Source organism: Panthera leo, chromosome A1 (assembly GCF_018350215.1).
Source record: "Panthera leo isolate Ple1 chromosome A1, P.leo_Ple1_pat1.1, whole genome shotgun sequence".
Taxonomy (NCBI): domain Eukaryota; kingdom Metazoa; phylum Chordata; class Mammalia; order Carnivora; family Felidae; genus Panthera; species Panthera leo.
In genome coordinates, this window is record NC_056679.1 from 27,818,972 (window position 1) to 27,891,060 (window position 72,089).

General features: G+C 43.3%; 1 protein-coding gene across 1 annotated transcript; it reads right to left on the bottom strand.

The window, feature by feature from the left end:
- Positions 1-13,837: 13,837 nt before the first annotated feature.
- On the bottom strand, positions 13,838-46,221 carry TNFSF11 (TNF superfamily member 11). The gene is made up of 5 exons (XM_042926891.1): positions 45,991-46,221; positions 38,657-38,824; positions 19,498-19,543; positions 19,319-19,417; positions 13,838-15,365 (listed from the first exon to the last, which is right to left on the bottom strand). The coding sequence occupies exons 1-5, from the start codon at positions 46,219-46,221 to the stop codon at positions 14,944-14,946; spliced, it is 966 nt and encodes a 321-aa protein (XP_042782825.1). The 3' UTR covers positions 13,838-14,943.
- Positions 46,222-72,089: the final 25,868 nt, after the last annotated feature.

The window sequence follows — 72,089 nt, forward strand, 5'->3', positions numbered from 1 at the left end:
GTTTTGACTGTGTAATTTTTAAAACATATTTGAATCATCCAAGTAACTCTATTAATTTTAAAAGATCTTAGTAATCAAATCAATATATACATGTATGAAATCATCACATTTGTATACCTTAAGCTTACATATGTTCTATGTCAATAATATCTCAATAAAGCTGGAAAAAAAGTAAAATGAACCGCCTCAATTCTGTTAAGAATTTAAATAATACATCGTAGCTAATATTGTAATTTTAGACAAAATATACAATCGTAAGAAATTACTTAAACAATATTTATAAAATTTAAAAGTTTACAGTTCTATTAAAGGTAACCATGCAATTTCATGCAAAATGCAATATATCTGTGAATCTAAATTATATTATGTATCACTTGTTGCACCTTTGAAGTCAGATATAAGTTTCTTCTTATAACTGGAAAAATGCAACCCTCTTCTATGGAAATTTATTTTGAGGAGCCAATTTTAACAGTGAATCAGAACTAAAATTAACAAAAAAACAAAAACAAAACAAAAAAACAGTCTAAACGAGGCACTCCCTGAAGGTGAAGTTAGCACCAGCTGGATGGCAACAGAGGGGTTAAAGCGGACTAGAGGCTAATGCTTTTCAGTGATCCTGTGTCTAATAAAATGTGTGTCAAACAAAGGCATGTGAATAATGTTCCTCTGCCACTGTAACTCTCGGTAAAAAATATAGATAGATGTAAATGGCTCCCTAATGCCAGCATGTGACCCCAGCGCCTGAGGCAGGATTTATTACTGTTTATTTTCACTTAGCCTAATGACTTTAGCCCTAGAACATCAGTGGCAAACCCTTCCTCCCAACGGGGGGTGGTCAGCTAAAAAGCAAGGCAAAGATAGACTGTCCAGGTCTCCCTACAAAGGGAGGGTGGAGGAGGCTGAACCAGAAGATCAGAGGCAGGGAACCTAATGGACGTTCTTTGACACTGGGACTAGAAACTCCAGCTCGAATGTCGCCTTTAGAACGGGGGGGGGGGGGGGGGGGGGGGGGGGGGGGGGGGGGGGGGTTGCTGAACCCAGCCCAGCCCATCAGCCTAGCGGGCCTCGCCTTGCTGCCTTGCATGAGGCTCCGCCACTGCCCGGCGCGGGGCGCCAGAGAGCAGCGCGGTCTCACCGGGCCCCTAATCACCAAACCGCCAGAGCTTGGGGATTAAGGCTTTGACCGCGCCCACTTGGAAGTAATTGTGTTTTAATTAATTTGTTTTACAGCTGAAGGCTGATGGGACCTTGGAGCACGCGCTGGGGGCTTGGAGTGTCAGCTTACCTAAGGTTCCACCTGCCACTGCCTCTCCTCTCCTCTCCTCTCCTCTCCTCTCCTCTCCTCTCCTCTCCTCTCCTCTCCTCTCCTCTCCTCTCCTCTCCTCTCCTCTCCGTTCCCTTCTTCCAGCCTCTTCTTCTCCCTCTGCAGGGGTGACTGCTGCAGCCCCCATCCTGGTGACCAGGTCGTGGAGGGGGGTGGATTTGGAGGGAAGAGAAGCCCCCTTTTGACCCTTGGCCTCCACACGGAGCAAGCACAGGGAGGGGGAAGAGGAGGTTGACTTGCCCCATTGTCATTTTGTCTTTGGCCCTGTGTGGGAGGTTCCCCGGGGCTCAGCCACCCTCTTGTCTTCCTTACCACGTTATTCCTAATGTAGTATCTTCAGTGGTCAGAGGGGTCTCGTCTGAATGCTGTCCTCTGACTGGTGGCTGCCACCTCTCCTTGTCTGTCCCAGCAGTGAGGGGGGCTGTCTGTTCACTCGTTCTCTATTCCTCCAACCCTACAGCCCTGCAGAGAAGTCATTCATTTCAAGTATTAGTATCTTGGAGCGGCTCACTCGGTTAAGATTAAGATCTGGGCTCAGGTCTGGGCTCTGACAGCACAGAGCCTGCTTGGGATCCTCTCTCTCTCCCTCTCTCTCTGCCCCTCCCCACCTCAAAATAAATAAATAGACATAATTTTAAAAAAAGAAACAGATTTGGGGAGAAAAAAACCAAAGAACAATAATAAGGGACTGATCATCTGACTTCCACATTCAGGTTCAGTGTGATGTGAAAACTGGGGCCTTCTCCAGACCTTGACATCCAGAGTTCGGAAACAACCAGACTAACGAAGAAGGGGAGTTTTTTGATATGAGAAGAGAGTATGGTCTCTGAGCTATCCGGAGAGGATTGAGATAACTAACGTGTCGACTACCAAGGACTGTGTCTAATTCATCTTTTTAAAAATACCAGGGTCATTTGGCACATATCTGGCACAGAAGAGATTCTCAGTAAAACGTTTACTCTGTTCCACAGAGAAGAGAGGGCGGTTGCTTGTCTTTAGGCTGGCTATTGAAGACTGGGACAGCAAGACACCCTCCAGAGGCTACCTTTTGGGTCCTCTCCTTACCTTTAGTCATCATGTTTGCCCCTGGCCAGAGATAAGACTTGAAAGGGAGATAAAGAGTCCTAGGATCTAGGAGAATATGTTGACCAGATTCCTCCCTCCCTCCCTCTCTTCTTTCCTTCCTCCTTTTTCTGCCTCCCTCCCCTCCTCCCTTTCCTTCTTTCTTTCCTTGTTTCCTTCCCCTGCTAAATAGTCTTCGGACAGCTCCTAGTTCCTGGTCACTGTGCTACCCATACCCACAAAAATGAAAAAGAGCCAGTCATTGTAGTAGTGGGGGGAACAAACAGGTACATAAATAACTACAATTCAACTGTTGAGCCTGGACCAAAGTGCCACAGGGGCCCAGAGAAGGGACTACCTGATTGACAGCCATGAGAATAAAGAAAGCCTCTGGTTAAGGGTGATGTTTGAGCTGTAGCCTCAAGAATGAGGAGCAGAGGGGCGCCTGGGCGGCTCAGTTGGTTGAGCATCCAACTTCGGCTCAGGTCATGATCTCACGGTTCACGGGTTCAAGCCCGGCTTTGGGCTCTGTGCTGACAGCTCAGAGCCTGGAGCCTGCTTCCGATTCTGTGTCTCCCTCTCTCTCTGCCCCTCCCCCCCCCCCCCCCACCTCACGCTCTGTCTCTCTCTGTCTCTCAAAAATGAATAAACGTTAAAAAAAAAAAAAAGGAATGAGAAGCAGATATGAGACAGGGAAGAGGGGTAGGTCCACCCAGAGCCTCATACACACTCACAGAGGTGAGGAAGCACACAGATGCTCAACGAGGCAACAGCTGGTTCTTTGGGGTGACTGGGGCATCGTGTGGAGAGGCCACAGGTCATCGTGTAGAGATTTCAGGAGAAAAACTTGCAAAAAGAGGTTGATGCCAGCAGCTGTTTTGCACTTCATCTGTTTGTGCGGAGAAAGGATGTAAGGCTTGGGGACAAGTGAATGACGGGACTGTAACTGTGTTTTACAAAATTGTCCTGCCCAGCACCGCGGATGAGGATTAGAAGCAGCACAGCTGGGAATAGGTAGGAAGAGCAGACTAGGGCTTGGCCACATCAACTTGCTGCCCTGAAATTGACTGTTGCGCTGTTGAAACTTGTCTCTTAGCCATCTTGATGACCAATGTTTGCAGTCATTCGGGCCAGTCGTGCAGCTGATCCAAAGCAGCTGTTAAGTCATCTGGGAACGCAAAAGGGCTACCGATCTAATGTTTTCAGTGGGCAAACAAGTTTGCAAGAACAAGCCCTGAGTAGGGCTGACGTTAAAGCAACAGAACGTTTCTATAGTGGATCCTCGGTGTATTGACTAGAGCAGCAACTTTAAGGAGGATTTCAGATAACATGTGTGCAATGTTAGAAATCCAGCCCCAATGTGGTACTTGTAAGCCAAGTAAACACAGTAGCAAAGGTTCAGGTGAAGGTCACACAGCTGTGAGCGGATAGTGCCCAGTGGAGTTTGCTGCAGAGAAATCTTCCGGTTTGAGTTCTGCACACGAAAGTGGCGTAAAAATCCGTAACAATATGGTCTTCCATAAGCTAAACATACAGCTCCCTCTGCTCTCATCTGAATTCTGTCTAGAAGCCGGTTAGTGAGATTTGTCAAACTTACTCTGTGTGCCACGGGGAGCACCCCCCTCCCCCGCGCAAGGGCACTGGCCAAGCCTGGGCCAGTTATGCTTTTATTTCTTCCTCTGAACATTGTACTGGAATTTGATGTCTGGGACTGCTAACACCAAGAGGGTGAAGTCAAGACACGATGGAGAACCAATCAAAGAGAACAATAGAAGTAGATTTGGAGCTCTGATGTACTACACCTGTAGCCTGATTCGCCACTGGATTTCTTGTTATACAAGGAAACAGATTTCCTAACTTCCTGATTGTTCAAGCCACTTGAGTTTAGGTTGTCTGTTATTTACAGATAAAACGTGCAAAGTTATACCTACCAAATACACATGGGCGCACACACACGAAATATCTCTTCTCTAACCAGTCCTTGCCATCTGAAATGTTTCTCCTTAGTGAACCATTCTTTTCACTGGGGAATTTTCTTTCTACTATAATACACATATCTCAGGGTGTCCGGGTGGCTCAGTTGGTTAAGCAGCGGCCGGCTTCGGCTCAGGTGATGATCTCACAGTTTGCAAGTTCGAGCCACACATTAGCGTCTCTGCTGTCAGCATGGAGCCTGTTTCACATCTTCTGTCCCCCGTCTCTCTCTGCCCCTCCCCTGATTGTTCTCTCTCTCTCTCCCTCTCTTTCTCTCTCTCTCTCTTTCTCTCTCCCTCTCTCAAAACTAAATGAACAACACACATTCTCTGGAAGATCCTCTTTAAATCTTTTCATTTTTCTAAAAATTGTTTTAAGTGTTGTTTAATATTTTATTGACTCCTTACCAAATGCTAGACCTTGGAGGCTGTGAGGATTTTCGGTTAAGGGATGGGAGTGGTCTTTAAAGAGTTGCTTACAAAAAATGAAGAATTATCTAAGCCACTATCTTCTTGGAATCCCTTCACTTTCAGCAGTAGGGCTCAGCACAGGCTGATTGGCATCACCAGGCAAAGGGAGGAAAGCCAGAAGTGCCCAGTGGAGAGGGAGAGCAAGGTGGGTTTGGCCCTGAGATTCTAATTCATTGCTACTTGCCTGCAGGAAAGAGAAAGTGATCCATTGCCACTGTGATTAAAGTGTACTTTTTTTGCCTTTCCCCTTTCTCTTCCACTTTAGTAAAGGGAAAGGTTGGAAGAGATAAACTCAGTCTCTAGAATGTGAAACCAGAGTTCAACAGGAGAAAAAAAAAACTTCAAAATGTCAAATCCTAGGGGCATCTGGGTGGCTCAGTCAGTTGAGGGTCCAACTGCGGCTCAGGTCATGATCTCCCAGTTCGTCAGTTTGAGCCCTGTGTCGGGCTCTGTGCTGACAGCTCAGAGCCTGGAGCCTGCTTCAGATTCTGTGTCTTCCTCTCTCTGCCCCTTCCCCACTCATGCTTTGTCTCTCTCTGTCTCTCAAAAATGAATAAGCGTCAAAATAAATAAATAAAATGTCAAATCCTAGTAGAATTAATTTGAAGGCTTGCATCACCATTGAAAGCAGGACATGCATTGAGCTCATGGACCACTAGAATCTTTCCCATAAATGCTTGCTGGTTTGGGAGATGGCACCAGAGAGGGTGTGAATGAACTGGAGGAGGAAAGCAGCTTCAGGGAAGATACTAGATGCCCATCAGGTCAAACTGTGACTGCCGTGAGTGACTTCAAAAACATTGACCCTACCCAATCCATATTACAATTTATTCTTTCTGCCATGTTTGCACATTTCTTTTACTTGAGTTCTCAAGAGCACAAAACAGGTGATATCGCTGTGATCATCTTAATTTTGTGAATAAAGAAGTGAAGCTACAGAAAGGTTAAGATATGAAACAATTGTTGAAAAGGCAAGCCTAGATCTCTATTCTCCCAACATCAAATTTGTTCATCTTTCCACTCTGTCATCCTTCCCTTCTTGGGATTCTATGTAAGAAGGCACCACACCTGAAAAAGCTCATGATGCAAAAGTGGTTTCTTTAGCTCCATTCCCCTTGCATCCCACACCCAATTCTGTGTAGCCCTAGCAAGAAATGAGGGCAAAAATTCAAGGAGCAAAAAATTAAGAGCCACACAGCAAATAGTGCGCTATGGTCTGTCACATTGTCTGCAGCATCAGGAGGGCAGAAGAAATTCTAGTAGTCTTACATTCTAATCCCAAACACACACACACACACACACACACACACACACACACACACACACGCTCCAGATGTCACTTACTATTTATGAATCTATAAAATGGGATAATAACAGTCACTACCTAGAATTGTAATGAGGGCTAAAGAGATTATGTGTGAGAACAGCCCTAGAGAGATTTCCTAGAAGAGAAGAAACAAATCTGGATATTTCTTAATCATTGCTTCAGGCAAAGAAAAATGCATGAAAACGCATTAACAGACTATTGATAATCATTGACAATTTGATGATGTAATACAGTCCATCATTATTTTTCATGGAAAGACTAAAGACTACATACATTGCTGTGTTTTGCAGAGCCAAACTGGTTGGGCTGGAGGAGCAGGTGCCTGGAACAGTTGAAATATAAGAAAACAGAGATGGAGGTAATATATTTACTTTTCTATATGCCAGGAAGGAACTCATTTTGGCCCCTGGGGCCATCCATAGGGGTCAGGCTCCCAAGGAGCATGTTCTTCCAAGAAAAAGGGAGGTGATCAACTATTTGGGGGGGGGGGGGGGGAAGGGATTCTGATGGACTTGAAGAATCATTTTACTGAGTGTGATATGCAAGTTTGGACCAGATCATTACTGTTCAGGGCAGTCCAAAGGAGGCTTAATGCTGCCACAAGCAGTCTCCTCTTCCCATTCACATAGATCAATCTCTCCTAAACAAATTGTGAACACATATTTTTAAATATTCATTTAAAGTGGGGTAAATTGGCCTATGCCTTGTGGTTTGGGGCCTACATTCTAGACCCAGAGTATGCAATGACTCATTCCTTCCAGGCACATCAGTGACGCCACAGATCTCTGTAGGTTCCCTATAAAAACAAGATTATGTCATATATGGCTTTAAAAAAAGGTTTGTGTTCCTCCCTTTAGCCAGAAGCCTACCCCACTTTTTAGTCGAGGAGATGCTTTTGCCATTGTAACCTGCATAGTTGAACTTCTATGGGCCAATATCTGAGGATTAAATAAGAATTCCTAGCTTTGGGGGCACCTGGATGGCTCGATCTGACTCTGGATTTCTGTTCAGGTCATGACCTCATAATTCATGAGTTCAAGCCCTGCATTATCCGCATGGAGCCCACTGGGGATTCTCTGTCACCCTCTCTCTGTCCATCCCTCTCTCTCTCAAAAATAAAGAAATAAGCATTAACAACAACGACAAAAAGGAATTTACTAGGTTTTGAAACAATGAAGTTTCTATTCTAAAGGAAAAGCTTTATCACCAACCCTTATATCAGAGACAAAACTGTTCAGCTTTGAGTTCCTTTTGACAATTCAGATGAAAAACAAAAACAAACAAAAACCTTATTAAACAGCCATAAAGGACACCGTCTTTACCCAAGCAGTTTGCACGCCAAGGGAACATTTCAATTAACTTGTCTCTGTCTGTCAAGTTTACTCCCCCGTTGAGGACAGAAAACAAAGTGAACAAGTTGTCAAGTTATCCTTAAAAAATTAACTTGGAACCTCTTGGGTTTAAGGCGTTCAGGAAAACATTCTCCTTTGAAACTGTCCTGCTTCCTCATCTTGTCCTTCTAGAATCAGGGAGAGTGGTGAAGAAGCCAAGTATTAGGAGGGAAGGAGGGAGTGTTGGATGTGAAATCTGCTTTCTGTAAGGTTGTAGCCCCTAATTCTGACTGTCTTGAGTTCAAGGCTGGGAAGGGTGAAAGGCGACACCCGGGGGAGAAGTCACTTCTTCCTGTTCTAAAATGCCAGCCTTTCCAGCTGATGCAGTCTCCCCAGGCCTCCAGGGCATCCTATTTAAAAAACAAGCAGGCCGGGGCGCCTGGGTGGCTCAGTTGGTTGAGCGTCCGGCTTCGGCTCAGGTCACGATCTCGCGGTCCGTGAGTTCAAGCCCCGTGTCGGGCTCTGTGCTGACTGCTCAGAGCCTGGAGCCTGTTTCACATGCTGTGTCTCCCTCTCTCTCTGACCCTCCCCGTTCATGCTCTGTCTCTCTCTGTCTCAAAAATAAGTAAACGGTAAAAAACAAGCAGGCCTCACATTGCGGGGCCCTAGATTGATTTAGCACCAAAAGCTGCCATATCGTTTCTTTGTTGAAAACATTAGTTTTAATGCTCTTTGTTATTGAATTCAATGGCAGCGTAACAATAGTCAGGGAGATTTTGGAAAGAAGAAAACATCTATAATCCCATTTCCCTAACACAATAACATTCTCATATGCGTCTATCCCCTCTGGGATCTGTCTCATGCATTCACATTTTCAGAATTTTGCAGATCTGGGGATTTTTGTATCATTCAGTATTTTACTTACGAGTTGTTTTCCCGGCCCCAGCCTCTTCTGATGGTTTCCTTGTCCCTCCGTGAAAGCCATAACCACAAGGAGAAGGATATCAGGGTGACTGGCCCCATTAATAATTGTGATTTGGAAAGCTTAGTAGGTTGAATGGTGGCCTCAAAAAGATATGTCTACATTCTAAACCTAGTACCTGTGGATAATACTTTATTTAGGAAATGGCTCATTGCAGGTACAATTAAGGATCTTGAGAGGAAATCTTCCTCTTTAAAAAAAATTTTTTTTAATGTTTATTCATTTTTGAGAGAGAGAGAGAGAGCGAGCAGGGGAGGGGCAGAAAGAGAGGGAGACACAGAATCTGAAGCAGGATCCAGGCTCTGAGCTGTCAGGACAGAGCCAGAGGCGGGGCTCGAACCCATGAACCGCGAGATCATGACCTGAGCCAAAGTCAGATGCTCAACCAGCTGAGCCACCTAGGGACCCTGAGAGGAAATCTTTTTCTATTATCCAGGGGGGCCCTAAATCCAATGACAGATGTCCACAACTCCCACCAGAAATGCAATAAAAACTTTAATTTTGTGGGCTCCACACTCACCATGGAGCCCAACACAGGGCTTGAACTCAGAACCCTGACATCAAGACCTGAGCTGTGATCAAGAGTCAGATGATTAACCAACTGAACCACCCAGGCACCCTACAATAAAAACAAACTTATGAAGATGCTGGTTACTTTACCCAAGATTTCAGCATCACAGGTATGGTACTGATCTCTCAACCCCTGCCCTTCCTGCCATCACCCACCCCCTGGTGTGCAGGCAGAGCTCTTGCTAAATGCCAGCCTTGAACACCTCCACGGGCAAAGCTCCATCAAGCTTGGCTGCCTTCCTCTGAGCTCTGGAACTTTGGGTAAGTAACATTTTCTCCATCTGGTTCCCTGTCTATTACGGAGATGAATTCTTTCAAATTGGTTCCTTTTAACTCCTCATCCTTGAGCAAAATCACATTTGCCGTTAGAAAGAAGAGGCAAATCCTGGTGGTGGCCATCAGCAAAGCCACAATGCTCTGGGGTGGGGTGGGGAGCAGAGAGGGAGAGACTTCACAGGGAGGGAAGGTATAAGAGGGCGCATAACAGCCTGTCCTGATCCCAGTATAGTCTCATGAAAGTAAACAGCCAACACAAACACAGCATTCTTAATTGGATTCAAATATGATTTCATTCATTATTTCAGTGAAACAAACCCTCACTGTGTTAGGTTTATTCAACAGCACCATTGCTCATGCTTCTATTGTGGCATTAATTAATTCTAGTTTAGTTATGGTTTGGTTTTTAGATGTTTATGTCCTTCCTGAAGTCTGCGTATAGCTGTATTGGGTTGAATAGTTGCACCTAAAAATTCACATCCACCCAGAATCTGTGAATGTGACCTTATCTGGAAATACGGTATTTGCAAAGTAATCAAGGTGAGATGAGGTCATGCCGTGTTAGGGTAGGAACTAAATCCAATGACTGGTGTCCTAATGAAGAAAGGATGGTTGTGAGACACACAAGAAGAAGATCCATGTGACAATAGAAGCGGAGATTGAAGCAATGCATCTACAAGTCAAGGAATGGGACTGCTGAACCCATCAGAATCCTAAGGAAGGATTCTTCCCTAAAACCTTCCGAGTGAGCATGGCCTTACCAACACCTCGATTGCAGATATCCAGCCTCCAGAACTGTGAGAGAACAAATTTCTGTTGTTTTAAGCCACTCGGGTGGTGCAGTTGTTACCTATTGCCGCCCTAGAAAATTAATTTCGTATCTATCCTAGTGTCGCTTATAATGCATTGTGCAGGGCTTTGCTCCATGTGGCCATGCGTGGCAGCTAGACAAAAAAGACAACATATGTGCTTGGGGGGGTGCCACGGTGGCTCAGTTGGTTAAGCGTCTGACTTCAACTAAGGTCACGATCTCCCGGTTCGTGGCTTCAGGCCCCACGTGGGGCTCTGTGCTGACAGCTCAGAACCTGGAACTTGCTTCAGATTCTGTGTCTCCCTCTCTCTCTCTGCCCTCCCCAACTCATGCTCTGTCTCTGTCTCTCTCTCTCTCAAAAATAAATTAACGTTAAAATTTTTTTTTCAACGTGCTTGACTCTGCGGACTAAGTGTGTAGCAAATGGGGTGGGAAGACAATACTGGTGACCCCTATTTGTTGAGTCCCTCGCATGTGCCAATCCTCACAACTTGTCAACACAGGTAGGTCGACTCCTACTTCACAAGGTAAAAAACTGAAATCCAAATGGTGGCCACCTGCCCAAGGTTATCAGGCAGCAGAGGGTAGATTCCAATCCTGGGTCCGGCCGACACCCAATTTGCAATCTTTCTTCCAAAAGATGTGTACATTTCATGAGGAACTTCCATTCCACCAACATAAGATTATTAAGTTCAGGCCTTTGAGAAAACGAAGCTTCTGCAGAATCCACAGAAAAAGGAAAAAAAGTAGGCTTTGCCCAAGAGAGTGACATACCATGATTTTAAGGCCCTCATAAGAGAGTTTAAACTATCAATTTTTTTCAGGGGAAATTACTGTCTCTGAAGCCGGCCCTGATCCTCAGGTTCTTAGTTCTGGATGCTACTAATGGAGTAAGTAACTACTAGCTCATTCCTTTGCCCAAAGGAAAGGACACCTCTTTCAGTTTTCAAAACAGAAGAGTCTACAGGATTTCTCTATAAACACTGAAAGCCAGTTGCAATATGAATAACATTATAACTGGTCCTCATCTGATAAGATCACAGAGGCTGTCACTACTCATAGCTGGAGTACTGGTCAAGACGCTGACCGGCTCCTGTAAAGAAAATCCTTCAGCAAAGGAGAGGGGAGGGGAGGCGGGTAAATGATTAGGAAATAGAATTTTTAAATTACGAGAGTAGAAGTATCATCAAAGTGTTACTAATCAGAAGGATAGATTTCTGTTTCATAGCTAAAGTCTGGCACTCGCTGTGTACAAATTTTTTATTGTAAGAAGTGACACAAGCCTAAATCATCATAATGTGAATCAATAACTAATTAGCATTTATAAATGCAGCTTCTGGGAAACGTATTTCAGTTTCATAGCAGAGAAGCCAGAGCATCGATTAGCGAAGCCAAAAGTGAGGCTGACACATGCTTGGCCTGCCCCGAATGACCCTACAGACTAAATGTGGAACGGCAGGTTGAGTCAGAGCTGTGTCCCCCACAGTGTACCAGTGTAACCCCAAATCAACAAGTAGACCCAGAGAGACAGGATGAGGCTTGAGGTGCTCAGGTTTCCCCCTAAGTCACTGGGAATGGGCCGTCTTCCCTGGATACTTTTCTAGGCGGGCCTAATGGAAATGCAGGAGCCAAAAGGAAGCGGGAGGGGAGTGAGGAAAGCAGCTTCACGGAACAGGAGCTGCCTCACATGTAGTGTTTTGGAAAGACGCAAGTGTGCGTGAGTCTGGTGGGTTTGGAGAAGCCGACTCACAAAGACAGACGCCTTTAAAATTCGCATGCGTTCCTTCCTTCAGATTTGGCATGTGTTAGAAAGATGATTGACATGGGATATTTGCAACGAGCACACAATCCCACTTGCCAGAGCGTCCGGTGTGTGTGTTGGTTTCCTGACATGATTTTGTCAGTCCTCAGCGCATTCACTTCGTCGCTGCTGAGTGTTGACAGGCTCTGCTTCCAACTCAGTCAGATGCGGCGGCCTCCTTATTCCTCGAGGGCCACTAGAGAAACGGAACGTTCCTCTGAGGCAAGGGCCGGGGATTCAAAAGATGAAAACATGTAAGAAGGATGGAAATGGGAAAAGGGGTGAGTGAGAAGACAATACAGCAGTAAAATAGTGTGTGAGGGGAAGTCGGGTATTGAGTCCTGCATTTCAGATCCCGGAAAGCCTCGAGCATCACTAGAAAAGAGGAAAAGCCTTTTCTATCCCTCCACACCCTTGGCACAGCCCCTTGTTACAGCTTACTCCTTCAAGGCACAGGCCAGTTTACACCAACATTTCATTAAGTCATAAGTTCATTCCAGCAGAGCTCTAACAATCCCTACCAGGTTGTTACCATATGCAAGTTCAACGTTACAGTCAGGCTGAATTTTCGAGGTTTTCTATAAAGGATCTCCCTTAGCACTGCAGACCATCTGCCATGTTCCCCAGTCTGGCTGGTGCCACCATGTATTGTCGCACAAGATCCTGGGTTCTTTCCAACCCTAGACTTTGGGTTTTAGCTCGTCTTTGAGAGATTGCACGTCAGTTGCCTCTAAATTAAAAATAGTAATGGATATCCTACTCTATATTCACTTTCGGAACCTTTCAGCCCACGTACTATCCAGCCCAATTTGATTTCTGTAACTTCTGTGATTCCCAGGATTGGGTTCAATGGCCATTTCTCTGATACCACAGCGTGATCTACAGGTCCATGCCCTGGAGCTCACCTCCCACACTCTTATGAGGCTCCTCCCCGCTAGAAGGGAAACTTCTCAAGGGCGGGAAGAATGCTGTAGAATCCTCAGTGCCTGATACAGTGCCTAGCACATAGTTAGTGCTCCGTAAATAATGTGGAACAAATGAATGTTATTCACCTGTGCAAATGACAGAATCACATCATAAGAGCCAGGGCAGCTAATTAGGTTCTTTATATAACAACATTTTGTGTCCGTGGAGAGTGGAGAAATTCCGATTACACATCATTTTTCCTTAAAGCAAGGCTTAGCGATTGGGATATGCATCACTGAAATCATATTTTGTGCCAATCTACTTCAGATTTACTGATAGGTTTAAAACAATAGGTGTATTTTGGACAATGATTGAGTGGTACAATCATAGCTTTGCTGTTTTCAATGTACAATTTCTTCTTTAGCATCTGCTATTTCTTTCCTCTTTCCATTCTTCACAACCATCAAGAAACATGTATCCGCAAATGTCAAGTGCCTTATATTATGGTTTCCTGTGCCTTCCTAAGTTGCTTGTTTTCTTACATCTCTTTCAAGTGAGTAACCAGCAGAGTTGGGACAGCTCCCCACATAAATTTCCATGAGGTCGAGGATCTAGTCCATCGCTAATGTTTCCTCACCATGGTAAGCTATAAAATGTTCAGGGGCCCCTCCAGGTCAAATGGTTGTCCTGCAGGGCATTAGGAACTTGTGCACAGTATCATTTTCTTCTCATGACATAGCATGACACAAACTGTTCTTTTTTGAGCGATGAAGCCTCTATTTTTGATCTGGCTACGTTCTTGCATACAAATCCCTTATAAATTATTTTTCAAATTCTGAGGTTCACTAATTCAATTAAGTCCATTCTTAATTTTTAATTAAATCTGCATTTCTCCTGGTAACCTTTGGAAAGATGGAAGCCACAATACCATATTGGAGAGAATGGAATCACAGAGCAAGACAGACGGAAAAGAGAGGCACAGTATCACAAGGCAGGTCCTCTTATAAATTTATTTTTGTACCAAAAAAATGAACATTCAAAGGCAATGTTTTTACTGTACAATATAAAATATCATCTCCTATATTAAAAAGGGATTTTTTGCTGATAAGCCACTGATAACTTTTCCATTAAAAAAACCCCACAAAATTTACAATTTGCAGCACTTGTAGAAAAAACACCTGTTCAATAATTATATAAATACTCCTGACAGATTCCAGTAGCCCATTATGTATACTTTTTGGCAATGTCAGCTTTCTAAAGTCAATTAGCTTCTAAATTTGAAAGGCACCTGGTGGCCAACATCCTGCTTATTATTCAAGGTATCCATTTTAATTTTTTTGCACAGACTTGACAAGCCTGAAAAATCTACTAAGTTAAAAAGAATAAAGAAATATGATACAGTTGGTAGTAGCAAAAAAAACCACATTTTTTCCCCCTTAGCTGCAAGTTTTCCCCAGGGGATTTACAAAGTGCACCAGTTAAATATGTCTGTACATTTAAAACATTAAATATGTCAACAGCAAGACATTTTTTAAATATTTTGAATCAAATACTATGGCACAAATATAATTTACAATACTTTGCACAGAAAACATTACATCTGAAATATAACTTTAGATATCATATAAAAATACATATATTTTCTCTCCTCATTAGAAAAAGTATTTATCTGCAGGTTCCAGCATGATGTAACAATTCAAAAGAACTTAACCCTTCTGGTGATCATCCATTTGCAATGAGAGGACACCCTCTCCACTTGAGTGGCACCGTGGCGCATAACCACAGGCCAGATGCAGAGAATTAACCCCTCCCGTAGTCCGCATGAAGGCAACCATAATTGCTCCTATGGCCTAATTCTAGGAATTCGTTACAAAATTTAAAAACCTTTATGTCAGAAAGCCCTCGGACTGTAACAATCTAAGCCAACATCTCCCATTGGCTGTAAATACATGTGCTCTCTATAGTCAAAAGCATGGAAAGAGTCTTCTTGTACCATTATGGGTCATACCCCTTAGTAGTCTCACATCTATATACATCCTTCTTGGCTTGTTTAAAAAAAATTTTCCGTACCTCCTAGGAAATACATAATAACCCTCCAAAAAATGGGGCTCAATCTATATCTAGAACTTTAAAAGCCCCAAAGTATGTTGCATCTTGATCTGGATCCAGTAGTGAAGGGTTGGATACCTCGATGCTTATTTCCTCACCAGACCGTAGCTTAAAAAATCCTCCAACATTTATGGAATAAAAATGGAATTCAGAATTCCCTGACCAGTATTTGGTGCTACCTCCTTTCATCAGGGTATGAGAGCTCGGGATTTTGATGCTGGTTTTAGTGACATACACCATCAGCTGAAGATACTCTGTGGCGAGGTCTCCTGAAGTTTCATGATGTCGAAAGCAAATGTTGGCATACAGGAAATAAAAGCCATCTTGGTTAACTATTAGTTTTCCATTGCTGAAAGTCATGTTGGAGATCTTGGCCCAACCTCGGTCATGGTACCAGGAGGACAGGCTCACTTTGTGGGAACCTGAGGGGAGGAAAGGCACACGATTTAAAATCTGTCCCTCTGAGGAGAAGGACATCCTCACGATTCTATGAGGTTGGAGAAAAACAGCATAATAGTCATGGTTCCAATCGGAGAATACCTCCTCAGAATTTATTTTCTAAAAGGGCAGAGAAACATTAAGATGTGCTTAGCGCTCTCTGCTAGACACCTGAGAGAGTACAAAGACAAAAACCCAGTTTTCCTTCCCGGAAGGGGACTACAGGACATGACCGATAGGTGTGGTGTATTCAGATAAGAAGCAAGGCATATGCCCTGAGAGCCAAGGTGCAGATAATTGCCATGGGAATTCAAAAGAAAGAGAGTTTGGTTCCTCCCAGAAGAATCAAGAATGACTTCTGAATTGCAACTGAGTCTGAGAACTTAAAATAGGTACACGAGTCAGCCAACAGAATCAGAAAGATCATTTAAGGTTGAAGACAGAGAATAAGCCAAAGGCAGTTGATACAGAAAAGCAAGAGACAAGTATAGGAAGAGAATTTCCAGACTCTGCTTGATTCCAATGGTTCCAATCCCTGTCCAAGAATAGTATATTTCCTGAACTCCATACCTTATCCACAGGAGGGTGCTAGAGTGAGCCTGAGAAGCCATTAGAGGCACTGTGGCCTCTAGGACCCACGGTAGCACTTTTTTCTTTTTCATTGGAGGTCCCGCCTCAGGTCATATCAGATTATAGCATCCAGAATGTAAATATCACCCCAAATGTAACTATCATTTCAAATGTCAGTATCATCCCATGGTCCCCAGTGAATCAAGACAAGACTGTAAGACTCACAAACAGTAGTAAAATAATTCCTCCAGGCTGGTAAACAGCCACCTAAACCATCGACAAAGTAAACAAAATTCAAGAAGTTTCCCATCTGAAATTATCCCATGTTTCCCTCTTCTTACTCTACTCTGTGTTCAGTCTTTTTCTCAATTAATGACTTGTCTAATAGTTTATCTCCTATGATGACTCTTAACAGAGAGAAGCAGAAAGGCAAAGTCTACTCTCTCAGTGGGAGAATTAGCTAGTATTAGACCAAGGGCTCAGACATATAGCCTGGAAAGACAAGAAAGGAATATGAAACAGAGAGAGGAGAAAAGACAGGAGCCTTGACCACATATCACTCCCCCTGTTAGCCAGTCCATTGGAAGGAATGTCCATATTCCCTACTAACCACCTCTCTTTTTATTCATCCCCTCATCCATTCACCAATCCATTAGTTGATGAGTCATTCAATAAATATCTGTGTGGGGTCTTCTATGGAGATTCACTCTGCCCATAATAAAGAACTTTATCAAGCACTATGACCTCAAGGCATTTAGCACTACTAGTGGAGAAAATGAGAAACAAGCAAGTAAAATAAAATAGAAAATAGAGTAGTTTCATTGATGCATATCGCGTGGCACTTGGTTGAAGTTCAGTTAAAGCATCTAACTGCCAAGTGAAAGCTGCAGAAATTAACAGTGATCAGAAGCACTCGGCCCACTGAGGGGACGAAGGAACCAGGGGACAGGGAGAATCCAATCAGATGTGGATGGGCTGAGAAAAGGAGACTGCTGTCAGCAAGGAAAACTGTTGGTGCAAAGAATGGAATGCACACAGCATGCAGAGAAGAAAGGGAGGAAAGCCGTCAGCATGAATGCGAAGGAGGACTCAAGAACAGAGAAGGGCAGGAGACAGGAAGAGAAAAATATCCTGTGATCAGGTTGAGGGACCTCGCATGACAAGCCTGGGTTTCCATGACTGATGAGGCATGCTGACGACCTTTCACCCCAGCCCCTCATCCCCCGTGGTCAGTGCCAGTACGTGCGGGACAAGAGGCTTCTCCAAATATTTAGCCTGAGCAGCCCCCTTAAGAAAGCCATGTCGTCTGGCCTCCCAAAATACTTCCCAGTGCATTTTATTCAAGCAGCTTTGAAAAAACCCATAAGCTAGCAATCAATATAAGGCAGATTCTGGGTTTTTTCTTATGTTTAAATAAACAGAAAACAGAGGCCAAAAATGAGCATGCCAAGTTAAAGCCCCCTTTCTCTGAAGACCAGTACTGGCCCAAACCAGGAGATAAATGGACTCAAGGAGCTGTTGGCTCAGCCAGAGGAGCAAATGCTGTTTTCTTAAACAGAAGCATACACTACTGCATTTCACTCAGTCACAAACTCAATAACCGTCGGAAAATAACTAGGAGTTTTGCCTTGTTTTTTGGCAATGATTTGATGCTAGGTGCCTGAAGAGAACGAAAACACGCTTGCTGTTGCCAAACAGACTTTGGCACACAGAGCAATGCAATATTTATCATGTGCCGTTTAAAATGAACCGGAAAGATAAATGCAGAGTACATTCATAGCACACACAGCTGAGACGTCAGTATTAATTTGATTGCATTTGCTAATATGCAAAATAGTTTTCACTCAGAAAATTCGTGTAGCGTCAGTGTGAGGCACGCACACATGCACAGAGAGAACATTTGTTTATGAAGCAGGTACCTGGGACAGGACGGATAGTTTAGGAAAATGTGCTACAAACCAGAGAGTTGGCTTCTCAGCTTCTATGTCTACAGTCGGGAAACATCTCTCTGCGGCCCACGCTATGATAGTGGCTGCAAAATCATTACCAAAACTTGGATATTTTTTTTAACTCCAAGAAAGACGAGCCTTAAATGATTTTTAGAACAAAGTGGAATATGGATAATTATTTAATAAAACTCAAATAATAATAACAACTTGCTTTCATGGAGTGCTTACTGTATGCCAGCTTCTGTAAGAGCATGCTCCGACATTGCCTCATTCAGTCTCCACAGCCACCCCACGAGGTGGATGTGATCACCATCCCTGAAGAAGCTGATACACAAATTATTCCAATAATTTGCATGAGGTCATACAGCCAATGAGGTACAGTGGGCCTCACACCCCGGCTGTCAGACTTCAGAGCCCCTGCTATTAAAACTACATTCATCTGTTTCTTACAGGAAAATAAGAACATAAGAGCTCTGAATTTACTTCTCTCTGACAAAGCCCACTGGCCACAGGGTCCTAATATGATAGACTGTAGTGTAAAAACCGTGGACTTGGGAACGAACTAGAGTGGAGTTCAACTTCCAGCCTTGTCACCACCGTGACCTGGGCAGATGTACCACACGGACCTCAGTTTCCTTGTCTGCGAAATGAATGACAATCACTCACCTTGCGTGCTTGTAGCAAGGATTGGAGATAATGAATTCAGTGAGATGCCTGGTACATAGGGTACATTGAACAAAGGTCATGATGATGATGATGGTAATGTCAACTTGACGCCCTATCATAATCTTCTTTGTAACCTTTTTGATGTTCATCTATCCCAAGTAGAGTGGCCAGTGGAACATGATGGAACAGCAGGGGCATTAAAGTAGATAGAGGCACAGAGCTCTGAGTTTCTTCATTTCTAAAAGATAATCAGCTTTCCAGCGCATTGAGCTAAATTCTTGCCCAGAGAAAGCGATAAGCCCTTGGAGAAGGAGGAATATGTTTCCTTTTCTAGAGGGCTACTGCCTCTTAAATATTACTCTGTCAAGCCCCTACCTGGAACTCTGCAAGAGATACATCCATGAACTTCATGGGTTGGCAATGGGGATGTATCAACTTTGGTTTGGGGAAATACAGATGAACGTAACAAGAGACTGTCCTTCCCAGTTGTGCAACCTCAACTGGCAGTCATTAAAAATAAGCACCCATTCTGATGATCTGAAATTGAAGCGAGGACATCCATTCTGGCAGAGTTGAGAATAACTATTTCCACAATAGAGATTATCAACTGAACGCCAAATGATCTTTCTTCTGATCTAGAAGTTAAGGGCTCTCAAAATTTTAGTAACAGGACAATAATACTTTTGAGTATTCAAATGGGCTGATAAAGGACTTTTGAAATCTTTTTCAGGCTGGATGCTAATGGAACTTACCTGATGGGATGTCAGTGGCATTAATAGTGAGATGAGCAAAAGGCTGGGTATCAGGCTTGCCCCTCCTGGCCAGTTCTAGCCATGAACCTTCCATCATAGCTGGAGATGAGAGAAACCACGTTAGCCCAAAGAGTTCTGGCCCTATATGATTTCAAATATTCATGCAGATCCGTGCTTACCTTTCTCTGCTCTGATGTGTTGTGATCTAACTAGATGTTGTAATTCCTGAAATAAAAAGAAAAAAAAATCTTACTTGTATATTCACTCTTTCAATCAATCAGTAAGAATTTAGGACTGTTGGAAATACAATAAATTAATTTTCTTTCCTTCAAACTATGCCAGACATATATAGGCAGTGAAATTCTTTGGTGTTCTAGGTAGCTATCAAGAGAATTTCATCCCTAAGAATTATGTCTATATGCTTAAAAAATAGACCACACACATGCCATCTAATAAAATACTTTGGACGATAAGAGGAAATAAAAGACAATGTAAATTATAAAACCTGGAATAATTAAACATAATTAAGAATTTGTAGCAGGTACACAAATGAAGATGAAGTCACCCAGGAAAAAAACAATTACCACAGAATATATAACCCTCTTAAATCTTTAGGGAGGCTCTTTTTATATCTATTTCATTAGTGAATTCCTGTTATGACACTGAAGCTTGGCCCACAGCAAAGAGAATAATGCCCAGCTCCCAATGATTAATTTTTTATTTAAAAATATCACAGTGTATTTAAAGTACTATATGGAAGTCTAAGAGCTTTTGGAGGATCAATAGTTAAGTTTCAATACTGCCACAAAGAGGTTCAGAAACAAACCAGAAAAAGAAAGAGCACAAGTATGTAACGAGTGTAGGTAATGGCGTAACTCAATTTGAGCCCTGAGAATGAAGCATCCAACTACATGCCCACCTGAATCAAGACCTCAGCTACTGTTAAATAGTAAGGTGGAGTAGGTAAAACATCAGGTTTAACTTCAAATCCCTTATCAGCCACCTACTTATACTAAGGACATTCATAGCACCTCCTCTATCATAAGGTGGGTGTTAAGATTAAATGACATAATGCATGTAGGCACTTAGCAGAGTGTCTCTGGTAATTCAAATACCTAGATACTAGAAACACTCTGGAGAGATGCCTAATTCCTCTGTTACTGGGATGACCATCCATGGTAACCTTCTCCTCAGCCCCCTGCCCCATCCCATGATGTTTAAAACAGCCATATAGCTTAAGTTCTTTGAGTGTCTGGAGAGAAGGGCTTTGAGATAGGTGATAGATAGATAGATGATAGATAGAGGCAAACGTAACTTCAACTGTTAACAGTTGGAAGGGTTCTAGAGATAAGATAACACTGAATTGTCTCTCTGCCTTCAGGACTCCCAAGAGAGATAAGAATCTATACTTTTAAAGACCCTTGGAGAAAATAGCACAACTGTTTTCTGTTACCTAAAGAAGTCAGTCTGACTTTTACAAGGAACCATGGTTGCTCATCCAGGGCTACATTCTCCCCTTGCCTTGACCCAGAACATGCACTACAAAGCTCTGGGAGCATGGTTTGCAGGAAGTACTAAGCAAATTGTGGCAGCCCCTTTTGAGCTGTGCAATGGCCCTTACCAGACCTTCTTCTTCCCACTCCATCCAAGATTTATTTTTCTCCCCTGCTGACCTCCAATCACCCAAGTCTCTTCTTGTGACCTTTTGATTCCCAATGGTACTCTGATTTCTGGAATTTCCTGTATTTAGTCTCCCCTGTATTTACAACAGAGATTTATATATACAAAATGTACCTTTATACATTGTGTATATTTTTATGCATATATATGCATATATATATACATATACATACACACACAATGTATCTTTATACATTTTACATATTCATACATTTATAATGGAGATATATGTACTTGTACATTGTATATATATATTTTTTATATTTTATTTTATTCTTAAATATTACATTTATTGTCAAATTGGTTTCCATACCACACCCAGTGCTCATCCCATATATTTATACATTTATAGTATAATATGTCTTTATAGATTGTGAATATCTTTATACATATGTATATGCAATGTGTCTTTACCTGATTACTATCTCTTAAAAGATTGGAATAGGAACCTTGATGACAGAGTAACAGAAATTTAAAGCTACCTTCATTTTCCCTCTAGCCCTGACCTGCCTCATCCTCAGAGGGGAAAGGGAGGAGGGAGAAAGGAAGCAAAATTAAGTGTGTCCACAAATGTCTGGTTCGTGCTTTTCTATGGAGAAAAACACACATCTTATGGAGAAAAGCATGGAGAGAACCTATATGCCAGCTCAGTAGTTCTTGGGCTTGAGCGTGCATCACAGTCTCCCAGAGGGCGTGTTGAAACAGTGTCTGATCCAGTAAGGTCTTGGGTGGGGCCTGAGAATTTGCATTTCTAACAGGTGCACTGGTGCTCCAGGCCTAAGGCCTCAATTTGAGAACAACATTCCCTCTGACATCCCAAAAGATTTCAGAGATGGGCAAATCTGAAATACGTTTGAAGCTTCAGAACCAGGCAAAGAAGCAGCAGACTAAAGCCAGTGATGAAATGGGCAGGGAAAGGTTGTTCTCTCCCACCTGGGAAAAAACTCCTGCCCATTCAATCAGTGACTTCTAGGTCAGAACCATGACAGAAACTTTTCATTACAAGAAAATTCAATAACCAGCACCAGTCAGAAGCACTTTCAATGACTGCTAAAAAAAAAAAAAAAAAAAGCCAAATACCAAAAAAGCCAAAACAAAAAATTAAAAAAAAAACAAACCCTAATGTGTCATGACCCAGGATGAATTAAAACTCTAGCTAGAGACCCATTAGGCAATGCTGCTTTCATGTTATATTTGTTTTTAGGTATTCAAGACTTGTAGTTCCTCTCAGAAACCCTACAAGGGAAGTTTCCATGTGAAAAGGGAGTACATGATGTGTGTAAAAGCTAAAGCTTATAAATTTGTACACACAGTATATCTTTATACAAGCATATATCTTTATAGCTTTATATATATATATTCATGTGTATTTTATATATATATATATATATATATATATATATATATATATATATTTATGTATCCTTACCTCACTCCCGATTTTTTGGACTCTAACATGAGTGTTATTTATGTGCATGGATGTCAACCATGAAGAACATTCTTCTCAGACTACTCCTTTAGGGTACCCAGGCCCCAACTCCAGCCAGTCTAACGTAACTAGTCTGATACTAATTTGGTATTTTTAAAAAGAATCTAAGTGATTTTTTTTCATGTTTATTTTTGAGCGAGTGCAAGCAGGGGAGGGGCAAACAGAGGGGGACAGAAGATCCAAAGCAGGCTCTGAGCTAACGGGGGCTCGAACTCACCAACTGCAAGATCATGACCTGAGCTGAAGTCCGACACTAAACCAACTGAGCCACCCAGGGGCCCCTCCAGATGATTCTAACATAGGGCAGGTACTGACAAACATTATTACTAATTAAGTGCTCCCGTGAATGGTTGTTTGGTGACATCTTCTCTGGTCACAGATTAATTATATTCTCACAACTTACATACATTCTGCATATTCATACTGAAAATTAAATTACCCCTTACATTTGTAGCCAACAAAGTAGTTTCCCTTGTATTGTCGTATTTGATTCTTATTAGAATCAGAGGCTGGGTAATTATCACTAACCTGATTTTTCAGACTGGGAAATGGAGGCCGAAAGAGAATAAGGACTGCCCTAATTAAGGCTGGGACTAGAACCTCTGCCTTCTGACTTCTCTTTTAGAGCTCTATGCCCACCTCCCTTTACAAGATGGAGTCCTCAAATACACACCTGAAAGCTGGCAGAAAAGTTTCATGGGCTCGTGATGAAGTTCAAAACCTGCTACCCCAAAATATAATGTCTCGGCATATTGAATATTTTTAGCTGAAGGAATTTGAGAAATGGCAGGTGCAGTAAGGACTCCCTGACCTTGTCCTTCTTCTCTGAAGCAGGTCATAAGACTGTCATGAGAGAGTGCTGTCCTCATAACTGGCAGAAAGGAGCATCCTTATCTCCAAGATGTAAGGATGCCAAGAAGAATCTGAGGGAATGGGCCTCCTCAGTTTACTTAGCTCAGACCCTTTGCCCTATCACATTTTCCCACTTCACCAAACCTGGTATAAAAACCAATCAGGTTAGGGGCGCCTGGGTAGCTCAGTCGGTTGAGCATCCGACTTCGGCTCAGGTCATGATCTTGACTCAGGTCATGAGTTCGAGCCCCGTGTCAGGCTCTATGCTGACAGCTCAGAACCTGGAGCGTGCTTCTGATTCTGTGTCTCCCTCTCTCTCTGCCCCTCCCCCGCTCATGCTCTGTCTCTCTCTCTCTCTCTCTCAAAAATAAATATACATTAAAAAATTTTTAAAAAATCAGGTTAACCATTTCTTCAGGTCTTCATTTCTTTACGAAGTCTATGTTCAATAAATGTGTACGCTCTTCTCTTATTAATCTTTCTTTCATCAGTCTAATTTATGAAGTCCCAACTGGAGAACCTAAGTGTGTAGAGGGACTGACTACACCTGTCAAGAAATCCTTAGAGGGTGTTTTCCTCCCTGAAGTAGAAATTCTAAAAGGAGGTTTCCCTTCCCCGGGATCTGGTGCCTAGTACCTGACAGCAACCTGGAAAACCTGACAGAAAGCTGCCTTTGTTTTTAAGTTTTTATTTATTTATTGTTGAGAGAGAGAGAGAGAGAGAGAGAAAGAAAGATGGAGAGAGAGAATCCCACACAGTGCTGAGCCTGACATGGGGTTCGAACTCACGAACCAGATCATGACCTGAGCTGAAATCAAGAGTCAGAGGCTTATAACTGACTGAGCCACACAGGCGTCCCAAAAAAAGGAGTCTTGACATCAGGAAATATGGTCTTGGAATTCCCAGGGTCTTCAGAAAATCACTGTCTCAGACCGGGCTGAGCCATGTTCAGGGCTTGGCTGGTCAACCGCCCAAACTACAGCCTGCAGACCTTGGGCATGAGGGGCACCGTGTCTCTGGATGGAACACTGTCAAGCCCACTCCACACAGCAGGAGCCACTCGGCTTTGTCAGTTTTCTCAAGGATCAGATATTTTGCTACGTATATACCGACCACGGACCTTTCTTGAATGCCCCCTAATATTTTTAATTTTTAAGATTACAGGAAACCTTCTAAAGGAGCACTGGTACTCCAGCCCAACTGACAATTCCATTTGTTGTCTAAGCAGTGCATTTACATTTATTTTCACCCACTTTAGTCCTCTACTGCTGTCGCACTAATTAGAGTTAAAACATGCAGTTCTTTATTCCCAAACCTTATCACTCAGACATCACTTCTGGTTTCTTTGAATTCAAAAAGTTCTGATCATTTAATCCGGGGAAAACAGTACAAAGGATATCCCATCTCCTTTCCTCTGAACAAATTATTCAGATGAAAGAGATCTTTTTTAGAATGTTGTGTGTGATTTATCCTACTTTAAAGCCAGCTGTAAGTTAAAAACAAAACAAAACAAAACGCACTCTCTGGATAAACATCCAGTGCATAGTGGATCATAAAGAAGTACAGGTAGTTGAGGTACCTCCCAGCAGGAAGCAGGAAGTTTCCAAGGTGAGGAAGTCAGGCAGAGGGTCCTCCTAAGGTCTCAGGTCTTTGCTAAGAGCCACAAGAGAGAAGCCACCGTCTGCTCCCCCAGGAAGACCAGCGATCTGCCTTCTCAGAAGACAGCGTGTTTAGCATCTATTACGTGCCAGGGACGGAAAGAATGGCCCCGTGGTTTCTATCAACCATCCATGACAACTAGGATCATTACCTATAAGCTACCAAGAAAACTCACACGAATGAATGAATTTATTTTAAGGTCACGCTGTAACAAGTAGGCTTTTCAGCAAAATTATGCATTTTTAGATAAGCGTAATTTGGACCTAAATTATGATAGCTTCATTTAACCCTTCAAAACAGGACAAGAAAGAAAGCAGAACTGCTGGTAGGCAGCCAAAGAAATTGCAGCCAAGTCAGGGACGAAAGAAAGCCTCTGACATACTGCCACCTAGCGGACGCCGTCCCGCATTGACAAGCCTGGGATGCCGCAGCCAGGCTCTGCAGATTTGAAATTGCTGTCGCCCCCGCTCCAAAGTCTAAAAACAATAGAGATGAGGAGATTTCACAACATGTTTTAATCTTCTCATTGTGGTATTTTCCTATTTAGACTGCAAAACTCAGTTTCATCTTTGCTGTCGGAGTACGTCTGAACAGACAGGAAAACAACCGATACAAAAAAAAAAAAGTTTTTTTTAATTTCGACTTTTATTTCGCTCATAGAGAAATGTTGTGATTTCACAATTTCTCCTCCAGGAAAGAAAGCGCACAAAGGATCGATGTGACTGTGTAACTGTGGTCTCTAGGATTGCTTCTTTTCAGCTTCTCCCGAGCTCAAGAGCCAAGAAGCACCCAACCCAGAGTGTGGCAGGGTAAATTTGAAGAGTACAGACCGTGTCTTCAATCTGATGCAACAGGCTCTTTCAGACATCTTCTAACATATTTTAGGGTCTTTCACCAAACCTGGGGAGGTGGGAGACATCCCAGAACTGGCTCAATCTTGACAATCAAAGCCACTTAGGAGAGATTACACTCCATAAGAATAAATACAAATACCTATGAGTATTTTCAACTCCTTTGGGTAGTTAGGGGGATTTTGCTCCAGGTAATTTAAACATTTACAGCAAATGTTCAGCCCGCCTTTGAAAACTCAGTTGGACGACTGCCCCAAACAAGACTTTGAGAACATTCCAATCTGACAGTGAATGTTATCAAGTTGGTCTTATTTGCTTGATTGCAGTGTTTTATTATCTTACAAAATGATACAAGTAGATTTCAGCTCCCACCGGAGGACATTCCTAGCTTTAAAGATTCCCAGAAAAGGTCAAGTTGCTGGAGGCTGGGCTTCTCGGACTGAAAAATCCCACCTGTGCATTGTGCTGTGAATTGTGTGATCCGCGTGGTGCCTGTCAGTCAGAGCACAGAAGAAGCAATTTGTACGGCCAGATGCCTCGGAAACCACTGGCACCAGCTCGTAGCTGGGGTCTCAGGTGGCTGCCTCCCTCTGCAGTACCAGCAGCAGCTGCAGGGACATCTGGCTGGTTGAACAAGGATTTAACACCCCGTTTGCCAGATATAATACAGGGTTCATACACTTGTTAACATATGTAATGCGTTCATTTTAACATCTTAATGATACCCTTCACGTAATTCTTCTCCAACCAAGTTACAAGAATGGTGTATTCATCAGCCGAGTTAGCACATGAATACCACACATGGGTTGTTTCTGAAAATGAATAGGTTTCCTGTTCCTGCAGAGAAGTCCTGCAGGCTTCCGCCTCGCCTCGTGAAGCGCTCAGAGATCCATCCCCTTGGTGCCACCAAGTACAACTGCCTTCCTTCAAGCTTTCCTCCTTTCTCATCAGGATTACGAGAACAGCCTCCTACCTCTTTGCCAGGCTCTTGCTTTCCTCCAACTGATCTCTGCTGCTGGAGCAATCCTAAAGCACACGGAGGAGTATGTTCCCTCTCTGAACATCCCCCCCGGGTGCTGCGCACGGACGTCGGGGGCAAGCCCACAGGCCTCACCTGGGCTTACAAGGTCCCGTACGATGTCCTGGTGACCGCTCTGTGCTCTCTTGCTACTCCTCCCCGGGGCCCCCAGACCCCACCTCTGAGGCCACTCGGGACACCACCGGTGCCAGCCATGCAGAACTACTTCCAATCGGTCTCCACCGCGAGCATCCTGCCCTCCCTTCCATACAGACCTTGTCTCCAAGGGCTCTCCCAGAGAGACACGGCTCACCGTCTTATCAATAGCTCTTTATCCATAAGGGTTTTATCGTCCATGTATTCTTGGTTTACAAGGTACAGAAAGAATACCCAGCTGTTGTGCACCAGCTAAAGAGACAGAATTAGTATGGGTGTCTCAGCCTCTTGCTTCCCCCCCCCCCCAAAGCTCACACCGACCTTCTAATCCACAGGATATGGGGGAACACGTTATACGCACCTGGATGGAGCGGGGGGGGGGGGGGGGGCCCTTAGTTCCTTTGAGCTGTCAGTGGTAACAACAGTCCAAAGATAGCCTCGAAGCAAAGAGCTTTAAGAGCAGGATCCCTTGAGTGTTGCCTCAATACACGTTATGAAGGGTACGGCACAGCCCATGCTCCTCACCCTTCAGGTCCCAGGACAATGGGAGAGGAGCACGGGGGAGGGGGAAGGGCAGCTCTTGACCATCCCCACTGGGGACGGGGGAGGAGGACCGGTGAGGGGGGCAGGTACACGGGGCGTTGGGGTCACCAATCCTGAAAGGAAGGGCCATCTCTGATGTATTTGTAATTCTACATTTTGATCCCCCAAATTACTTATTTCTTAATATAAACTACTGATTTATAAAATTCACCCAGGGCCAAAGTTTACTCAACACGGATTCTATCCACAGCCCACAGCCCCGGCACCCCACCTCTTAACCGCCTCATTTGTTTGCCTCCTAACTAAATCAGCCACCGCCATCCCCGTGACCACCTCTGGAAATTCTCAGCGAAGAACTTTACCAAGATGTGGGCTGGTCTCCTCCTCCCACCCGAGGACAGTCAGCGGGGGCTTGTTTCTCCCGAAAGAAATCTGCTGATTGGAAAAGACACATCTTTGCAAACAGATAATGCTCTCTCCCCACCAAAGGGCTGGCGAAGAGCGTGCCCTTGTTTTCCTAAAAGAGAGTGATGCTTTCCTGGCAGCGCACTGGCTATGCTGGGAATAGAAAATTAGTTTTTATTGTTTAACCTTCATGGTTTAAATGAGGAAGCTTCTGCTACAGTTAAAGGTCCCCTAGGGTTTTCCTAAAGTTGCCTTATGACAGCAATATTAGTCTTCATAAAGAGCCCAATTTCAAAATGTCTTGCACTATGGTACTCGTTTACAAAGTTTAATCGAAGGGCCTGACAGAGTAACTGCTGTGTAGCATCTTGGGCCAACCCTGCTATTTACCATGTCTCCGCTTTCCTCTGCCACTTGAAACAATAATGCCACCTTAACACTGGCAGAGCTTTGACATTCACTGAGCCTCGTGTCCTCGGAAGAAGGCGAACCCACACAGACCCTCCCCAAAGTATCGGACGGCTAGGAATGCGACTCCGAGGGGCACAGAGGTCCGGGCCAGCCACTGCGGACAAATAAGGCCAGGGAGGAAGGGGCGGGGTGGCCAGTCAAGGTCCTCCAGCCTCAAGGTCCTTTAACGTGTTCACGCCCCAAAGGTCGAAACTCCTCTCTGCAAGATGCAGGATAAGCATCAGGCTCAGGAGTGACCCCCGGCCCTTTGCGAATCTTCCTGAGCATGCGTAATGTGGCCAGCTTCTGGCAATATCAAACAACTAGCCATGTGATGACACTAAGAGCAGGGATGAGCAGAGCTCACTCACTTGTTCATTAAACTGGTTCTTCCTTCCACTGGGCACCTACTGTGTGCCTGTCACTGGGGAGGGAAACTAAACATCACACAGCCCCATCCTTGGAAAGTTCACGCCATGCTCCTGCAACGGATGTACTGAATGACAGGGGTGAATAACGAGGCCCTGGGTGAGCACAGGAGAAGCTCCTCACCCAAAGGTGGGCAGGCGGGCATCAGTAGGGGCCTGCTTTAGCAAGTAAGGACTGTGCTGAAATGTGAAAGACAATCAGAGAACTAACTACACAAGAAAGGCCTGGAATAGCATGTAAAAGACTAGGCGCAAACACCCATCTTTCATTCATCCATCCATCCGGTCCACAAAGTTTATTGATGGCCGCTAGGGGCCAGGCATCCTGTGCGGTGCTGAGGATGCTGTGTTTCTGGGACAGATACCATCTGTGCCCTCACTTGCCTTGGATCACAGCAGGGAAGTAGAGTGGGGAAGGGCACAGCTAGGTTAGGGAGTTTCTAGCATTTTACTGTGGCGGGGCCTCTGAGCACAGGCTGAGCACAGAGTGATGGGACGGTATACAAGATAATGAGGCTGGAGAGGCAGGGGTGAGAATGAGGTTTCCAGAACATAAAAGAGTTTGTGTTATGTGTCCAGCAGCTCAGACTTTATCCTGTTGGTTTCAGGGGTCCTGTAGGACTACAGGATGGGGTGGCCACTTGCAGTGACCCAGGCAAGAAACAATGACAGCGACACCTGGGTTAAGGTGACAATAACAGTGACTGGGTGGAGAGAAGTCACTGAAGGTTTTGTAAGGAGGCAGAACCCACAGGACAGGGGCGAGACGAAGAGTTGGTAATGGAGAGTGTAAGACCATCTTCTGGCTTGTGGTTGGGGTGATGGAGATGATGGTCTGGTCCTTCACCATGAAAGGGTTCGATGAGATAAGAAGCAGGTACAGACACTGAGAGGAAGAGTTCCAGAGCCCACCACAACTTTCTGATGAATATGAGCCTCATGTTTTAGAGTTATTATCATTTTTACTCCTATCAGCACCACCACCATCACCACCCAAGGTTCTCAAAAGGTAAAGATTAGGGGCGCCTGGGTGGCGTAGTCAGTTAAGCGTCCGACTTCAGCTCAGGTCACGATCTCACGGTCCGTGAGTTCGAGCCCCGCGTCGGGCTCTGGGCTGATGGCTCAGAGCCTGGAGCCTGCTTCCGATTCTGTGTCTCCCTCTCTCTCTGCCCCTCCCCCATTCATGCTCTGTCTCTCTCTGTCTCAAAAATAAATAAACGTTAAAAAAAAAATTAAAAAAAAAATTATTATTTAAAAAGGTAAAGATTAGGGGCGACGGAAGCACCCTAGTGATGAGGAAGCTAAGTGCAAACAAAACTTTCTCGGACCCGAAATCTCAAAAAGTTCAAGCAAACCTGTGTCATCATTTTGGCTATAGACTGCTCTCTGCAACTTTCAAAACCCACCTTTTCCACCACACAGACTTGCTCCTACTTCTCAAATATAGTCACTTAAATTCACCAAAGGCTTCCCTGTACCCCAGTGGCTCTCACTTCTCCAAGAAGTTCTCACCTCTTCTTAGGATGCTATCCTGGTCCCAGGTGCTATGTCCGTTCCCACCCCGAAGCCTTCTTTTAAAGACAGGCCAGCCCTTTCCAGGGGGGATTTCTGAAATCACAAAGTCTACTCCTGAACTACCAACGCTTCTCATTTATTTTTTTAAACAAGGTCCCCAAGTGATTCTTAAGATCAGGCAGGTTTGGGAGACTGTTCTAGGGAACAGCATTCTCTCCAGTTCCACAGGTTATATTTCCCCCAGGATGAGCCACTTTGGGGGAGCAACCCAATCTATCCTTTGCCACTTCCCCTTCCAGCCAAGGACCCTCAGTTTTATTCATTTCTAAAACTGTAGCTCAAGATCCCAAGCCACAAAATGAGATGCTGTCTTCCAGGCATGTCTTTCCTTACCAACTCCACATATCTTTTCTTCCATCCTAGGGTACTTCTAGCACAAAGATAGGCCCACCTCTGCTGGTGCCACTCACTGTCATTTCCTCTTGCAAACTCTTCTACCTTTTGCCCTGGGTCTCCCTGAGATTGAGCACACCATTAGCCAATAGCCTATTGCTGGCTACAAGGCAGTAGATGGCCTTGGTTTTGTAGGAAAATTCTGTGGGTCTTACTTCAGCTTTCCCATAACAACAGCTTTCATAAATGCTAGATATGATTGGGGTCGATGGAATTGCAGTTCCCAAAACTGTTATGGTGTAGATGAAATCCCATTGGAAAACCACTACATGACTAACATCTTGATTTGGGAACACCAGTGCCCCCAAACCCCAAGTTTCCTTGTGGGTTTACAAGAAATTTTCTTGGGATACATACATACTCATATACAAAGGCAAAGCGATAATGAATGGGGTTTAATTTTTCCCCTTGCGTTTGTTATGTGTGTATTTCACGAAAAAACCAATTCAGATATAATGGCTATATAACAACTGTCATGATTACAACTTCATAAATATTTAAGATCTACTCGAATTTTAATTGATTTCTTATGTACTTTAATTTTAAAAGTGCAAATAGTCTTCTTATGATAATTGACATAGGAATTCTAAAGGATCACTTCTCTATTTGGAGAAAACAACCATTTAACCTGATAAACTTTTTGGCTTTAATGTTCTTGAATCCATAAAATCCACTAAAAACTGTGCAGATGACAGTCAAGGTTCATTCAAAGATCACAGATCTTTGGCATAGCTGTATATGCCTAAACAAACCTTTGAAAGTTCCTCCATAAGATGCATGCTGTTAAATCTACTTTTAAATTTCTCTCTCTCCTGGAATCCAGATAATCCTAAAGTACTTTAACTTTTAGAAAATGAAATCTTAGTCATTCAAATTTTTCATAGATTTATGTAACAAAGTCAACTCTGCTCATAGAGTGAGCCCACTCCTGCCTAAACAGGGTTTAGTGAGTATCGGAGACTGGTCACTGTCCCTTGGAATGAAGCCTCTCCTCTTCCCAGTTATGGGAAACCCCCTTCCTCAAGCCTGGGTGCAAATGGCAACTCAGCTAGAGACGATACGGTGCAGCCTCCCTTGCAGCAAGATGTGGTGGTATGAGTAAGTTCCAGCCAACAGGATCCTGCTAGAAGTGACGGCATATAAGCTCCCAGGGACCACATTTGCCTTCTCTCTCTCCCTGGAAATATCAACTAATGGAAAAGCCAACCTGGACCAAGAGATGGCAGGTATGGAAGGTACCAGCTGAGGATGGGGGAGCCTCCCTGCTAGCCCTGGACTGCTCACCCGGATTATTGCACAAACTTCTGTCTTATTGAGTTATTGAGTGAGGGTTCTCTTTGTTACAACAATGTAGACTGTGCTACGTAACAATGAATATTTCCTTAGGGATCAAAGCACTGAAAATCCGTGGGTACACCATTCTTTTTTTTTTAGGTTGATTTATTTATTTTGAGAGAGAGAGAGAGAGAGAGAGCATGAGCAGGGGAGGGCCAGAGAGAGAGGGAGAGAGAGAATCACAAGCAGGCTTCTCACTGTTCAGCACAGAGCCCGAGCCAGGGCTCAGTCTCACAAACCATGAGATCATGACCTGAGCTAAAACCAAGAGTCGCACGCTCAACCAACTGAACCACTCAGGCACTCCAAGGGTACACTGTTCTTAATATGAGGAGACGGTTTTATTTACACTGTGAATCTTACAGGAGATGAGACCAAATATGCACTGATACTCAGGGAATAAAGTAAGAATTCCAGGTAAGAATTAATTGTTCAATAATGGTGGTTCTGGTTTTACTCCCCATTTTCCACTAAGCTTTTGGAAGCTCAAAGTGGCTCAGTCAGTTGAGCGTCCCACTCCAGTTCAGGTCATGATCTCAGAGCTTGTGAGTTCGAGCCCCATGTTGGGCTCTGTGCTGACAGCTCAGAGCCTGGAGCGTGCTTCTGATTCTGTGTCTCCTTCTCTCTGCCCTTCCTCTGCTCATACTCTGTCTCTCTCTCTCTCTCTCTCTCTCTCTCAAAAATAAATAAACATTAAAAAAAAGAATATGCCAACAAGATAGTTTATTGGTAGTCATTATCATCTTTGGCTTTTCTGCAATGAAATTAGAGAGTTTTATAAAATGATACTTAAATAAGAAGCCAGAGCTGTGTTTTCAGTTCACATTACAGGCCTGCCTCTAGGTAGTTTATAAGCTATGGAAAGGCAGAAACCTGAGGAAAGCATGTCTAAAGGAAGAAGCCTAGACGGAGATAATTTTCAACAAAAAATTATCTGTATTACTGTATCTGTGTTGGAGCCTTATAGCCTCTGGCTATAATATTAATAATTATCCATTATAACATTGGTTAAGACATCAGATAAATGAGAACCAGGCTACTAACACTGTGGCTTTATGAGTTGGTCGATGACCCATGTTTATTTAAAAATCTTAGCTCAGAGTTCCAGAAGTCATTTATCATTTATTTGTTCTTTCCCTTCATTCTTGAGACTACATTATGTGTGACGTAGTCAAAGGTGAGCAAAAGAGCTGCACTTCTTGTCCTGATGGAGCCTGTACCTTCGTTCCACGACCTCTAAACACTTCGGATTATATGGCTTTTTGGGGGGAAATGTCTTAATGCTCCCAAACACGGATATTTATTAATGTATTACATAAAATAGTCCTGTATATTAGGTACATTATAGAATAGTCACAGAAATGTTTTAAAAGCTAGTATTAAAAAATCCATATACATGTAGGGGGCGCCCGGGTGGCTCAGTCAGTTAAGCGTCCAACTCTTGATTTCGCTCTCCGCTCATGAGCTCGTCTCGGATCAAGCCCCACACTGCGCTCCACGCTGAGCAAGGAGTCTACTTAAGATTCTCTCTCCCTCTCTCTCTGAACCTCTCCCCCACTCATGCGCACGCTCTCTCGCTCTCTCAAAATAAATAAATAAATATTTAAAAAGAAACCTTAAAATAAATAAATAAAAAAATAAAGTCATATATGTGTAAATCTTCATGCTGCCTTCCCACATCGGGGGGTGGGGGGGGGGGAGAGGGGTTATCTTGAATGCACTGAACACCCCACATTAATCTCTCTCCTCCATATCATTCTTTCAAATACTTTTCAAAGTAAGTTTCAGGATGGTTTTTCACAAACAGGTACTCAGTGGGAAATCGACAACTGGAAACACTAAAATCAAAAGTCAAGTCACAGCCCTGAGTGCTCAGAATGTACATTTAGTGCATACACACGTGGTTTTCCACGGGGACCGGCCGGGAGACCTAAGGAGCAAGGGCCCCCGCTCAGGCCCGAGCTCACCACTCCACTCCTCAGGCTGGCAGAGGCCAGAAAGGCTGCCAAAGCTGGAAACAAGAATTGCTTTATAAATTGGACACCATATTTGTACTAGTGTTTTCTTTATTGTCATAGACTGTTATGATAGACTTTGTAAATTGTGGTTGGTAGAGCTGGATCGCTAAGAGGCTTTCAGAGTTCTGTGCTAAAGGGGAAAAAAAGCCAAGAAAGCCCAGCCACAAACAAAAAAAAAGGGAGAAAAACAGCATTACTTGTCTGACCAAAGACAGGCTAGGTAAACACCGCTTTTGCACACATATAATGTAATATTGTGCTTATGTCTAGCATTTGTTACCACTGGATGGGTTGATCTTTCAATAATGATTGCAGCCTCACATGTAATTTTCTTTTACGGGTTCACTCAATATCTATGTTAGAACTGAAACTGAGATACAGACCTACTTATGGACGCCTGATGCCTCCATTCTATTTTCAGCATTGGCAAGAGAAATGAGAAGTCTGATTATTTTGGCAGGATGTGGAGAATGTCATATTAACCAATAATCTTCATCAAAGGATAACACAGCCGGCAAATCACTATTTGGCGAAAGTAAGAGAAGGATAAGTCTTGGGGTACAGGAGAAGTTATGGCAAAGTGCCTAGCACGGTATGTGCACTTAATAAACGTGGCTTGATTCTTTTTTGTTTTTAATTAAAAAAAAATTTTTTTTTAATTTATTTTTGAGACAGAGCGTGAGCGGGGGAGGGGCAGAGAGAGAGGGAGACACAGAATCCGAAGCAGGCTCCCGGCTCCGACCTGTCAGCACAGAGCCCGACGCGGGGCTCGAACCCACAGACTGTGAGATCACGACCTGAGCCGAAGTCGGACGCTCAACCGACGGAGCCACCCAGGCACCCCAAACATGGCTTGATTCTAATCATACGGTATGGAGAACACTCATCTCCTTCCTAAACAGTCTCTTGTCTGGGGGAAGAAATGGCATTTTCCACCTCCAAACACACATTGGTATGTTATGACGGCTCCTTACTCTTTAAAAAGGATTGTCTGTGTGTAGTGTTATTACCCATGAATAATGGGTAAAACCTTATAGCACAGCAACAAAAAATGTGCTATTAACAATAAACTTCTACTCATCCTCTGAGTCATACTAATCTGTAAATACAATGCAAACTGTGTGCCTTTCATAAGAAGAGTTGATCATTCTTGTCTGCCCACAAATCTTTCTCCTTTGGCTTGCCAGCTACTGAAGCGCTAAGATGAGTTTTACTTATTTGGAACGAGGCACCATGTCTCCAACAGGCTCCTAAAATAGTGAAAATTCTGCCATTGTTGCTCATTTTAAGTACAGACTGGCTTGTCCTACTATCTAGGCAGTCACTTGGAAAGCTCAAAGGAAATGGGACAGTGAACAGGTAAGTTCTGAGGGGGCAGCTGGGGGCAGAAAAGTCCACCGGAGCTGCGGAAGGCGTGGGACTGCCAGAGAGTAGCCATTGGCCACCCAGTACTCTCTCCAGCTGGGATTTGTTTTCACCTTGGACATGAAGTAAGGCTATCACTTTTCAAAAATAGTAAACAAATCCTCCCAGTACTAGTTTTGAATAATTCAAACAATGCCCACTTATTTAAAACAATGTTATATTATACTAAATTGAATACACACATTCACACCTCCAGTAAGGTCTACTTTAAGGTGTTTGGTCTCTTTCTCAGGTCAGGACTTTGCATAGTTACGTCTTTACCTTGTAAATACCCACGTAGAGTTTTCTACTTTAATCTCCATAAGCTTTGTCCATGCCTTGCTAAGTTTATTTTTAGGGCTCTTTAAAAATTACAAACGGAATCTTTCATTCGTGTTTTCTTTGTCTTTCCTTTTTATTTTTTTTTAAGATTTTATTTTTGAGCAATCTCCACACCCAATGTGGGGCTTGAACCTGCAACCCCAAGATCACGAATCACACACTCCACTGACTTAGCCAGCTGGGTACTTTTATATTTTCTAATTCTCCTGTTTTGTGTTTTCTAATTCTTGTTTGAAATAGGGACAGCTAGTGATTATTACTTATTAATTTTTACAAACTGATTTATTTTGTTTGCAGCCTTTTGGTCCTTTTGAATTTTCCCAAGTATACAATCAGCATATGCAAATTTTGCCTTTTCCATATCTGTGTGTGTATATTCACATATGCTTTCTGACTTCATTCTCTTGTATAATTACATTAGCTAGTATTCTGAACAATGTTAAATAATGCGGGGACACTAGGCATCTTTGTTGTGTCCCTGACTTTAAGAAAATGTTCCTGTTTTTCATCATTAGCTACCTTTTAGTTTGAGGTATTTAGAAAAACATCAAGAATCCATCTGGTTCTGTTTTCTAATGGATTTTAAGCATGAGAAATAAATGCGAAATTTTGTCAACCACTTCTTAGTATCTACGAGATGCTAGTGTTTTTCTCTTTTGACTGGTTAAGATGAACCACACTTGCATTCTCCTAAATAAATGTTAATGCTATCTGTTCTTCTTTTTTTTTTTAATTGTTTTTTAAATGTTTCTTTATTTTTGAGAGACATAAAGAGACAGAGTGCAAGCGGGAGAGGGGCAGAGAGAGAGGGAGACACAGAATCTGAAACAGGTTCCAGGCTCTGAGCTGTCAGCACAGAGCCCGATGCAGGGCTCGAACTCACAAACCATGAGATCATGACCCGAGCCAAAGTCGGACGCTTAACTGACTGAGCCACCCAGGTGCCCTTATCTGCTCTTCCTAATATTTTTTATTTTCAAAATTATCATGGCTGATCTCATTCTTCCAGGAAAACAAAACAAAACAAAACAACCTAAGGATAATTTTTAAGAACGAAGACACCTGTGAAATTAAAAGCTTATCTCTTCATTGTAAGGAGTTACAATATAAGTCAGTTCACACACAAAATAAGGAGACAAGCACTTACCTAAGCAGAATTACCTTAATTAGGGGTTTGGTTTTTAACTAATAGATTACCCCCTCGTACATGTAAATCATTGTTTATAGATAGTTTGCTCAACATTGGGGAGATAAGATAAAAAGCAAGCCGATGAAAATAAAACATAAAATGAAACAAAAATATGAACAGACTAAGTCTGAAAGTAAGATGCAAACAGAATCTATAAAGATCATGTTTAATTTTTTTTCTTCCTTTCTTTCTCTTTCTTTTCTTTCTGATGCATGAAATAATGATGCGAGTTGGAAACTGGTGGTATCTTAGATTTGACAAAATACAGCAAATATCAGCTTTATGGGTCACACAAAACAGCTTCATCTCCCTACTTCTACCTCCAATACACTCTTTTCTAAAAATGCTATTACTAGGGGCATGTGGGTGGCCCAGTCATTTGAGCACCCGACTCTTGATTTCATCTCAGGTCATGATCCCAGGGTCGTGGGATCGAGACCTGCGTCAGGCTCTCAGGCTCTGCGCTGACAGCATGGAGCCTGCTTGGCATTCTCTCTCTCCCTCTCTCTTTGCCCCTCCCCAGCTTGCACACACATGTGCACACACTTTCTCTCTCTCTCTCTCTCTCTCTCTCTCAAAATAAATAAATAAACATTTAAAAAATGCTATTACTCTATTGGAGTTTTTAAAAAATAAACTAAATTAAAATTCAATTTAGATTTAAGGAGTTTGAGACCTTCAGGATTTACTCGAAGATGATCAGAAATAGACCAGGGAGCTGCAAACTAGAGACTGGGATATATGGGTACATGTAAGAATCCACACGGATGTGCATGCTAGAATTCACTGGAGTCACTGGGTTCTCCCCAGTTTTTGGTGGAGTCAGTCCGTAAAATAATTCCAAGGCTGCAAAATTCTCGAGTGACTCTATTCAGAAAAGTAGAAGGCACAGTTATGACAGTTATGACAGTGTTTGTCACTTAGAGCTGTCGATGTAAGAGAAGTCACTGGTCTTCCCCAACCCCATCTCCTCCCTTCTCACCCAGCTCTCCCAGAAAAAGAGAAAATGGACGCAGTTTCCACCTTGGGCGCCACATCAGCTCCTGCTCTGCTCGCTTTCCCTCCTCACCCCAGATGACAACAATGGACCAGTTACAAGCATTTTTAACAGAGTCCTGGATCAACAGATGTGGACCAGGAGAGTCTGCCAATACAAAACCAAATGTAAAGGCAACAGCAGCAAGTCCTATACGCTGAGGGAAAGGTTTCCAGGGCAGGGAATTCACACTAGCAAACTGACCCATGGACCACCACAAGCTATCTTTGCTGTCCTTCAGTGTATGACTTTAAATGCCTCCTCTTAGAAAAGAAAAGGAAAGGAAAGAAAGGATAGGAAAGGGACGAGTCTGTGCATGAAAGTCTCTGGTCACTATAACAAGCCACTAACAGCTTCAAAAGAACTCTGCTCGTCTCTTCAAAACAATTCTCTTTAGCTCTTTTACAAATGATTAAAATGAAAAAGAACAAAGTCAACAGCACTTAGCCAGTATTAATTTTCAGCAATAACAGGGTCAGTGCAGGCCCTTGACTCAGATCCTCATATGGACTCACCTTTTGTACAGCTGCCCGGAAGGCCTGTTTAATGCTCTTACACGAATCAGGTATTAATTTTGTGTCTTGACTCTCCAGAGTTGTGTCTTGCAAATCTGCGTTTTCGTGGAGTTTGAAAATTCTATTAATGCAGTGAGTGTCATCTTCCGATATTCTATTAGGATCCATCTGAGGGGAGAAGAAAAAAGACAGGATACAGAGAAATTATCTTCGATCATTCTGCTATTTCATAAAGTGTGGCTGACTTCAGGACACAAAATTCACTCTTGCAAGAGTCTTTATGTCCCCAACAATTAATAATTAATACAATCACCCTCGGTGTTGGTGAAACATTGACTTCTAATTCATTTTTATGAGTAGCTATGATTCACAACACAAGTACACACGTGTGATCCATGGGGAAATTATTAAAATTGTCTGGCAATGAAAGTCCTCATAGAAGGAAGGAGCATCAAGGAAAATCACACGTGGTCAGTGCAGGTAGAGAAGTTTTTGTCTGTAAGGCATACACAGCATTGCTAGATGGGATGATGAAACCCACTAGGATATTCAAAGCACGAAGCTTACGAAACCAGGCAAAATTAACACAATCTTTAGCCACCATGTTTGGCCTTTTTCCGTAATCAATGTATATTTTTTAATCAGCCAAGGAAAGAGGGAGAAATCCATTGCCCAAAACCTAAAGCCAGAAGCAAATTTCCCTTTTTGTTGAAACTCTCATCAACATTTCTTCACCTGGAGTAGTACGTTTGTCAGGGGGTGTGTCCCATGGGATAAGGAGGGCTGCTTGGGGCGAAAGGGCTGTAGGGACAGATGCTGGGGAGGGGACATGCTAAAATTTCTACAATGTAAGGGACTGTCCCTCCCAAAATATCCATCCCCCTTGAATTATTAGCTGGTTTTCTGTCTAAACAGTTCTTCAAGTATCACTCTTCTCTTGAAATTGTCTCCTCCTGGGGCTCTGACGAGCCTTTGTAGTGGTTTCAGCTGCCAGGTAAAGGGTAGAGAGAATTAGCCATCAATTGTTTAAATAACACTTGCTTAATTTATTGTCCTCTTCTTTCAAAAAGTCAAGGTACCTCATGAGCATTTGCTTATTAATAGGTATAGACTGGATGAAAAAAGGAAGAATTATAGAAGTTTATAATATGAGCTCCATCAATTAATACCAGGTCTCTCATTGCCTGATTTGCCTTTTTTAAAGTAATCAAAAAGATGTGCAGGTTTACTAACCAACCATCAGACATAAACTAGAAAGTACTCTCTCCATATCTGAGATTCTCAAATGAAATAATAAGCCTTCAACAAATGTGCAGCCACCAATACAAATTTTATTATTTCAGTCTTGCATATATAATAAGGATTATCTATGATCCTGGGAGAGGTGTCATTCACGAAGCAAAACTATTTGCAATCCATATTTATTTTTCGTATTTTCTTTAGAGGTGCCGGGGTGGCTCAGCCGGTTAGGCGTCCGACTTCGGCTCAGGTCACAGTCTCGCAGTTGGTGAGTTTGAGCCCCGCGTGGGGCTCTGTGCTGACAGCTCGGAGCCTGGAGCCTGCTTCGGATTCTGTGTCTCTCCCTCTCTCTCTGCCCCTCCCCTGCTCACACTTTGTCTCCAAAGTAAACATTAAAAACAATTAAAATAATAAGTACAGATCAGAATATGTGAGTTTTTATATAAGGAAAGCTTTTCAATGGCACTTTTTTTAAAAAGCTCACTCATGCCGATCAGTTTCCCACAAAATCAGAGAAGCCTGGGCAGCTGATGTGAAGGGTCACTCGGTTGAGACCTCAAGAAAGAAGAATGATGCCAAGACCTAGTTGGCTCGCCACCAGAAAATCGCTGAGCTACAGGAACAGGGCGGTGTTAGTGGGGAAACGCCTGGGGAGCCTAAAACTGGTTGAGCTCCAGACCTGCTGACCAACTAAGTGCCATCACACAGAAGCCGCAGTGACGGATGCTGCCTCCACTTCAAGTCCAGTCCAAACACCTGTAGCTTCACGGGCTCCCCTGGAGCTCGTTAGAAATGCAGAATCTCAGGTCCCTGGCACGCTGCCTGGGGATCTGCGTCCTAACTAGACCCCAGGCCCTCTCGACGTACGAGAACGTTTGACCAGAAATGCTTTCAAATACCAAAGTGCAAATACAGATGTTCTGCTATTAAAATGTCCCAAAATTTCTCGGACACGAATTTTTTTTTTTTTTTTTTTTTTTTTTTTTTTTACAAGTCATGCCGGCTAGTACAAAAATATTGTGACAGTAATAATGGTTAATGATTCGATGCAAAGAAATGTAACACAAAGATTTTGTTCCCTCTCTCTGAGCAAGTCTCCACACCCAGGTGCCACCCTCAGCCAATGGAACCCACATCCCTCAGGGTAAGAGCCAACTGGCTCTCTCTGCAAGGGCTTCGAATGTTCAGCTGAGAACCACGGTTCAGAAGGTAACACAGGAGCTAAAACATAGATCAAAGCGATCAATTGTTTTCCCAAAAGAAGTGACGAAAGCATGGCATCGTTCATTTTGATAGGGTCATTTATTTTGTTTACTTCAGTTTAGAGCCTATGTTAGGAATGTCTTGTTCCAGGGTCTTGTAGCCCTCCCTTCCCAGAAATGGAGACCAGGAGAAAAGAGAGGAGTTGAGGCGTGGGGGTGGGCTGACCACACACACCAGACCAGGGTCTCTGGTCTGGAGTCTCTGTGCTGGAAAGACTGCTAGCAAGGGGCGGGATTGCTGCCCAGAGCTGGGCACCCCAGGGCTCATCCAGTGGCTCTAGCAACCACTCTCTTACCCCACACCCTCTCTCCAGACACCATGGTCTGGATAGAGAATTTGCGCGACTACATAAAAAGTGCTACTTTTTAGCCTAGTTTAGCTACTCCTTAGCTGACTTACATGTTTGCAAATTTCTAGCATCCTGAATCATTTGAAAAGCTTCTTCAGCAAAAGACACATGCCAGGCACTGGGCTAGATGCTGCCGATAATGTAGTGAGCAGAACAGGCAGTCTTTACCTTCTTGAACTTAACTACACTCAACAAAGGAACACAGAAGCTCATCAAAAAAAAAAAAAAAAAAAAAATCACAGTGAACTGGGTTACAAATGAATTCATTATACCTAGAAATGTCTGAACACATTATATAAATCTTGAATATCTGATTTAAGAGACTTATAAATGCATTTACCAGATAATGTAGTTCATACGAAGTGAGACTCTTTAAAAAAAAAAAAAAAACTTCCTAGAAATGTAATCATTTGTAGGGTTAAATGAGGCAGGATGCTTGACATTTGTGCTACTTTGTTATCTGTTTTTTCAAACAGGCGCCTGCACACCTCCACATCAGAGTTGCGGTAGGGATTGCTCCCTTGTTTGGGTAACAAACAGCCAGGGAGGTTGGTGTGCACACTGGGGTTTGGGGGAAGGAGTTAAAAGGGCAACAGAGATTGCGTTTTCTGAAAAGCTTATCTTGTAGCTAACCTCCAAACTTTGAATATGGTTATGTGGATTAAAAGAAGAGAAACAAAACGCACATAAATTTTACAAGCAACTTTTTGCAAGGTTTTCTTCTTCTCCTTTTTCTCCTCCTTCTTCTTCTTCTCCTTCTTCTCCTTCTTCTTCTTCTTCGCAAACCAAAGTATGAATACTATGTGGTAAATATATAGCACAAACCACATGCTATTTTTTTCTTTGGCAACGTTGGTAGAGGAAAAGCCAATCTACTCTAGATCTAGTGCTTTTTTTTTTTTTTCTTTTCAATCTGGGCACAGGCAATCTGCAAACATCCAGGAGGCTGATTCATTTTTAACTATTCAATCATGAGTTGAGAATGGAAAAAACTTTTTAAACTCACCGTAATTTTTACACTATTCTGGGCATTCTTCTCAAATGCATTTAGGGGCACCTGGGTGGCTCAGTCGGTTGAGCGTCCTACTCTTGATTTCAGTTCAGGTCATGATCTCGTGGTTGTAAGACTGAGCCCCTCATCAGGCTCAGTGCCGGCATGGAACCTGCTTAAGATTCTCTCTCTCTCTCCCTCTGCTCCTCCCCGCGACCCCCCCACACACACACACATGCGTGTGCGCGAACTCTCTCTTTCACTTTCTCTCTCAAAATAAAATAAATACATAAAAAATAAAAATAAAAATAAATGCATTTAAAACTAAATTCTACTTTTTTTTTTCCTGAGGAATTGCATAGCTACCCTGTCCCCACTTTAAACAAAAACAATAAAACTGGCTCCTTCTCATTTTTTACTCTAAACTGCAAACAAAATGATTTCATTCTAATTCAGAGGGATTCAGAAACCCCAAGGCGTTGACACCCCCAACTTTAGTGGAGATAAAAAAAATCTCTTATTTGGTACCAAGTTCTAACCTAAAGGAGCTGATATGAGTAAACATGTTAAATCAGTGACGGGTCAAACGGAGTCTATTCTCTTAGCTAGAACTTTGAAAGAAGGCCTCAGGCACACATAAAAGTAGGAAGAATTGTAGAATGGACTCCACAAACCCATCACCCAGCTTCAACAATTATCAACCCATGGCCAATCTTTTTTCATCTGTAGGAAACCACTTCTCTACCCCTAAAGCTCCCCACTTATTATTTTGTAATTTTTTTTTTTTTACATTTATTTATTTTTGAGACAGAGAGAGACAGAGCATGAATGGGGGAGGGTCAGAGAGAGGGAGACACAGAATCTGAAACAGACTCCAGGCTCTGAGCTGTCAGCACAGAGCCCGACGCGGGGCTCGAACCCATGGACTGCGAGATCATGACCTGAGCCGAAGTCGGCCACTTAACTGACTGAGCCACCCAGGCATCCCTCCCCACTTATTATTTTGAAGCACATTCCGGACATCTTAGCACTTCACTTGTAACTATTTCAGAATGTATCTCTAAATAACCAGGACTCCTTTAGGTATCAGAGGTAGATACTATAACTCAGTAACTTCTTTCCTAAAGAAGATGCCCCTTTAAAAATGCAGGACGGGGGTGACTGGGTGGCTCAGTCAGTTGAGAGTGAGACTTTGGTTCAGGTCATGATCTCACAGTTCCTGAGTTCAATCCCTGCATCAGGCTCACTGCTGTCAGCACAGAGACTGCTTCAGATCCTCTGTCCCCTCTCTCCTTGACCCTTCCCCACTCGTGTTCTCTCTCTCTCTCTCAAAAATAAATAAACATTTTCTAAAATGCAGTACAAAATGGGGTCCAGAGTAATGGTTAATATATTTTGCATAAGTCTTTAAAAAACCCCAATCTTTATGGCATTTAGGAAAACTGTACTTATGAAATCTGATGACATTAAATCTCCAAAATGAAAATTTTCTAGCTGGGCTTACTAATTTGCATGGTTTTGTTGTTGTTGTTGTTTTGTTTTGTTTTGTTTTGGGAAAAATGGGGTTGAGAATTTCACTATCACCCATGTAATATCAAGACTGCTAAGTTAAAATGAGCGATCATCAGACAGACCCTTTGGCCTACCAGACCATTGCCATTCTTACAGAAGCAGGTCCCTCTTTTGTACATGGCCACGCCCATCCATGGCTCCCACCAATCTGAGCTGTTGCTGGTGCCTGAGCTCATTCATTGCCTACTGCTCTCTCAATGCTTAACACTCACTTCACCATTACTGCTACGAAAATGCCATGTCCCTAAGGTGATAGAGAAGATAAAAAGTAATAAACAACTTGTGCAGTCCCATCCTTTTTCTGAATCGTGCTCTCGTGTTTGACTAAGAATTTTAAGTCTTTTGTTAATAGGTCTCTCTAATGCCTGGCACCACGTGATGCACACAGTAGGTGGAGATTGCGTGCTGAATTAAGGATTCTTAACCCACACTCCACAGCATTTAATAGTCTCATCTGCAGTGTAGGTACTCAATATATACAGACTTTACATGTGGGGGTGGCAGGAGAAAACTGGATGGGAAAATGGGTCATTCTCCACTGTAGCATACTCTGATGAAAGAAAAAGCATTTTCCATCACTTCCCTATAGGTGGGTGTAATCTTTATAGCAAAAGTTGTGGGCTTTTTTTTTTTTTTTTAAGAAACAAATATCTTAATAGGTGAAGATTACTTGTATTAATATACAAATACAAGTGTCCTGAAGTATGGCTCATCGTATCTCCACCTTTGTTTTAGTAGGTAAATAAAACTAGCTCTATAAAACACAAAACAGTGGATAATGAATATTAAACAAAAATCCCAGCATTACAAATAATGGAGTTCAAGACTCTGGCACATGTCAAAACCCATACACTCCAAGCAATGCCATGTTTTGATGCGCCCCATTTGGTTTGGTAATCACCTTTGAATCTGAAAACCAATGAAGTCCAAACCCAACTCTCTTTTCCCATAAAAAAAAAAAAAAAATGCACAGTCAGCCCTCCACTTCCTCTGAGAAAGAGTTCACAGCACCAGACAAGAACATTTGAATGAATCCAACCAACTGCACTGCAATTTCCAAGAAAACACAAGAGCATAAACCACCAGAAAGCATAATATTACAGATTTACCCCTTCCTTTCTACTATCTTTCACTGCAGTTCCCAGCCGTCTTTCTCATCTTTTAGAAGTTTAGTTGTCTGCTGGATTGTAGCGAGGCTGTATCAGGGGTGAGAACCTCACCACCATCACGCACCCCTGGCTTCCTTCTGCCGCCCACCTTAACGGGAAGGCACGTGGTGCTCCCCTCTTCGTGCCCCCAGGCGCGAGCGGAGCCCGGGTCCTGCCACCAGGCTTCTCCGCCCATCTGGCGCCTTGGGCATCCCCCCGGGTGCTCCAGCGGCTGCCTGCGGTGCAAGCACCGCGACCTTCCGCTCTGCGCTCCCTTCCAGCCGAGCGGTCCGGAGCACACCTGCAAAGCAGCCAGCGCCGGGAACCAACCCCTCCAGGTGGTGGGCGGGAAGGGACAGGGTTGCGCTCATCCCACCCCCCCCCCCCCCGCGCCCCCGCCCCAAGTGGACGTAAGTCAATCCTTAGCTCCTAGTGAGAAATGCAAGGATTTGGGGTTGGGGTGGGTGGGGAGTGTGCAATCATCCATTAGAGGTTAGCAGCCAATGCTGCGTCGCGGGGGAAATTCAAACGCACCAGGTCGGGACGAGCGAGCCCACGCTCCGCTCCCTGCTGGGCCCAGGCGGGCGCGGAGACCCGAGGCCCGCGCGCCCGGCCCCGCGCCAGGCTGGCCCCGAGCGGGGCGCACCCTCTTTAGAGTCCCTTTCCCCGCCAGAACTTGCAAGGTCCGGGGAGCCGAGCTGACGGCCGCCTCAGTTTCCCACCTGCGCGGAACGGGCGAGGTGGGCGGGCCCCCGGGGAGGCGGGCACTCACCTGCGCTCTGAAGTAGAGGAACAGGGCGACGCTGCAGACCACCTGGCCCAGCCCCAGTCCCAGGAAGGCCACGAACATGGAGCGCGAGGCGGCGGCGGGCGGGTGCGGCGCGGGCGGCGCGGGCGGCGGCGGGGCGTGCAGGGGGCCCTCGTGCGGGGCGCCGGGGCCGCCGCCGCCCATCTCCTCCGAGCCGCGCAGGTACTTGGTGTAGTCTCGGCTGGCGCGGCGCATGGCGCTCGGCCCGCTGGCTGCGGCGCTCGCCTCCCTCGCTGGCTCCCTCCCTGGCTCCTCGGCCCGCGACCGAGCCTAAAGACCGCGCGGAGCCGGCGCGGGGCCAGGCGGGCCTCGACGTGCGGCGCTCAGAGCCGGGCGCTGCTCGGGGGGCGCGCGGGCGAGCGGGCTGGGCGCCCGGCTACCCCAACTCTTATAAACCGCTGGCGAGGGCTGGCCCCGGGAGCCAATCAGCCCCGGGCGAGGCTGCCTCTTCCACTCCCACCTCTGGCTCCCCTTCCTTCCTTTCTCCCTCCCTCGCTTTCTTACTCGCACTGAGTGGCCTCCTCCCCATCACACACTGAGAGCATAAGGCTGTGGGTTGCTCCGGCGGTGCCGGACGCCCCTCGCCCATCCTCAGCTGCCCCTCAGGGCCGGGCCAGATGCAGATAGTGCCTCAGTTAAAGATAGAGGATAAGGTGACATCACACACATTGCTCTGGCAGTTAGCATCCCTGAGCTTCAGTTTCTGCTAGAGGATGTAGAAAGTTGGACTTGGTGATCTCTGAAGTCCCTTCCCCCTCCGCTCACCCCAAAAGAAATTCACTAAGGAATATCCTTGAGGATCCTGAGGGTACAGCCTCTATCATGCTTCCAAATATAGGTTCCGAATTGTTTTGGCAGCCTTAGAAAACCAGAGCTCCCGTCCCAGATCCCTGCTTCTGCACCCTCAAAAAGTGGTTTTGAGTAAGGCACGTTTTGAATGTGGGAGCAGAGAGCCTACAGGCACCGAGCCTGGCCTACAAAAGGGAACCGGTAGGGAGAGAAGGGTAGGATCCAGTGCGCCTCGTATACAGGACCATGTATTACATTTCCACAGGGTTCGGCACATGCCATTCCTACCGCGGGGTGGTTATTTCCCTTCAGGATCCTGAAGGTAAGAGAGGCAGACACGAAGATGTAAGGAACCCTGGGAGAGCTAATCCACCTGTGCCTCGGGAAAGATGAATGTTACACAAGGTTGAAGGTGTCGTTAAATGTTAGTTTCATTGCTAAAGAAAACTTCCCAGGGTTTTTGTAAAAGCCCCTATTTAGAATTGGGCGCTTTGGTGAGAAAATGAAAATATGGACTAGACTCACAGATTCTGAGGCGTCTTCAGCAGAAGGTAAGAGAAGGAGGTGCTGGACAATTTAGACACCTACAAAAATTCCGCATTTGTGGACGTTCTACATCTTATTAGTACTTTTTAGTTTTGTGTCCTCTTTACCGTTCTGCAACGGGCACTCCTATAGGCAAGATTTATCACAAATGACACATCTCTAAGTTATTGAAGCTTGTGATCTCAGGTGAACACTTAGAACTCAGCACATTTTGAGGTGCCTAAGTGGGTCAGTCGGTTAAGTATCCGACTTTGGCCCAAGTCCTGATCTTGTCATTCTGAGTTCGAGCCCCACGAGGATTCTGTGCTGACAGCTCGGAGCCTGGAGCCTGCTTCGGATTCTGTGTCTCCCTCTCTCTCTGCCCCTCCCCTGCTCACATTCTGCCTCTCTCTCTCTCAAAAATAAACATTTAAAAAAAAAAATTTAGGGGCGCCTGGGTGGCTCAGTCAGTTAAGTGGCCGACTTCGGCTCAGGTCATGATCTCGCAGTCTGTGAGTTCAAGCCCCGCATCGGGCTCTGTGTTGACAGCTCAGAGCCTGGAGCCTGTTTCAGATTCTGTGTCTCCCTCTCTTTGACCCTCCCCCGTTCATGTTCTGTCTCTCTCTGTCTCAAAAATAAATAAACGTTAAAAAAAATAAAAAATAAAAAAATTTAAACCCCGTATGTTCAAGAACTTTGTCTGTATTATTTACCTCTATATCCCCATTTCTTAGAACGTGGCCTAGCATATAGTAGGTGTGCAGTAAATGTGTCCCAGGTCCAAGCCACCCTGGCTTACCTGATTGATCATGTCACCTAACAGGTCCCACTACCTCCAGACTTGCTGGCCCCTGAACACTTCTGCACCCACTGATCAGGATTTCCTTTTAAAGCAAAAAGATCTGTCATTTCCCTACTTCCAATCCTCTAATGGCTTCTAAGTGTCGTTGGTATAAAGTCTAAACTCTTGAGATTAAAAAAAACCTTACATGGTCCTTCACCGTCTGGCTCAAGACTCCTTTTCTACATCAGTTTCTTTTTTTTTTAATGTTTTTTTTAATGTTTAATTATTTTTGAGACAGAGAGAGACAGAGCATGAACGGGGGAGGGGCAGAGAGAGAGGGAGACACAGAATCGGAAGCAGGCTCCAGGCTCCGAGCCATCAGCCCAGAGCCCGACTCGGGGCTTGAACTCACGGTACGTGAGATCGTGACCTGAGCTGAAGTTGGACGCTTAACCGACTGAGCCACCCAGGCTCCCCTCTACATCAGTTTCAAATACTACACTTAGCTGTAGTGTACGTCTCTCTTTTCTCCCCATAGCTGGATGCCTCTCTTACTCATCCTTCCTTTTCCACTCCAGTGTCATCTCTCTACTAGTCCTCTGTTCCTTCCCCTAAGCGGGGTCGGCTCCCTTTGTTTTATGCCCCCACAGCACCCTTAACCTCTCCTGTCATGACACTCGTGCACTCATTCATTCACTCCACAGATACGTTAGTGGAAGCCCGCCATATACCACACACTAAGCTGGATCCCAGTGACAGAGTGATCAAGATAAATATGGAGCTTACAGTGTGGTGGGAAAGAAACAAATCATCAAATAATTAACTAAAACCCCGATGAGCGCTCTGAAGGCGAAGTGCAAGAATAATGAGAAGATTTTTGTAAATGGGGCGGGGAGGGGCGGCTAACCTATTCTGGAGAGTCCGAGCAGACTTCCTAGGCAAAGATAATGATTAAAACTAATCCCTGAATAATAGCTCCCCAGGGAGAGAGTGGCCAGGGGGCTATCTGAGACAGAGGATGATTATGTTACCAAAATTATTTGTTTAATACATCTTCCCAATTGATCATGTCTGTCTTACTGTGAATTCATAAATATATTTATTATTACTCTAATGTATCGATTAACCAGTTAATCTGTTACCCAAATTGCAAAATAATTAAGTCAAAGCCTGAGTAAACCAAGGTATTAAGAGATGGCAAGACAAAAACACAACTGAAGATGCAAGTGTAGGTCAGTACTCAGCTGCAAAGAGCATGATGATTAGATCAGCATTTCTCAAACTGCATTTCCTGGTACCCCGGTGTATTACGATGAAAATCTTTTGGAGTCAAGGGGCAATTTATTGGTGCGTGTAGTTGAAAAATGTAACGTTAGGTTTAGATCCAGGCGTGATTGGACACACACCTGAATCCGGTGTCTTTCCCTTGAGGCCAGGGGATCAAGTTACCCCAACATGACCTATGGGTTGAGAAGAGGGAAGAAATAACCCCCCAAAAGAAAATTAAAGTGCAAATATCAAAGACAAGGAATTGATACTGTGTTGTCCTTTCTATCTTTAAAGTTAATGAGGACACCAAAGGGCTTTTGTTCATTTGAATTATATTTGCGAATATTTGGCATATTAGAAAACTAAACTGAGAGATTTTTTTAACCTATTGGCATGTTAACACACTAGAGTTTTATTTTTAAAAAATAACCATTTAGGGGCACCTGAGTGGCTCAGTTGGTTGAGTGTCTGACTCTTGATTTCGGCTCAGGTCATGGTCTCACGGTTCATGGGATGGAGCCCCAAGTCAGGCTCCACGCTGACAACTAGAGTCTGTTCGGGATTCTCTCTGTCCCTCTCTCTCTACCCCTCCCCTGCTCTCAATCTTTCAAAATAAAGAGATAAACTTAAAAAAAATTATATTTTTTTAAGTAGGGAGAAAAGTGACACTGTTTTACATTTTTTCAAATGACATTGCTATTTGGCTTCATATATCCTCGTATCCATTTCAGTATTTAATTTGTCTTAATACTGAACACCAGACAGCCTCTAGAAAACTCCACCGTACCCTCTGGGCAGAACGAAAATGCAAAAGGACAATAATGCTGTACTGTTACTAGGAAATACTTCTGACTTCACAGAACCTCTGAGACAATCTCAGAGACTCTTAGGCATTCCCTAACCGCACTCTAAAAATGGCACTCTAAAAAAAAAAAACTCTAGATGTCGTGTTAGTTTGAACACAAAATTAGTTGGTTTTTATTTGATACAGATCTTATCAGTGGCAGTAATGTACAAAAGTATATTGTAAATCTCTAGAAAAGGGATTTGATATTCACTGATGTTCAAATTTTCTAATTTTTGGGGGGGTGGCGATGGGGTGGAGTGGAGTGCTTTACGTATCAAGGGTTTAAGGACAAGATCTGGTAAAAGCTAGATGAGAGACACCTGTAGGATACAAATGGCTAATACAGCACCAATGGCCTCAGTGTCAGTTAAATCATCAGTAGGCAGGGAAACATCCAGAGGCTGATGGAACAAGAAAAGGAGAGACAAGAGACAAGACCATGGAGAACGTGGGTGACTGGCAAATTGGAGAAAAGCATCCCTATCCATTTTAAAGCACCGTGCTGGCCATACAAAGCATTCCCACAGACTTGTGGTTTTCAGTCCTTGCGAGGGCTTCGTGGAGCCCCCTTAAACTGGCTGATCAGTTAACTATCATGTTTATAGCGTCTTCTGGTTCCTACTTTTTCTTTATGGCCTCTTTTCGCCTTCCAGCCTCACAATTTATGCCCCAGCAACACAGAATTACTTGTACCCTCCCATTTCTTACATCTATACCTTGGGTCATTCAGTCTTTTCTTCCAAGATTGACCTTCTCTGAACTTCTCATCTGACTACTGGCTTATCTCAAACATTCAGCTCAGGCCCTTTGTCTTTATGAAGCTTTTCATGATACCTTCCATAGGTCAGGCACCACTTCATAATTCTTTGTTACACCGTGTGCATATGTTTATCATAGCTCTAAACTTCTTTTATGATCTTTCATTTATTTCTCTGTCTAACCTACTGGATCCTTAGCTCCTGAGGGAAGTTATTATCTTTGTATTCTTTGTATGCCTTCATACAGTGCTTAAAAAAATGTTTTTTAAATGAATGAATAAATAAAGAAAAGAATACGCAAGACAAATACCATATGATTTCATTCATGTATGGAATTTAAGAAACAAAACAAATGAACGGAATGAAAAAGAGACAAAAATCAGACTCTTAACTACAGAGAACTAATTGGTGGTTGCCAGAGGGGAGATCGGGGAGGGAAGGGGGGAGGATGTGTGAAATAGGTGACAGGGATCAAGGAGGGCACTTGTGAAGAGCTCCGGGTATTGTATAGAATTGTTGAATTACTATATTGTACACCTGAAACGGATATACACTGCATTTTAACTATACTGAAACTTAAAAATAATAGTAAATAATAAAATTAATTAAAATGAAGAAAAGAATATGCAAACCGATTCTGGTATTCTCATAACAGAAGGCTGAACTGGGGAGAAGTCTGAGTGTTAAAGAGGAAAGTGCCCAAATAATGTCACTCTCTAAATCTCTCTAAATACATTGGTAGCCTAATTAGATTAGGAAAACATACAACAAACTTAAAGGCATAATATGCCTGCATAATAATGAGGAATAAACATATGTATTTTTAATGCTAATGTTGTAAAATTTTAATATCAAACTTATAAAATTTAACACAACTTGAACTTGAGTCACTTTCACATTTTATGTAATTATATAGCAGCAGTTCTCAAAGTTTTATCTCAGGACCTTTTTACTCTTAAAAATCAGAAACTTCCCCAAAGGGTGAATTTTTTAATGTGAGTGATAACTATTAATATTTACCATATTAGATATCCAAACAGAGACTTTTTTTTTTACTCTGTGGTGACAGTCTGTAACATATTTTATGAAAAGTAACTATCATTTTAAAAATAAAAATATTGGTGAATAGGATTGCATTGTTTTTGTTTACAAATCTCTTTAATGGAAGACAACTGTATTCTACCTGCTTCTGTACTCACTCTGATGTGATACATTGTTTTTCTTGAAGTGTATAAAGAAAATATAGCCTCATGAAAACATATGGTTAGAAAAGGGAGGAGTATTTTTTTTTATTTTTTTTAATGTTTATTTATTTTTGAAAGAGAGAGAGACAGGGTGCGAGTAGGGAAAGGGCAGAGAGAGAGAGAGACACAGAATCGGAAACAGGCCCCAGGATCTGAGCTGTCAGCTCAGCACAGAGCCTGACACGGGGCTCGAACTCACAAACCGAGAGATCATGACCTGAGCAGAAGTCGGACACCCAACCGACTGAGCCACCCAGGTGCCCCAAGGGAGGAGTATTTTCACTGAATTTCCTGATAATTGTGGATTTCTCCTTTTCTACTACACCAAAACTCAATAAGTAGTCTCTTTTTTAGACATTATTTGCACTGTGACATTGAAACCCTTCGGTGGTTTTCTTCCTCCATTACAATAGCATCCATCGGTCATACCTTTTTGTTCGAAGGCATCTCTTCCCCAGGGATGACTTTGTAATATCAGGCATGGTCATTTGGAAAATATCCACTCACTGAATGCCACGGATCTCCCCAATGTTTCCATATTTCATTATATAATACTCCAAACCTACATTCAACTATGATCACCACTGATCTTTTAAGGATAGTTTTTAGTATTGGGAAGTTGTTAGGTTCACAGTGGCAGTTAAGAATTTTTGAAAATACTGCTGGAGAGAGAGCTTTACAATAAGCACAGAGCAAATATTTAGCCTTCAAGATATTTGAAACAAGAGTTGCACTGAAACTAAGGCCTCAACCCAGCTGAATTTTTTAAAAAAATTTTTAACGTGTATTTATTATTGAGAGACAGAGAGACACAGAGCATGAGCAGGGGAGGGGTAGAGAGAGGGGGAAACATAAAATCTGAAGTAGAATCCAGGCTCTGAGCTGTCAGCACAGAGCCCGACGCGGGGCTCAAACTCACAAACTGCAAGATCCTGACCTGAGCCGAAGTCGGTCGCTTAACCAACTGAGCCACCCAGGCGCCCCATCCCACCTCAATTTTTGATTGAAGTCCTCTTCACCTTAGCTGCATAGTAATATCTACGTTAGTTGTTTTATACATAATGTCAGTTATACAATTAAAAAAATTACTTGACATAATAGAAAGCTGGAATGTGTGGTTCATAATCAAGAGGGGGATAAACACTCAACAGAAGCAGATGAACAGATGATCAAAATACTGAAAATAGGCAAGAATTTTTAAATAACTATAATAAGTACAGTAAAGAACATAGAGGAGAGGGTAAAGAAAATAAATAAAAAGAATTTCAGGCAGAGAAATGGATAGTTTAAAAATAATAAAATGAATATTCTAGAAAATAAAAATAAGGTATATGAAATAAGGAAATTGTTGGATGAGCTTAATAGCAGACTAGATACAAAAAAGAAAAAAAAAATGGGTCAATGAATTCAAAGTCTGTTCAACAGAAAATTTCCAAACTGAGGCACATAAAGGAAAAATAATTAGAAAACAAAACAATATACCATCAGAAATATGTGGAACATTATCAAATGGTCTAACATATGTGTAATTGGAGTTCCAGGAAAAAAAAGAATAGGGGAAAAACAACATATGAGGAGATGATGTTGAGAATTTTCCTAACTGAATAAAGACATCAACTTATGGATTGAAAAAGTCAGAACATCCCAAACAGGATATATACAAAGAAATCCACATTTAGGCACACCACAACCAAACTGCTGAAACTGAAAGACAAAGAAAAAACCTTAAAACCACTCAGTAATCCATATTTTTATTTTCCTTTTCCCTGGAAGTCTCAGATAAGTGTCATAATTTCTTTGTTAACACTTACATAATAAAAAGTTCCCTGGGCACTTTTGTCCTGAGAACACACTCGTTTGCTAATTAAATGAAGGAATTAGTTCAATAATAAAAAAAAAAAAAAATTGATTCCATTTAAAGTTAAATCTTCCCTCCCACAGATTAGGACTATCAGTCTAGAAACTTGACCATGGCCTAAAGGGCGTGCTGTGTGGGTGGGGTAGAGTTGGGAGTGGCAAAGGATAGGAAACCTGGGCCAGTGCTCTTTGGGTTTGGTGAATGATTATTCAAAGCTGATTATTTCATGGGGCACTTTCATATTTCCTTGAAAAACTTCCCACCAAAAACACCTGGCTGAAGTTTCCTCTCCTTTAGATAACTACCCCCTCAGTTTCTGCAGCTATTAGTATATCCTTTTTTCTTTCTTCTGGCCACAGTCTGCCTCTGGCTGGGCGCCCTCTTGGACGAAATCTCTTTGAATATTATCCTCAGGCTGTCTCCTCCTTGGCTGCCCACGTCTTGTCCCCAGTACACACTTCTGCCTTGTTGTCAATGAAAACACATTTTGCTCCCAGAACAGCTTCTTCTGAGCTCTGCCACCAGACAGGCAGCTCCAGCCACAAGCATTTACTTTTGGTCCTTCTTAGACATTCGAGAAATCCTCGTCTCTGCCATCTCAAACTTCAGAACAAATATCAAGCTCTCCAACTGGTCCTTCTCAAAGTCTTTCTCATAAATTCTCCCAACGAGCCATCCCTCGATTACTTCATCCTCTGTCACTTATATCTTTAATCTGGTTTCCAGATTCCTTCTCTTCAAGTATCTTCTGTGAACTATGGGTGTCCTTGCCGCCTAGTATTTGGTCCCATTTTAGCATGCTGTTACTCAAGGAAACAGCCACTTACCATATAGTGTAATTAGTAAAATGTGCTCTGGGAGCACAGAAGAAAAGCTGTTAACCTAGACTAGGGAGTTAAGGAAGGCCTTTTTTGGAGGACACCATATTTAAGATGAGACTTGTGGTATTGAGTAATAGTTTTCCAAAACTAGTGGGAAGAAACACATATAAAGGCCCAGAAGCAAAACAGGATGCATTCAAGGAAATGCAAGAAGTTCAGAAGAGCTTGGTCAGAGCTTGAGGAAAGAATGGATAAAGATAAGACTAGAACAATAGGCAGAGATTAAATCACCAAGCTTGCCAGTCACGATAAAAATTTGAATTTTATTCTAAGAGCAAGAGAGAGTCCTTGAAAGTTGTTTCCCCCTCAGAGAAATGGCACGTTCTGATTTGCAATTTAGACGTTTCCCTTTCAGTGTGGAGCATGGGTTTGGAAGGAGATGGACAGAGCTGTCCTGGAGGCCACTGGACCGTGGCCAGAAAAAGGCAAGAAACGACCACAGTAGGGGCAGAAGTGGTGGAGAAAAGTGATGGTCCCAGAAGCATTTAGGAAGTGGAGTGCTTTGGGTGGGGTGGCTGACTGGCTGTGGAGGGTGAGGAAGGGGAAGGAGTCCATGATGCCCCACAGGTTTTCATTTTCTGCAGCTGAGGGGGTGACCTTCGCTAAAATGGAGAAGGAGCAGGTTGGACACGCTCCAGGCCATACCGTAGGCCCGAGTGCACCTGCGAAGTTTTCTCTGCCTTTTCTGTTTACTCTGTTGACTCTTACTCAACTTTCGAGTCTCGACCCAGGTGATATCTCCTCCTGGCTTTCCCCCCGAATCCTTAGATTTTTCTAAAAGCATCTCTACTCTTATCCCTCACTCCCCTTTAAGCTGTCCCTTTCTTCATTACAGTGATTTCATCTGTTTATAAATGAGTGTCTTCCCAGGAGACCATGAGAGACTTGAGGACATTATTTTTTTCATTATTGTACCCTCATCACCCAGCAAAAGGTCCAGGACACATTAGGCACTGAATCAGTGTCGTTGAATAAAGTGGGTCCTCTGGAATCTTAAAACTTTGAAACAGCAACACAGATGCAAAAATGTGTATGATGAGATGTTTCTGAGCAAATACATTTCCGAAATGACCGGTAGGGCAGATATCATCATCACCACCACCACAACAAACGTGTATGGAACACTCGTGTGCAAACAGGCACTATTAGCCTTGGAAAGGTAGAACAAAAAGACTAAAAACTACGGATACTCAAATGGGTCTTTGTTCAAACTAGTGTGTATTGAATGCCTGAACAAATGTCACACCCATTCTGACTATAGATCTTATGTTCTTTGTTACGCTCATAAAACAGTACATGGGTTTTGTCTAAGGTCCCCATGCAAAACAGGATAGAAATCAGTTATTATTTAACATGCATGCACCCATGCTGTATTATAAAGTGAAAACTTTAGAAATCTGTCCTAAAAACAGTTAGTTTAAAACAGGGACTTTGGGGCCATATATCCTCTGATTAAATCCAAGCTTTTCCACTCACTGGCTGGGTGGCTTATGTGTCTTGTGCTTTAGTTAGGTCCATTAAAGAATAAAGAAAGCAGCATCTACGTTACGGGTTGTAATGAATACAATTAGAGTCCTTGCATACAAATTCTTAGAACGGTGCTTAATATATGCATGTTACGTTCTTCTAGTTCTTATTAGCCATTCAGATTCCTGGCAACATCTATGCACTTTACTTAGCGGCGGTAACGAGAAAGCTTAGATGAATAGCCGTGTCAGATTCTCATCTTTAAACAAATCCAGTGTGCAGGAAAGGAGACAGAAGAATTGAAACCATGGTATCTCCCCTCCGGTAAAGAGTATCCGACTGCAGCCGGAGGTGCTCAGGGAGCACAGTCGGAGGAATGACCAAACAAGGAAGGAACACACAGTAGAGTGGCTTCAGGGTCACACAGCAGCATGGCTGCGACATTGCACGGCCAGTGCACCTGAGTGGTGCAATGACCCGGTGTTGCAAACACCATATTGCTGGCAATGCCGACACCTTTAGGAAAAGCTGGAGCGCATCAGTATGTCCTGCTTACTCAAGCAGAGATACCCTGCAAAAGTACGTCTATCATGACCGATTATAATTCTCAAGGTGTCGGTGTTAGAAAAGGTAAAGATAATTCTTCATCTGGAAAATTTTCTCATTTTTCGATAGTTCAAATATTTGGGGGAAAGAAAATCACTGAGAAATGTTTCGCTGTTGGCAAAGAAGTCAGTAATTTGGCTGTGTTACTACCTCCAAACTTAATTTTTAAACTGTTCTTATTATCATACTGTGGGACAAGCGGGCAGGTGACACCATAGCCTCATTTTACTTTTGACATCTGCATTTACATGGGACATTTACTCCTTCTATACAAATTGCAGGGGAAATTGTGTGACTCCTCTGCAAAGGCATTTGTAAGAATATGGAATCCCTTAATATTTTCAAAGAGCCTTGTACTAAATTATACCAACCATGTTGGACCAGGGGGAATTCACTGATAAAATCCACTGCCTGGAAAGGCAAATATTCGTTGTCGGAATTTTTAAGCCCAACACAGATAGAGGCTTAGTGGAGATGTTGTAGAGTAGATTAATTATCAGATGGGTAGTTAATCTAGGTAATTTTTAAGGTTGTTTCCAGTCCTGAGATATAAATCAGCAACCTTAACTGGCCTTTCCAGATGTCACAGGCAGCAGTTTGCAAAATGCTTTCGAATGAAAAATATTCCATATGAAACCATGTGTGTTTGTTCATTATCTACATCGGCACTGTCCGATAGAACATTCTGCCTTGATGGGAACGTCTTATACTCATGTTGTGCAATATAGTAGCCATTAGGCACGTACCGCTATGGAACACTTAAAGTATGGGTAAAGCAGCTAGAGAACTGAATTTCTTCAGTCCATCAGTGACTGAGGCTGGTGGCTCCCATACTGGAAAGCAGCCATCTATATGCACTTTTCTTTATTCCCAATTTATATCTGCTTATTAGTGTTTTCCATTTAAAACATTGTTTCACAGAAACAGGATCAATGTTGCCTAGTGTTGCAGACTTCAGAGGTAGCCTAAGTGAGTAGAGCTCTTGATAGAGCTGAGAAGAAATTTCAGTTTCACTCCGATCCCAGAGCCTAGCTCAGTGCCTGGCCCAGAGTAGCTGTCAACAAATCGTATGCAAATTTTTTTGAATTCCTTGAATCTCTTAATTCGAAGTCATTCACTTCACTCAATCTCACAGGCTTCTTTTAAAAATAGTGGCAGTTTTTTATTTCATCTTCACTGTGCCAGAAGTCCGAGGATAATAAAAGTTCAAGAACTTCATGAACCAGCTCAGCACATGAACTCAGAGATTAGTCAACAGCTTAAACAAACAAGGCTGGCCAGCTGGTCCCTGCTCTATTTTACCACAGTCTGGGGGCAGGGACAAAAGACATTTAGGAGAGGACTTGTGAGTGTGGCTCTTGCCTCATCACCCATCCCCCTCATTCCCAACCCATCAGTTTAATCTGCAGAGCATTTGGTTGATGATAAGTGAGATGGCTTCTGGTCCCGGAGACCCACAACTATGCTCAGGGACATCTCTCTTTATGGGACCCAGGTGAGCTCACGTCGTGCAGGGCCCCTCCCAGGGAGACAAGACCTGAGCCACAGGGGAGATGACTAGGGCTGTATGGGCTCTCACTTTTTTGTTGTTGTTTAATGTCCAAGGGGGGCCGCTCTGCAATACCAAGAAGAGTTTAGACAAATAAACATGATCAGGACATACTATAATTAATGGGTTCCACCACACAGCCAAACTGCCCAGCTTCATAGTTTCAAACTATTTTGGATTCGCCATAAAAGTTTGCTTTTTCGGCAACTGCTCCATTTAGAAAGAGAACAAGGTCCGATCTAGGTTGGGATTGAGGAGATGGCTCCTTCAGTGCCTTCTGTAGGAGCAGAGACTTGCATGCAATGTTTGCTCATCGATGTTTCCACCCTCTCTCACTGGCGTAAAGAGTGAGGACCCCAGATCTGCAGATATAAAGATTGGAGAATACGCCTGTGCCAGAGTCTGCCACAGTCAGAAATAAATAGACTTTGTTATAGTTGAATTGTGTACCCCCAAAAATTCATATTTTTTGGAGTCTCAACCCCCAGAATCTCAGAATCTGACTGTATTTAGAGTTAGGGTCTTTACAGAGGTAATTAAGTTAGAACAAGGTCATTCACATGGACCCTAATCTGATATTACTAGGGTTCTTACAAGAGGAAATGTGGACCCAAACACATACAAAGAGAAGACAGTGTGAAGACACAAGGGGAAGACTACCACCTACAAGAGAAGGAAAGAAGCCTGGAAAGAAGTCTTCCCCCAGGGCCTCCAGAAGGAACCAACCCTCCCAATATCCTGATCTTGGACTTCCAGCCTCCAGATGTGAGAAAACAAATGTCTGTCTTTTAAGCCACCCAGTCTATGGTACTTTGCTATCGCAGCCTTAGCAAACTAATATAGGTTTCTTCCAGCTCCTTCTCTGTAGGGCCAGACTTCTTAGAAAGAGTATGGTGTCTTTGCCTGGTGTCTTCTTTTACCATCTTGAACATAGAGTGGAAAGAAACGTAATGGCACTTCTCTGCCCCTGGTTGGAGCCATTTTTCCTCCCCTAGATACTGTTATACAAAATGTAGCAATTAAGTTGTAGCAATTCATTCTCTCTCTCTCTCTCTCTCTCTCTCTCTCGTTTTGCTCCTTGCTTCTCATTTTCCAGAATGAACTAGTCTTTAGAGCCCAGAAAACATTTCCAGGACCTAGCCTGCCCCTAAGGAGGACAGGGAAGCTCCGAGGTGTTCCCAGAATTCAGGCCAATTCTTACAAAGTTGGCCTTAGGAAAACCAAGCTGCCATGGAGGGTCGCTCTTATCAGGTGCTTCTGATCCAAAGAGTGTTTTGTCAGGATCAGTGGGAATAATAAAATATATTCTCTATGAACACCCTCTTCACATACTGCCCCCAAATAGCCCAGATTATTAACGAAATGCATGGCATTGCTTTCATGTTTACTCAGAAGATGAGATGTCTGTGTTTGCCTTCCAATCACAAGTATTGGATTCCTTCTGCTCTTCGGTATTGCCATATTATTACCACAGTATTTAAGAGTCTGCCATATTTGGAGAGCCCTAAGGGCCACTGTAGACCAGTCCTGCCCTTTCCTGAGGCCTGTCCTAGTCTGGATCTTTATCCAGAGATATAGTTGAGAGTTGAATCTCACAGATTGAAACTAGGGGTCAGAGCCAAGTGCAAGTTAAGAAAGCACTCAGTTTAGGCTCTTTCTGGCTTCGTTATTTATGTCTGTCATTGAACCCCCCCCCCCAGCACCTAGCTAAATGCTAGGTGACTTAAACACCCAGCACTGCACAATGTGTAGGAGGCCGTGGGAGAAGTAGATCAACTCCAGCCCTCAGCAGTTCCATCATCTGTTGTATGAAAGGGGACTTGAATGGGAAAGGGGTGCAAAAACAGGGGATTTACTAAGACCACTGAGCCCTTGGGACAGGTATTCCATTCCAGGTATTTACTCCTTGGTAAAACACTTGCCAGAAGAACCATGGCCATTTCTCGCAGCAGCACTAAACTGTTCTTGCTCTGTCTCCCTAACACAACACATATTTAGAAGATAAGAGGTATTCTATGGTCCAGATTGCCCAATCCTTGGATTCACTAACCCTTCAAGGAGAAAAGGGGGTGCCCTTCCCCACGACTGTCAGGGAAGAAGCAGCCACACATTTTACCTGAGGATCTCATTTCAAGTATTTGAAAACATTTTCCATCAATAAGTTCTTATTGTGTATGATTACAAACGTTCACTAGGCTTACCATAGTGATCATTTCACAACATAAAAACATATAGAAATATCGAATCATTATGCTGTATACTTGAAACTAACATAATGTCATACACCAATTATACTTTAATTAAAAAAACAAAAAACAAAAAACCTGACCAGTTCTCTTCAAAACTGTCAAGGTCATCAAAAGCAAGGAAAGTCTGAGGAACAGTCACAGCAAAGAGAATCCTACAGAGATATGACACTAAACATAATGTGGTATCCTGGATGGGATCTCCACACGTAAAAAGGACATTAGGTTAAAACTAAGGAAAGCTGAATAAACTGTGGACTCTGATGAATAATATTGTACTGATGTTGATTCATTAATTATAACAGATGTATCAGACTAATATAAGATGTTAATAATAGGGGAAATTGAGCCAAGAGGCTTATGGGAACTCCCTACTATCTTCTCAATTTTTCTGTAAATTTAATGAATTAATTAATTTATTTATTTTGAGAGAGAGAGAGAGAAAGTGAGCAGGAGTGGGGGAGGGGTAGACAGAAGAGAGGACAAAAGAGAATCCCAAGCAGGCTCCCCACTGTCAACACAGAGCCTGATATGGGGTTCAAACTCATGAACAGTGAGATCATGACCTGAGCTGAAATCAAGAGTCGGATGCTTAACTAGCTGAGCCACCTAAGCACGCCTCAATTTTTCTGTAAATTTAAAACTGTTCTAAAAATAAAGTCTATTTGCCATAAAAAGTTATTTTTTATAATTAACCCAATCCATCCACTGTAAGTTTAATTAATTTTCAATATTTTTAATTATATTTTAATTTAATATAAAATCAATGTGTGTCTATATAAAATGTATTAGAACATAAAATATTAAAATTAATATTAAATAAAGATTAAATTTTATATATTAAATATTATGATATGATGAAAATCACTGTAAACAATAGCATATGAATCCCTGTATATATTTATGTAAACATGTTTATATTATTTATATTACACTGTACATGCACATTTTTGTCCTTTTTTTCTACTTGATATTGTTCTAATATTCCTCCTCATCAATAAACACTCTTTATAAATATCAACCTTACAAGTAAAGGTTTGACTCTATTTTTTTAGTTATCATGTTTATTTTAACATACAGTTATTTGGTAACACTGAAAATAAATCATTAAGCTTTGATTTTAAATTACAAATTATTTGTGCATCAGATAGCTTTGTCCTATCCTTAAAACCCACCCAGTTGCTAAAGTTCCTGGGGTGAAGTTCAAAGGTAGAAAGAAATAGGGTTCCAGAGATGAAGCCTGTGTTAAATATATCAATTTTTTCTTTAACTTATGAATTTAGTGGTTTGTTCTTTAAGGACATAGAATAGCATGGTCTCAAAAAAGCCACAACAAAGTGTCCTACTTTCCACTTTAATGGATGTACCCCATAATTTACTTAGCCAGTACCCATTGCTAGACATTAAAATTGTTTCCAACTTTTGGCTCTCATATACAATAATATGATGAACTTTACTGGCTATGGAACTTTTGCTGATTTCCATGTTATATCATTCAGCTATATTCCTAGAAGAATTACCAGATGAAAAGGTAGATTTTTAAGGCTCTTGATTCATGTATTAAGCTATAATTTATAATCCTTCTGCCAACACCATCTTCAAAGAGCATAACCTTTCATAATCTTAAAGTGTGCCATTCAACTTCCTCCTAACCAAATTCAGTAACTTCAGTTTCTTTGAGCTTCTCTCAAAAGAGTCATAAAATCCTAGACACTCAAGGAATGTATAATCTGTCTTGATGGAGAGGCTTGCATACTACAAGTCTCTTCAAATACAATGGAAGAGCCTTTGGAGTCTATTCTCCAAGGAAACACACACAGACTTCAGAGGCTCTTCTCAAATGTATTTGAGACCTTGGAAGGCTGCTGTCCCTATTTCAATAAGAAAGGAAAGGGAAGGAAGAAAGGAAGGAGGGAGGGAGGAAAGGAAGGAAGGAAGGGAGGGAGGAAGGAAGGAAGAAAAGTAGACTGAACAAAATACTGGCATGATTGTACACAAATATACGTATGAAGACAGTGGGACTGAATATTTTAAAACCAGACCATACCAACTCATATGTATTTACATCTATTAATAGACATTTATTTATTATTCCACAAGTACGCACTGAGAGTCTGATATGTGCCAGGCACTGCGGTAGATGTTGGGCATACAATGGCAAACAGCATAGACACGGCTTCTAACCACGTGGAGTTTAGTTGGTGTGGATAAGTATGTGTAGGACGCACCATAATGAAGCCAGATGGGGAAGCCTGTGGATAACACAATGCAACCTGATGTTTCTATTGCCAGCCCAACCAGCCTCACTCCCAAGCCCTCCCACACACTCAGAAGTCCTTGTAAGTTTATCTTACGTCTCTATGCTTTGCTTGCTACAGAGAGTAATAAGAGAGGCAAAGCCCTGGATTTAACTGAGACACCCAATCTGGGAAGAGGAGAGGAGATGGCCCTCCCCAGCCCCTTTCAGCCCTGCATTCAATGCTTCCATGAAGGTAGAGGTAAACAGGAAAACTCATTACCACCCTGACCTACTATCTGCAAGGCCAGACTGGCAGGTTTCCTATGCAAATAAAGCCTCTTTGCTGTGTGTCTAGGGCAGGTTTTATCTGCAGAGCAACTGACAAATCCTGGGGCTCTGGTGAGAGCCCAGACCCTGAGGAACCCCAGTTATCCTGAGCATGTCTGCTCATAGTGCTAGTCTGTCCAGGGGTGTTTTCTGTCTATTTCTTTGCTTATCTGTTTGTCTGCTTGTTTGTCTTCACTCCAAATCTTTAGCAATTCAACAATAAACATCAGAAACCTAACTCCACTCAAAACATTCACAAATGCACTGCAACCATGCTAATGGCATTGAAGCGAAGGAAGTGGGGCGGGGGGGAAGCAGGGTGTTGGTGGGTGTTCCCAGTTCCTATGGTCACAGTCTTAGCCACAGCCTTAAAACACACGGTATCGGGTTCTCAGCTAGCCCCCTCGGCGGGAAGAGCTGGGAGTTTCTGACCTCCTTTGGGGTTAAGGCTGCTGGTCTCAGTCTGTGCGTAAGCGGGTGGTCACAGTCCTTAATTGCAAAGGGGAAGTGGTCAGAAAACACACTCTGTCCTGGCGAGATTGATAACTTGTAAGATATCTTGGAAAGACGCCAGGAAGCAACAATGAGGTTGTATGTGAAACTAAATATACATGCACCGCTTGTATGTTTACTGGTAATTTCCAACATATTCTGAAAAGAAAAAACAGCAGAAGAAAAGGAGTTTGAGATGGAATCCATAACAGAAGCCAATAATACTCTCTGCTGTTTCCTTTCTTTGGTGAAAGAGACCTTTGAAATAGTAACAGTTAACATTAAATCCAACACTGACTATGTTCTGGTTACTAGACTTTCTGTTTATTGACTCCGTTAATTTATCTTAACAGTCCTTCAAAATAGTCCTTTGTCCCCGTTTTACAGACAATGAAATCGAGGCCCAGGAAGTTAAGTCACATCCAAAGTCCCTAAGATCTAATAAGAAGTAAGGGTTAGTCCCCATCCAAATGGTTCCGGGTCCCACACACTTACCAATTACACCCAAGTTTTCCATTTATAGCTGAATAATTTCCATCAAGTTCAAAATGAATTTATCCCAGGGAAAAGGGAACATAAGTTTTTGATCATGCTGCTAATGATGTTGTTGTTATCAAGACCAAGCTATGAGGATCAGGACTGCTTTTAAACTGGAGAGTCACTCTCAGTGAGACCCATGAGCTGGGGAGCGTATTTCTTGTGTGCGGCCTTCTGACATTGCATGTTGTTTCTGTTTGGGGCCACCCTGTTACCTGAGCTGTCATTTCAGGACTTGACATAGGTGAAGGGATTGTCGCCAGGGTATGCTGTATTATCAACTCCTGGAGTTCAAAGTAGTTCAGTCTAGAAACAAAGTAAAACCTTATAAGTTAGTAGACATTGAAATTGAGACCACAAAACACACTTGGTGATCATAGGCCCACGCTTTGTCTTCCAGGAAAAACATAAGAAAGAGTTTCTCTGCCTTTGTGAGCTGGCTCTGTTTAAAATGAAAGCCAGGACAAGGCCCCTGTTCTTTGCTTCTTATTCCTGAAGATAGGTGAAATTTTTTGGAACCTGTTTGGGAGCCTTCATTAAGGTGACTGCATCAGAATCTAGCAAAACCTTAGTGAGTACCCACGGTATGAAGATCAGTCTAGATGTTGCAGAGGGTACATACAAAATGAAAAGACAAAAGCCTCGTCTCCCAAGAGCTCGTGGGGATAACAGAGTCATAATTATCTTCATTTGAAGGCAGACTGGGAAATAGGCCCTGGGACTTCGACGTAGAGGGGAAATAATTCTACTTGAAGGGATGGGAGGCCTGCCTTTGGGGAATGTAAGCTTGGAACTGGACTTTGCAAACGAGGAGGATGCCAGCAGATGAATAAGGGAAACGAAGGCAGTTTCAGGTCAAGGAATCACCTAGAGGAAAAGCCCAGGTGTGAGAGAATGGACCGCGGAGCCTGGAAGGAGGTGGTGAGCCACCACGAGTGTGAACCCGGGACGCGTCTGTGTGAGCACACGTGCCTGCGTGTGGGGAGAAAAGGCCTGGGTTCTCTAGTGGGGACTGAAAGCATAGGCCAGGGTCACGTCCTGCGAGGTAATGGATTAGCGACTTTATTCTGCATGTAAAGACAGTGGATGGGCGTCCAAATTTCTGAGCAGTTGAATGACACAATTAGGACATAAAGGAGAGTTGAAATGTCTTCAGGAGTATACCCCATTTCCAGGCACAGTGACCGTAATCATCAGGCCCAGAGGATGACTTGGGCAAAAGCGTCCTTGAAGTCAGTTTTCGGCTCCAGCGTGAGCCTACAGACTGCAGGACAGATGGACAGGGTCGATTTGGCCCTGGCTTCTCCCTGGGGAATAATCACGTAGTCAATATTTCACCAAGAGCATGACATGGCAGACGAGCAGTTACTGTGGGTATCATTACAAGTACATAGGAACCACTAACCCCATGTGATAGGCTCATCCGATTTCTTGGGGCATGAAGCCCAGGAAGAGATTCTATTACTACTCAGTAGGGACTGTAGAGCATGGTGTTAAACGGAGTCCACACTCCAGACTCAGACACGGAAGCTCATGCACGAGCCACAGACCTCTTTCTCTGGATGACCCTTGACGAACTGCATAACATCAGTGAATTCGTTTGCTGGGACTACTGAGACAAAAGTACCACAGACTGGGTAACCTAAACACAGAAGCGTTTTGTCGCACAGTTCTGGAGGTCTGGGATCCAGGTGTCGGAGGGGTTGGTTTTTTTCCTGAGGGAGGAATTTGCTCCAGGTCTCTCTCCTGAGCTTAGAGATGGCTGTCCTCATGTTCACATGGTGTTCTCTCTCTATGCCTGTCCCTGAGGCCGTATTTCCCCTTCTTCTCAGGACATCAGTTTGTTGGCTTGGGCCCCACCTGTTGGTCTCATTTTAACTTGACTACCTCGTTAAAGGCCCTATTTCCAAATATAGTCACATTGTGAGCTACTGAGGGTAGGACTTTAACATACGAATTTGGGGGTGGGGCGCAAACACACAACACTCAGTTTCCTCATTTGTGAGATGTCACTACAGTTACCCATTGTATGTATTATGAGAAATGAGAAATAGGTGGTTAGGGGCGCCTGGGTGGCTCAGTCGATTAAGCGTCTGACTTCGGCTCAGGTCACGATCAGGTTCATGGGTTCAAGCCCCGTGTCGGGCTCTGTGCTGACAGCTCAGAGCCTGGAGCCTGCTTTGGATTCTGTGTCTCCCTCTTTCTCTGCCCCTCCCCAGCCTGCACTCTGTCTCTCTCTCTCTCTCTCTCTCTCTCAAGAATAAATAAATGCCTTGAGCTTATGAATTGCTTTTAACAGTGCACGGCACCTAATAAGTGCTCGGTCAATTACAGCTACTCTTACACAAATCCACAAAGGGATGTAGAATGTTCTCTGTCCCTGCCCTTCAGTCCAGGTGGCTCATACCTTGCTCCCAAGGTGAGGTTGGACTGACTGATGTGTAAACAAACCATCAAAATTCCATGGTGGTTCAGGAGGAAGGTGGCCACGGCCACTCTTAAGTCAGCTTTCACAGTTTGGAATGTATACATTCTTCACTGAGCAGACCTTCCCATTCTGAAATGAAAAAAAGGAAGCAGGCAATGCTTTTATATTCTCGCCCGGAAAATATAAACCTTGCTCCACTTTGAAGCGCACACGGACACTGGTCTGACTGAGGAGCTTCTGCAGCCAAGGCCAATGGGAGTTGCAAGGCTGCGGTGCATGCTGCCTTAGCCTTGTCCGCGCGGCTGGAAGGGAGAGCCAGGGCCGCCCTGGGAAACAGACTGTGTTTTTCTGCCAGCGCCGACTCAGCAGCAAGCGCGCAAGGCTGGTTATTTGTGGGAGGCACGAAGAGTGGCTATTATTTTAAAAGAAATTCTCATAGAAAGAATGTTGGATTTAAAATAAATAAATGCGCTCACGGAAGCTGAATAAAACTGTAACGTCAGTCAAATGCGGAGCATTGGATCGTGTCTATCCACTACCCATGAAAACAGCTCTTCCAAGTTCTGTGCTCTGGGTTCTTTCAGGATCCCCAGGAACATTATTGTAGTAAAACAGAATGCATCCAAAATAATAGTCCATATAATTGGCAACGGCTCCTTTATCATTTCTGCACTGTAGCTTGGGCACGGCACACCGCTGATTCCACGGATGGGTAGGATGCATGTACATGCTCTGCTGATTTTTCTTTTTCACATTTGAACCTCTCAAAAATGGACATGTACCTTAAAATTGAAGTGATAGGGGCGCCTGGGTGGCTCAGTCGGTTAAGCGTCCGACTTCAGCTCAGGTCAGGATCTCGCCGTGCGTGGGTTCGAGCCCCGGGTCGGGCTCTGGGCTGATGGCTCAGAGCCTGGAGCCTGCTTCCGATTCTGTGTTTCCCTCTCTCTCTGCCCCTCCCCCGTTCATGCTCTGTCTCTCTCTTTCTCAAAAATAAATAAACGTTAAAAAAAATTAAAAAAAAATTGAAGTGATAAGGAAGCATCGTGTCAGAGTTCACTTTTTTTATTTGTTAGTGGTACATAAATAGCGCTGGGCTAACAATCCATGGTGACACAAATTCAGAGAAATGTGGTAGTGGTTGGAAACTAACTTGCGTTTTCTGTGGGACTGGAAACGGGACTTGTTTCATCCTCCTTATATCTTCCTGTATTTCTCCTGCTTGACCTTATGGCATGAGAACATACTCGAGATGCAAATGTAAAAAAAAAAAAAAGAAAGAAAGAAAGACGCAGAGAGGTTAGTGAGCTAAACGAGATCACACTGTCAATCAGCAGTGGGTGATTTAGACTCAAAACCAGCGGAACGGCTCTATCATACCACGCAGATAATGAACGTGAGATTGTAAAAGAGGAGCCATTGAATTGCTTGTGTGTGTGTTGCGTGTGCATGAGTTTGTATCTGTAGCACTGAGGCATAGCCTGGGAATTGGAGAAAAGAAGGAAGTCGAAGCGATATAAGCGGGAAGCCCCAGGTGTAAGAAGCCCGAGCAGGGAAGCCAGAGTCCGCTCCAGCCTTTTTATTCTGCAGAATACTGCCCCCAACTAGATGGCTAGCTTCATACCCAGATTTCAGCTCCACAAAGGGAACCATGCATTTGCAGTTCCTTGCATCCTAAAGGGCTGGACATCTACTTAGTGCTTAACAAACATCTCTTTTCTTAAGAGAAACTTTATAAGATACTCCTGTGACGATGTCTACCATATGCTGATGGAGAAGGAAAACAAAGGTGGATACATTTTCATCCCCAGGCTCCAGGAACATTCCCCCAAGAGAACTAAGGCCTCCAGCATCACGGAGGGTCAACAGAAAAATTTTAACTTGTTCACAGAAATCCAGAAATGACCAGTCCTGTACATATTGTTGTTTCCTGTAAGCAAGTGACCCTTGCCTCTTCTTAAATCTGTAATGGTGTGAGACAGACACAAATTTATTTAAGATCAAAAAGGACACAAGCATATTTTAAAACAGAGGAAGGATGAATAGATTCAGCATATGACCCAAGAGAATCCATGCTTTGTGTCCTTCTCCAGCTATGAAAAAAAGGTAATAACAGTAATTAACAAGGCACCTTAATGCTAGCCTAAGGACAATATCATTGAAAAGGAAATATTTTATTTTATTATCTTTTAATGTTTACGTATTTATTTTTGAGAGAGAGAGAACATGCACACAAGTGGGAGGGGCAGAGAAAGAGGGGAGACACAGAATCGGAAGCAGGCTCCAGGCTCTGAGCTGTCAGCACAGAGCCCAATGCGGAGCTCGAACTCACGAACCTTGAGATCATGACCTGAGCCGAAGTCTGATGCTTGACCGACTGAGCCACCCAGGTGCCTGGAAGAAGAAATATTTTAAAAGAAAATAATGTAAATTCATTTGTTGCCACTTTTCCTCATTTTTCACATTTTCTCCTTCCTATTTCCCATCTGTGTAAGAGGCTTCCCACCCATTTCCATATTGTGTCACTTGCCATACACACAGATCAACAGATATGTACTGGGAACATCAAATGCCAAGCACTATGCTAGGCTCTAGGGAAATGATACCGAAGGAAACAGACACAGTCTGCAATCGTGGAGTTTAAGCCTGTTACCAGACAGCAGCCCAATTCCCCAGCCATCTAGCTCTCCTAGCTCTTCTAGATGAATTTTTCCTGTGAACGTTTCTCCTTGAGTTTGTAAAGCAAACAAGAATGTGGCCCTTGGGGTTGACAACAGAAATCCTAGTAAAATGGAATTTCCAGTGGAGAAGAACATCTCTCGAGTCTCTGTGCAGAGTTTTCTCTTAGCATCCCACAAATGTCATCGGGATGCAGTTATGGATGTGAAAAGTGTCCTATGACCAGTAGATATCTGTAGCAATTTCCCATTGTTATCTTTGCGTTATGATTATTATCTATATCCCCAGCACAGTCTGATCAAGACTGGAAGAGTTCATGACTTCACTATTCTTTGGTATAGGACATTTTCCGAAGCTCTCTCCTGGACGTATACATAGGGAATTTCAACAACCTAGGGACTGAGATAGAAGAAAGACAAAACGGAAACGCAAGTTTAATGTGGAGCCATGTGGAGAAAGAGGTTGAAGTTCAATGTGAGGTGTGAAGTCTTCAGGAGCCATCGACTGAGTGGTACACACTTTTACCAACATGTTCACATCCTGTGAATTCCATGGATTGTCTTAAGAAATGTGATTTGCAATGAGAAGGAAGGACCAGGATAAGCGGTCTATTATTTTATATGTCATTACAGACTTGGGATAGAACCACAAACCAAAAACAGAGGAGCCAGACAAGTTCACGACCCATCAGCAATACCGCTATCAGCCCTTATCATTAACTATACTTTCTCTTGCCTACTGCCAAAAGCCCTGCTGAAGTCAAGTTTCCCTGAAAAAATCATGCAATGAGCTAGGTTTTCTTTTCTGCTACTGTTTGATTTTTTTTTAATTTTTTTGTTTTTTTTTCTCACCAGCTACACAGTCTAGAGCCCTGGGCAGCCCTGTGGCTGAGATGTAACTGGAGAGCTCAGGACTCCTTTGCTTTGAACAAAATATTGGGGCATTTTCATCATCTTGGAGGGCTCCCACCCAAGGGAGCTTTGGGTGGTATCTTTCCAGCAACTTGGTATTCCTTTAAGAGACCTCTTAACCCACAGAAAGGGTGGGAGGGTTAATGGTAGGTTGCTAGAAAGGGAGATGGGTTGGAAGATAAGTAACTGAAAGAAAAGATGTAGTATTCAGAGATCTTGGGGTGGGGGTTGGGAGGGCTACAGACCAGGCTCAGCCAACTCATGTGGAGGTATGTCCCTAAAAAGCGAAGGGAGAAGGAAGGAAGAGAGGGAGGGAGGGGGGAAAGGAGATCGACATTTATAGCCCGCTAGTGTAAAGCCACAAGTGGTAAGTGCTACAAAGTCACCTTCCATACAGTAACGACGGCATTTCGCAGCGGGAGCCTGAGTCCTTCCGAGCAGCCAGAGGAGTCTTCGCCAAGGAAGTGATGCTTACGCTGATGGAGGGACACAGTGCTTCCGCCAGGAGAATATGTGGGGGGAGAGTATCTCAGGCAGAAGAACGGCATGTGCAAAGGCCATGTGGCTGGATGATGGCCCACCCGTGAATGAAAGGAGAACAGGATTGTCAGAGCCCAGGGGACAGAGGAGTGAATGGCATTGAGGAATCTGTAGAGGAGCTCAGGCACACAAGGCCAGGTCAGGTGGCAAAGGATTTTGTCTCCATCCGAAAGAAATGGGATGGCCTAAGGGGTTTTAAGCACAGGACAGACGTTTTTAAAAAGTCCACGTGGCTTCAGGGTGGAGGAGTGATTTTTGGAGGATACACGGGGATACAGGAAAACAGGCTAGAAGCCACAGCAAATTTTCAGGCTGGAGAAGATTATAACTTAGACTCAGGTATTGGAGATGGAGAAAAGAGGACAGATTTGGAGAGTGGGCGTGGGGAGGAGAAGGTGTGGGGGAATAGAGAGAGGTCCTGGCTCAGTGGGAGCTTTCAAACAGGTTCAGTCTAGACCAGCAGTTGCGTTCCACAGGGAACACTGGGTAACATCTGGAAATATTTTGAGTTGTTGCAACCAGGGGAGTGGGGTGGGGTGCCACCGGCATCTGGCACATAGAGCCCAAGGATGTCACTAAACATCCTACAATGCACAGACTTGTCCTACAGCAAGGATTACGGAATCCAAAATACCAATAATGCCAAAGTTTAGAAACTCCGGTCGAGATCCACTTTGCTCCTTGTCAGCCCCACTAAAGGTAAACAGATCCTTATCCTCATGTCCCCCCGATGAGGAAACTAAGTCATGAGGTTGGCATGGTCCACAGGAAAGCAACCAGAAGGACCAGTCAATGGCTACTTAGCATCCACTGAGCTCTCAGCTTGGGCAAAGGAAGGTCCTGGTTACAGGTGGGGGTATTATGGACTATCCTCCCTCCTGTCCTCCCTTCCTGGATGTATGCATCTGTCCCAACGTTTATGAGAGCTGGGAAGTCTTGCCTACCCTCTGCTTCCATATCCTTGTCTCCCACTTAGTCCCTGTCCAGTGTTTGTGGCCTTTGTTTCTGGGTCCGCAGCCAGTGGCTAACAAATGACCATAACTTCAGGCTTGAGGAACAGGGGGGGCTTCAGGATATAAGCCAAGGGATT

Bases quoted from the DNA above. Each gene is read 5' to 3' on its own strand.
- TNFSF11 (XM_042926891.1), bottom strand. From the start codon at position 46,221: ATGCGCCGCGCCAGCCGAGACTACACCAAGTACCTGCGCGGCTCGGAG. The intron at 19,544-38,656 runs GTGAGTCCATAT...TTTTTATTTCAG, and splicing joins TCCGGGCAGCTGTACAAAAG to GAATTACAACATCTAGTTAG. The intron at 15,366-19,318 runs GTAAGTTCCATT...TCCTCCCCTCAG, and splicing joins TGCCACTGACATCCCATCAG to GTTCCCACAAAGTGAGCCTG.